We start from the raw sequence: 72,089 nt of genomic DNA on the forward strand, positions 1-72,089 counted from the left end.
ATCAATGATCCTAATTGGATAAAATATAATACTATCTGATATTAATGAAACAAAGTGAATTTGTTGTTAGCGCTTTTTTTTTTGTGCAAAAGCGACTATGGAGCTCCAACAATGACCATGCTGCAGAAGAGCAAATATTTTTTTGACAAGTGAGGCCTATCCATCAGAATTAAAGGGCGGGGCTTACAGTGCTCCAGTTACGACTATTGGTTGGATGTCACTATTACTGGTTACAGTGACAATAAAATGCAGAAAGTCAATATTTTCAAACTGTAATAAACAATTAAACTATTAAATTAAGATTTTTAGCCATTTTTAAATTATTATTTATTTTAAGTTCTATTTGAAGGATTATGTTTATTTATTTATTTGTTTATTTATAATCTTTTATGACTACTTAGCTTACAGTTATAAGAAAAAAAATTGGATGTCTCAAAACATTTTATTCCAGAACAGTTTTCATTAGACATGCATCAGTCAGAAATTTCGTAGTCCATAACTACTTCCGGTTTTATTTTGGGCTGGAATCAGAATTGGTTTGGCCGAATCTTTTTTTTTCTTCTTTCTTTTCCAGACGACTTTACCAAGGCGTATAAAAGAGAGGGAATGTGCTGTGATAACTGTAGAAGGTTTGAATCAAATAGAAAGACCCTGGACCTTTATCCAATGTTTAATAAGTAAATAAGCATGCTTTTAGATGATACATTTATAATAAAAATATTGTGCGAGTCATTTATTGTAAAGAAATCTATGCTTGATCCGCTTAATCGAGAGCTCTGGCTGATTGATTGTTGCATCTTTAGTTTCAATTTAAAAGAGCACTACTGTTGGATTAAAACGCACAAATCCTAAAACACCAGAAAAGCTGTGCACAACATATGCTGCGGCCTCTTTAAGACATCCGAGCAAAACAACTGTCCTGATGGAGGGAGGAGGAGGAGAATGAGGGATGAGAAGGAGGGCTGGCTGGCTGGAGGACCGAATGGCTGCTTTTTACGCTGTTACGCAGAGGGCAGGCTCACCTGCTGAAACGCTTGCAAGTGCACTTCGCCATTGAGCACAACAGAGCCCTCTTTCAGCGCTCACCTCCAATTAATATCCGAGCCTGCGAGGTCAGCGCTTTATTATTGTTGTTGTTTTTCCTTTTTCCCCTCCTCTTCCTCGGGTTTGTCCCGGTTTTTCTTGCTTTGTTTTTGATCCGAGGAGCTCGGTTATTTTGCCATGTTTCCTGCGTATGGATTGCCTCTGCGATAGTAGGCGAACAAAGCGCATCAAGTCTCTCCAGAGAGCTGCTTCCTTTCAGATTCACGGATTTTGGTCAGTGAGTAAACTTCTTTGGATAAACCACACGCATCGTCGACGGGTTTTCGTCGTTGATCAGCTCCTCGTTGCTAATTCACTTGGAAAGAGAGCTCTGTTAAAGATGGATAGGCTACGCCAGACGGATTGGCATTTAATTTAGGAAACACCCGATCCCAATGCTGGACAGAAATAATGGCATGATTTTGGATAGCACCGGACGCGTTATTGGTTTCCTGGGAGTTGATGCTTAAATTCAACAGAACAGTCTTGTAAGAGCGAGTGCTTAATTTCCCCAGACTCGAAAATACTACAAATCTAAAATAGTGAGACCATCACTGAAATAAACTATGGAGCACACTGGGATCGAGGAGGTGAACCAGACGCACCAGCAGCAACATGAGCCCATCAGCTTCGGAATCGACCAAATCCTCAACAGCTCGGACCAGTCCAGCGGCTGCATGCTGCCCAACCGGACCGGCGACCCGGATTACGCGCTGGCCCCCAACGTCTACAGCAACGGCTACAACAGCGTCTACAACCCGGCCTGCTCCTACAACGTCAACATGAACATGAACGTCAGCATGAACATGAACATGAACGTAAACGTGAACTCCGGGAACTCGGGCGGGGTGATCCGGGTGCCGGCCCACAGACCGATGCCGCCTCCGCCTCCACCGTCGGCGGCTGCCGCGCCGCATCCGCCCCCCGGAATCCCCGCTGTGCCTGGCATGGGGATGGGCAACCCGGCCAACTTCACCTTCCCATGGATGGAGAGCAGTAGGAGGTTTGCCAAGGACAGACTAACAGGTAAAAAAAAAAAAAAAAAAAAAAAAAAAAAAAAAAAAAATTACCTGTGTTCTTTTGCTTTCCAGATGGATTTACTTTACTAGAAAATCAAATTCACACAATTTAGTCACTAACTGATACAAATAGAAAATGAGGGATGGATTGTGCAGGCAAAGCGGAGATATGTTTTAATCTTTAGGTTGTAATCTGTAACGAATCATATAGGCGCTCATAGAGTCACTTTTATGATGCTGGAAGGGCAGCCTGATGAACGAGAGCTGAAATTGACACAGACGTGCTGATGAATCAGTATTGGACGATCACTCTCCATTTACAGCGGATGACGGATAACGACGCTCCCCGCTTTTTATGAGAATGAATGATTTTTTTCTTCCTCTTTGAGACAATGGAGAAAAGGATGTGTCACAGAAATTACAGCATTATTATTATTATTATTATTATTATTATTATTATTATTATTATTATTATTATTATTATTATTATTATTGAAATAAAATAAAATTGAAATGAGTTCAGGATTGAAGTTTATTCTGCTTAAAAATTAAACGCTTTATGCTTATTTCGCTACTGTTTAAAATTATTATTATTATTTTGACAGAATAATAACCCAAATGTTGCAATTAACTGTATGAGTTTCGTGATTTCTACTCATAATTTATTTGTTTAAAAGAAACATAAATAATAAAGTAATCGTAACATTTTACTAATTAAAACAAAACCTGCTTATTTTAAAAACGAAAATGGACTATTTTTGGTGATATTTCATCAGTTTCTCTTAGTCTCATTATCTATTACATATGATTTAATATATTTTTATACGTGACCCACATACACAGATGTTTAAAAATAAAATAGAAAAGGAACTGAATCCTTATTTCACTTTTGAGTGGAATTTCCAAAGACTTTTGCTTTTACGGTTTTTAATATTTCAATTGCATCATTAACAAGTAATTAAGTTTGGAAAATAATAAATTGAGTTATAAAAACAAACAGATATACATTTAAAGATTATGTGACTGCTGATTATTCTGTAAACGGGCTAATCCCAAAATAAACGTTTTAATACTTTGATTCAGAGTTTTACTTTTTCAATAAGCGCTTAGATTTAAGATTAAAAATGATAAACTTACTGGAAATGCTCTTGCGCGTCATCCTCCCCACGCATTAAATATTCATATTTCTGCTCCTACTGCTTAATTAATTATTCAATACTAGTGGACGATATGTCATCTGCAAAAAGATACAGTGTAAATAGACTTATCAATTTTACTCATAGTCACAGAGGGCCCTTCGTTTAACTTCTCTCGGCTTTGTGTAATTATTTTGCTGCTTATATTCGTCCCTCTGTATTGATCAGCCAAAGATCCGCAGCAGGAGCGCCTGCGTGGCTCCTTCCCTCATCAGGGCGCAGAAACACTCCAGATTTGTCCCGTTTGGTTTCCTATAAAAATCTATAAATCATCTCTCCTCCTAGCAAGTTTGAATATTTCTCCCCGTTTCTTTTTTTTCTCCTCCTCGCCTCTCCAGGATGAAACCAGAGGAGGAAAAATGCCCTCCAGTGCAGCTCAAATCAGCTCACCGTTTTGCCAAAAGGCTTTCGGGTTGTGTAACTCTGGCGTTCATTGGAGCTCGTTTAGCGCGGATGTAAACAAAACCCGGTAAACTGCGCCGCAGACTCTCGTTTTTCACGTAATATGGGGCAGAAATTCACCACCATTCATCACGGTGGCCAACGCAAAACCAGACAGGCGCAAAAAAAATAAAATAAAAATAAAACATGAAGATGTATACGGGACGTTATGAGCCTCAATCTGCAAGACGGACTGAGAGTCATAATCTAATACCCAATCACTCAGAACTGATTTATGTCATATTTTGGGTTTATTTTGCATAAATGTGATCAATTCATCCCGTAATCAATCCTAGTTGATGTGTGATAATATCTTGTTAAAATAGATTATACAGTTTAAGGTTTTAGGTTTGCTTTTTCATTTTCTAATTTTGGTGCGGGGAGAACTTTATCATAACAAAGAATGCGAATAAATAATATATATATATATATATATATATATATATATATATATATATATATATATATATATATATATATATATATATATATATATATATATATAAATTAGTTAATAGTTTTATTAAGCAAAATTAAAACGTGAAATTAAATATTAATAAAAGAAACAAGAATAATACGTTCGATATTAAGTAGTTTAGTATGAAGTTATAATCTCAAACGTTAAATCACGTTAAAACAACCAACTAAATATGTAATAAATAAATAATAAATGCAAACAATGTGTTAGATGAAATATAATTTACAGTCGAATCTGAGCAGGAGTTATTTAAATTAATAAATCCGACCAAAATCTAAGTAACCCAGGTAATGAATGACCAATTTCAGCATTTACACTTCCGCCAATAATAAGAGTAAAGATGATCATGATTATCATGCATCAATAATGTGGATTGTTGACGCATTTCAGTGTCATGATACAGATGAGCAGCTCCATAATTCACCTAGCAGCAATAAAGCATAATTAGAGTCTTTTCTCTCTGCAGTAAATGTGTCTGAGAGCAGCGGAAATCCTCCCCGCGCTGCTTGGTTTTATTTCAGGGTGACGGAAAACAGAGTCCTCTCCTTTTTGTCCCGTGTTGTGTAATAAATAGCAATGTATGTTCACGTTATATTTCAATATCCCCCCTTAGAATCCTTCGCGGATATATTTATTAGATTGCTGCGGAGGTAATATCCGCAGTGGGGAAGGGAGGCGCTGTCACTGAGAAGTGTTATTAAGTATAAGTGGTTTTATTATGGGAAACATATTCTCCACGGTGGCATTTTATTTTTTCGATAATGCGTATGCTAAATTGTGTTACCGAGGAAAAAGATTTTGTGTTTCCACCCGTTTCATTCTTCTTTTTCGCTTCTTCATCTAATAAAGAAGGAGTAAAAGTCCAATTATGTTGTAGAATTTCTGCTTTTATTTGCTTTTCCTCTGATGTTGGAAGAGTTTCATGTGACCCCATGAAGGATCGAACCACACAGGCTGTTAAACTGACTGCACATTTCTATGTCAACACTATTAAATTGATCATTATGAAATAAAATTACTAACACTGTTATTTTATTATAATAATTTTTATTATTAAATAAAGCAGCTCCTTGAATAATATAATAGAATGTTATTTACGGTATTTTTTTTTACAACTGCAAATATACGAATTTAAATACCTAATAATCACAAGAAAAAGTCACAAAATATGCTCATATTCTACAAACAGTTGAATTGTGCTTTGGCAATTTTGACTATATGCTATAAAACTTATCATTTCTGCCATTTCCTTGTATTCTGCACAGTTTCTACAACCTTAGGTCATGAAAGCTTTTACAGCTGGCTCATGCATTACAGCAGCACATGTGTGATACAAGTTCAGCTGCATTTCAGAGACTGTAAGGCAATGCCTTGCTGCAGTCGGCATCTCCAAAAGAGCCTGCAGCTCGTTTGGTTGCCTCTGAACGTGCTCGTATGTGCCTGGCCCATTAGTTAGGCCACAGATGGCCTGAAATAGCCTCCTAATGTAGGATTATTTGGCCAGACCTGCGGCTGGGAGCAACAACAGGCCTCCTCCGTGTTCTCCCTCCGTGACCTGTAAGGCTCCAAGCTGATTTAAGCAACAATTTCTCTAAAAATCAAGGATAATGGCTATAAAGGTGTTGCAGTCCACTTATAGTGAAGTTATAGAAATAAACCGTGTTTTTGTTTGTGTAAAGTCTTGATTAAATACCAGAGAGGGTTATCCATGTCCCAAAAGGTGCATCAGTTGGGTGCAATTGCCGTTTTATTGTTATTGAGCGATTATCAAAGTGAACACATAATGTTAAGTTGTATTATGATCCAATAAAAATATCACAGAAGATTAAAAACGGAGAGGTCAGGGTTAGGCCTGCTTTCTGTGTCAGGCTCTAAATGTGTGCTGCTAATTCACACAGCGCCGATGTAAACTTTATGTGACCCACTGTTACAGCAGAATCTAGTTGCTCATCTGTTCTTTACAAATCATTTGCTCGTGTGCGCCTCAATTTGCCAATCGTGTTCAGCACCATCAGGGGACTCGCGCAGCTCCTTGGAAATGACTGCAGCACGGATAATAGCTTCGTGTTCCATTTCCCATCCAAATTGTCATCGTGTGTGCGGGCAAATGAATTTTCAGCTTGCTGAAACTCTGATAGCAGCAGCAGCAGCAGCAGCCCCGGGGGGGACACCTATGCAGATGTTTTCATATTCATTTTGGCTCCTGGTGAGCTTCTCTGACAAAACAAAAACAAATAAACAGCCTGTAAGACAGCAGGCAAACAGCTTGCTAGGGAAGAACGACACAAACACGCACTGCTTGTTTTAGTTTTTCTTTTCTCTTTTTTTTTTAGCATTTGCTTTCCATTCAGCTTCAGAAGGAGAATGTGGGCTGCAGAGTGGATCTATGGCCGACGATCTCATTACATTTATTGATCACCTGTTTACCCACGGCTGACAAAATAGACAGGATTCATAGATATTTTATGATGCAGAGGATAAGTTGTCACTAATACCCTGCATGTGAGGTTTGGAAAACACAAACTGTGTGCATTTTAGCTTTAGCTCAGCCCTGGACAAGTCGGATTTAACCTGTAGTGGCTTTTATTATTATTTTAATTGAGAGTAGTCCAAATGCTTTTTGTGTGCTTTTACAAACCAATCGGAGGAAAGGTTTTATGAATTTTAAATAATATTTCAAATGACCCAGTTCAGATTTAATTAATCAGAATATTTTAGATTTTGAAGTGAATTTGGTTTATTTATATACTATCAAGTTATAACAGTAATAGTCAAGAACTCTTAAAAACAAAAAAAATAAAACATCCCTTTAATTAGTGCTATGCTGAATAGCTGCAGTCCACATCAATGTATTCTTAAGCTTTCACCTTATTAACCTCAGAGGGGAATCCATCCATCATTTACCAGACATGCAAAAAAGCAATTTGTCATTTTGGGTGTAACTGGGAAAGTGTTTTTTTTTCTGTCATCCTTGACAGAATGGCACCCTGAGTAGTTAGCCACATAACAGATATTGAAAGCATTGTGCAGAGAAAATCAGTGTTTACATGCAAACCATTTCACTTGACAGATGTAACATTTTAAAGCTTTAGTGACAGAATTAAATGCTTTTTGTGCAAATATCCATTTTATTTAAGCCAGATTGTACTTTGTTTAAACAGAATTTGCTCCCAGCTTCTGTGTTTTTACGTTCCAGCTCATTCAAACTTTCTCTGGATGGCCTGTTTGCGCTTGATTTATATTTATAACCCTGCAAGTCCGCTCTCATTTTCTCTGAATGAGCCATATCTCATTTTGTGGTAAAAATGACCAAGTTTAAGAGAGCAGCAGTAAATGTTATTAAAATAGAGTCTGTTCATCATTCAGGCCCTCTTCATATGATTAGCTGCTATGAGTCGGTGCCAGCTCGACTGCTACTGCTGTACTCCAGATGTGGGACCTGACTGTGTCTCCCTTTCTTTAGGGGAGGAGGCAGAGGAGAGCCGAGCTGGGGAGGCCACAGGGGGGCCGGAGGCTGCCGGGTCCCTCTGTCCTCTCCCAAAGGGAGACATCGGCAGGGTCCCTGTCTGGAGCACGGTGGAGACATTAGCAAAATGCTATTACCCAGAACTCGCTCACCTGCGAGACAGCAATGGTCTTCTGGCAGACTATCCTTTTCCAAAGGGGGCTTGCCCAGGTGAGTCTCCCCCAACAATTAAATAATCATATTTTATCAAATCAGATCTTTTTTAAAGCGCTGTTTAATGTCAGTGCTGCTTATTCATCTATGTTTTGCATTTTCTGTGTTGTGTCAATGAGAGTCTTCAAAAAACTGTAAAATATAATTTATATCTTAAATTTTGTTAAAGTGAAACAAGTAATTTTTTTCTGCTCAATTTTCCAGCTGCCCTCTCACCCTTCTCGGTGACCCGCCGCATCGGCCATCCCTACCAGAACCGGACGCCGCCCAAGAGAAAAAAGCCCCGCACGTCCTTCAGCCGGGTGCAGATCTGTGAGCTGGAGAAACGCTTCCATCGGCAGAAGTACCTGGCGTCGGCTGAGCGTGCCACTCTGGCGAAGGCCCTCAAGATGACAGATGCACAAGTCAAGACCTGGTTTCAGAACAGGCGGACAAAATGGCGGTAAGACTGCAGAAAAGGGAAGGGGTGCTCATTTCTGTTTTCCTCACTTCAAATTGGATCCCTTAAAGCAAAACAAAGAGATTTAAGTAATTTTACCTGACAAGGATGTCAGCTTTTACTTCTATCATAAACTCACAGCTCGGCATGTCACTTCCTTTTTAAACTGCTCACCTACGTCTTACCTTAAGCACAATGGCCTGAAGCTGAAGCATTGAAGAGCTTGTAAAACTCAACACCTATTCTGCTTAGCTTAGCTGCCTGTCGAGGCCGGTTCGCTTGACCAAGCACAATTACTGGTGAGGCTCCTGAAAGGCCTTTTAGAAACCTGCTGTCCAAAGCAATACTGAAACACTCACAGGAGGAGCCGTCTGCCAAATCCACACACACACACACACACACACACACACACACACACACACACACACACACACACACACACACACACACATGCTTCTTCACTTCATTCTAACTGTTGTTTATAGTCATTTGGAGGTAAACGAGTAGAAAATCAAATTATAATGCCCTGCCCATTGTTAAAGGAGCAGGACGCATATTTCAAAAGCAAATTACAGAGAGCTAAATTACCTTAAGTCATTACCTTAAGGGTTTTTATGTTTAAATGACCCTAATGCTTTTTAAATGACTTTTTTTTTTAAACAATCGTTGCAGTTAGAAAACAGATAAAAAGTTTTTGCAGGTTGGAGTAAATTTATTGGTACAGTACAAATTTAATCACCTCCTTTCTTAAATTACAACCACAAACTTGGTTGCATATTTTTGGGATTCTGTGTGGGAGAGAAACACAACATAATGTTTAATTTTGACGTGGAAAAAAAAAAGATGATTAAAGCATGAATTTGAGCTGTGAATTAAAATCTAAAAAGTGTGGCTTAGATTCATTCATATTGTAGAGAGGAAATTACAATTTACAAGTCTTTTATGGTTTTGCAGCTTTACATGTTTATAAACTAAATTTTTTTTTTTCATTTTAATTTTCTTTTCAAAAGAGTTGCTATGAACGTGAATTTGTAAATATTGGCACAAACTCTCAGTTAGAGTTTGGTCAAACCTTGTCTAAACCATTTCCTTGCAGCTCTGGCTTTATGTTTCCTGCTGTCTCCAATCATTTTCACTTTAACTCTGGAAAGCTTCCCCACAGCATGATGCTGTCAAACTCCATTTCCTAACGAAGCAATGTCTGCAGACAATTGGTTGCTTTGAATTTTATGTGGTGCTATAAAAGAGAGAGGGCATGAATGCAAAATGCAAAAAAAAAGGTTTTCCATCTCATAGTAATGCTTTATTTTAAAGGTGGAGTGTCTTAAATAATTCCAATACAAAATATTTTAAAGTTTGTTGCTTTTACATAGATTATTCTAAAAAGGTTAGAACGGCATAAATACTTTTGTTGGGTTTTGTAGTTTGTTGTATTTTGCTGTAAAAAAAAAAAAAAAAACTGCTTTTACATGAAAATCCTCCAAACAATTACATCATCCAGTCTGAGTCTGCACCACCGGCTGTAATAAAATGAGTCTGCTCACAATAAAACACCAGCAAAGCGTATCCTGACTGAGCGCCATGTCACAAACGCAACGGGGGAATTGGTTTAACTCATTTTTCTGATTCCTACTTTTGCTGAGATTTATGCCACGCTCCCCCCGTTAGTCTTGCTTCTGATCGGATGAGCGTGAGGGATGTCTTTGCGTGACGACCACGCTGGTAACAAGACGATGATCGAATCAACAGCCGGGGAATCGGATTATGATAATGCTGTTAACAATAATGTGTGGCTAATGGATGGAGGTTGGTGTGCGTGAAAGAGGGGGTGTTCAGAGGTGTGCTCCTGACTCCTACCTACCATTCAGATTTTGCTGTTGAGCAGCTTTTTTTGTTCACTACTATCCTTTCTGGAGATTTATTGCTACAATTTGCACAAACATCAAGAACAGAGTCCTAAATTACTAATGTTTCAAACACATGATTGATCTGAATGTTAAGTTTAGCTATTTAATCATATAGATTCTAAATAAAATCAATATTTCACCTACATCTAAGGAGAAACGGAGGTGCATTTAGGAACTCAAATATCCCCATGTCAGTGTTAGCTCCTCCACTAATGGTCGTACCGGATGTACAGGATGTGCTTTACTGGTGCTGCTCTGAAATAAACAGAAAAGCAGATGTAAGTTTTCACCTTGAGGCACACCCTCCCACCGCTCCTCCCCAGCTCTTGTGACTCGTGTCAATCAGCAGCCGTCTGGGCCTGGAGCTAATCCTGCAGTACAGGAGCTGAATAAATATTCAGGTGCAGCAACCAGTTTGCAGCTTTTCACCTGCAACGTGTTTCCCTTTCTGTTTGCAGCCTGTTGATAAAAGCTCTACCATTTCTGTGAATTTGTAAGGAAATTTAAGTTTGTTGTGAATTACTTTTTTTAATTAAATTCCAGCAGTACCTGATTTTAGCACTTTAGTTTATGACTTCTTAGAATGAGCAGTAACTGTAAATACTTGTTTTTCTTATTTATTTACAATAAATAAACAACTAAATAAAACTAAAGAAATGGTGAAAATAAATTTGTATTTGAATTTGTCATTTTATTCATTTTTTCATGGAAATATAATTAAAACGTTCTCTATTTAGAGCATTTTGGCTGTAAAACATTTTCTGATGAATTATTTTTCTTAGAATTTACATTTACATAATGCAGTTATTTTGATATTTTAATTCACTTTGTATATTAGTGTTGTCATTTTTTAACAGTTAGTTAAGATGCTACTTTTTATTTATTAAATAAAAACACAAAAATAACAAGGAATTCCTAAAAATAGATATTTCCAGTCAACATATTTTATTATTATATTTTTTTGTCCATAATATCTGTTCTATCTTATTTTTTTCTGCAATGTTTTTATTGTGAATTTTATATTTTGTCAGATTTTTTTAAATTTTTTTGCCAATTCCTATTCTGCACATGAACTGGTTCATTCATGTGCAGCATGTATTGTTTTCCCTTATCCTATTTTTAATTAATATGTGTCAGAACTGATTTATTTTTTAAGGTCACCAAATTGTTTACACATATTTAAATGTCTATGTTTGTTTTGTCCTATTTTTTTGTTTTAGAGTAACCAGCCCAAATTAATTACTGGATTTGACACCCTGCTTAAAATGCAATGATGTAACATGTTTTGTTTTTGTTTTTTCTGTACATGCCTAATAAAACAAAACATAATTTTGGTTTGAAAGCATTCTCGGCTCACCGTCCGTATCCTCCTTCCTACAGGAGACAAACTGCAGAGGAAAGGGAGGCAGAGAGGCAGCAGGCCAACCGGCTGATGCTGCAGCTTCAGCAGGAAGCTTTCCAGAAGACGTTGAGCCAGCCGCTGCAGCCAGATCCCCTCTGCCTGCATAACTCCTCCCTCTACGCCCTGCAGAACTTGCAGCCTTGGGCAGAAGACAATAAGGTGACCTCCGTCACCTCTGTGGCTTCTGTGGTGTGACCGTGTGGGTGTGAATGTGTGTCTGGAAGAGAAAAGGGAGGGAGGGGAAAGGGACAAAGTTTGGAATGAAATGCCTATATCCAAGTGCCGTCAGAATAAAAAGGACAAAAGTGAGGAAAATCCTCATTTTCTCCTAAAATCTTCTCACTAATCTGGGAGATCATAGACAAAGGAAAATGATGCTTGCTTTGCAGGGAAAGACTGAGTGGACATTGTGCTTCCTCACTCACTGATCATTACCAGCAACATGGTGGGGGAAGCGAACGTAGACAGAGACGGCTATATGTTACTGTCAGGATCTACAGAAACACACTGTGCGGACCTCAGAGCACAGGAGCCGCACTTAGATGCTGTTTGTCAAAATTAAGCAAGTCTACAAGTGTTATCTAAGAAATCTAAAGTCTGTTGAGTCATACCCTGCCTTACACCAAGTTTCCGCTTTTCCTTCAGCTGTCGGTCTAAAAGAGAAGAAGGCACTTTCCCCACTAAGTGCCAGGAAACAAATGGACACCTCTGTACATGCCCAACTACTGAGACTGCCCCTCATTTGCCTCCGGATCCATCCTGCAAGGCAGCAGGAGGCTCATTGCCAGTGACGGAAAATATACAGCCTCCATTTTTTCGCTTATGACTTTGTACAATGTAGTAAAATGCATGTTTCAATCCTTTTCTGTGTGCACTCGGAGGACCCACTGAAGTCAGCTGCGGTCGAGGTGGATCTCCTCCCCAGCTGCGGAGCTCAAGTGGTAGTGGATTGGTCCTGATGATGGAATCCTCATTATGTTAAAAAAGTGTTTTATATTAAAAGATATTGTGACTTTTTGAAACGATGACCAACTTCTCTGCTTTTCTTGCCTCTTTCTGTTGTTTGTTGGGTTTTTTCACCAACTGACTGTCTGTGTTTTTTTTTATCTCCATTATGAAAAAGACACAATAATGCTTTATGATTTTAGGAAGCAGTCAGCCTCATGGGATTTACTTGTGATTACGCATTAAAGTTTCAAACCACCCAAAGGTAAGATGCCAACAGACCTGCATCTGTAAGAGAGCACAGTAGCTATTTTTTTAATCCATAAAAACCGATGACTACAGCTCCCATGTGTGCATGTGGAGCAGGGCGGTGCCAAACGACAGTATGAAAAACCCTCCATGGATAAATTAAAGTTTGAAATCAATACCAGCACAAGCTAAAACGTGGGGACAGAGAAAAGTATGAGTTTTGCTTCCGTACTGCATAGGTTTAAAGTGAGGAAACCTGGATTTGTTTGTTTGTTTTCTGCAATTTACTGTTGCAATTTAAAGGAGCATTTGTTCAGCAGATCAGGAAGAAAACTTAATCACATTATATTTGTGTCATTCCTCCAGGTTGTCTCACACTTTCCAGTCTTCCTGTTTGCCTTGTCTCTTTTGGCTGTAAATGAAGATAAATACTTGCATTAATATGGCTACTTTTTGTATAAGAATATATTTATATTTTGTGCAAAGTAAATTAACCTTGGACAAATAATTAATAACTCAGTGTTGGGGAAAAGCATTGTTTTTAGAGGTTTTCTGGTTCATTTACACACAGTATCATGCAAAAACAAACAGTGATAATCAGATTTTCTTCATTAAGCAAAACAGCACTTCAAACCAAACCTCTAATTTGAAAAATATCTAGACCCTTTGTTAGATTATAGATTAGCTATGATCAACAAACATTTTGAATCTGGGTTCAGCTTCTTTAGCCAAACCCACTAATTTCTAATCGTAAAATCATAAAATCTCTTAAAAAGAAATAAAATATTTTAAAAATTATTGGGACTTCTGCAAACCCAAGTGAAGGAACTTTACCCAGACATGGAGAAAATATGAAACCCTAGTAAATCTCAGTGCCTTGTCTATCTAAATTTCTCCCAGAATGCATCAGCAACTCATCCAGAAGGTGAAAAAATCCCGAAAAAACATCCATAGCACTGAGTGCATCAATTGACTCACTTAAGGTCAGAGTTCAATATCTACAGACATCCAGAGGAGAGTTCCCCGGTCAAAACCACAGCTGATCATGGCACGAAAGATTCTGGGGAAAATATTCTGTGTACTGACAAGGTGAATGTAGAACGTTCTGGAAACTGTGCTTCTTGTTACATTATAAAACAAATGTATCATTTCAAAAACATCAGCCCAGAAGTCAAACATGGTGGTGGCAGAGTGGTGGTCTGGGGCGGCTTTGCTGCTTCCGCACCTGCACAGCTGTTGCAACTGAAACGGCATAAATTCTGCTTCCTGTTAGAAAATCCTGCAGAGAAATGCCCAGCTATCAGCCTTTCAGATCAAGAACACATTGTTATGCTGTTGGACAATGATCAAAAGCACACCAGCAAGTCTGACTTGTGATGGCTAAAAAAAGTAAAAAGTAGAAAAAAAAAAAAAAAGTAAAAGTAAAGGCTAGTGAAAGTGAAAGAGTTAAATCGGGACTCCTCTGGCCCGACCTTAAACAGGCTGTTCAGGTTAACAAACCTGCACTGTGCCTGAATTTATTCAGTTGAAGACCTGACGTCACAGACTCATTGTTTGTTACTGTAAATGGTTGATGGGATGTGAAGGGCAGCACAAGCAGTTATTAGAGTGAGGACCCCAAACTGTATGTGTCCTCATCTTCTGTGCCTTTCAAGTGAAGTGGGCGTGGCCAGGTGTCAGTAGCTGACTGGGAACAGTGGGCCACTGTTCCCAGTCAAAACTGGGTTTTAACTTTGCTCTAGTCCAGGTTTGGTTCATGTTTTTGTTTTGACTTGTTTGTTTTAAAGTTTTGTATTTTGTATTTAATTATTCATGTTTTTTGTTGTTAATTGGTTGTGGTGTGTCTTGTTTTAATCATGACCTCAGTGACTTTAGGTTTAGAGGAACATGACTTGAGCCAAGCTGAAAGTTTTTCTCTTCATTTAATGAAATCATTGAAAAGGGTTGTTTTCTTTATTTACTCTGGTTATGTTTGTCAAATGTTGTAATTTGTTTTATGCTCTGAAAGTGGGACAGAAGGAATAACTTTCAGAAAACTTCATTTGAATAGTTCCAGCATTACTTGCCTAACCTCAAGTGAACCTGATTCCATGCTGGTGTTATTTATCAACTAAATATAATGCTAGAACGGAAAAGCAGTTTTTGGAAACTAAGTACCTCTAAATATGAAGGAGCGGAGTTGATAAGCTGCTTTGATACAGATGTGTCCTTCTGTATATAACATGAGATTTCTAGATTTATGTTTCTTGAATAACGAGACCAAATAGAGATGTTTAGTGAAATAAACACAGCACATCAGTAGAATCATCTCATAATGTCTACCAAGCATGGTGGTGGAAGGGTGAAGCTTGGGCATTGTAGTCTCTGAATCGGCCTTCTCTCCAACAGCTCATGTTTGGCTAAAGCTGGTTCCCGCTAACAATAGAGCAATATTGTATAAAAAAACGCAACGTCCAAAAATTCCTCCCCCAGCGATATGTGAGAATGATAAAGTCATGAAGATACCATCGGGCGCTTGCTGCTAAACGTGGGTTTGCAACCATCTTGCATCACTTAGTACCTCCACAGTTTTTGCTTCAGCACTAGTGACAGTGTGGAATCTCCTGTGTGTTTCTAAACTCTTTTGATTTTGATCATTCTAGAACCTGGGTAAGATCAAGTCATCATCATTCCTCATAAACATGGAAAACATCAGTTACAAGAGGGTGCACTTTTTTACTGTAACTGTGTGTGTATATTCTGCAGGCATGACAATAATGTTTTAAACTGAGCGCCGTTTGTCTTGGGAAAACAATCATTCCTGTTTTGGAGCGTCGCTCCTCCATCCTTTGTCTTGTCTGATTGTTGTCTTTAAGAATCCTTCCCACCTACACACAGACAGTCGTAAACATCTCGCTATCAATGCATCCAGCTTATCGTGGAAGTGTTTATCATCTCAGTCATAACAAAAAACAGCCTGTTTAGAAGAACAGTAAACACATCATTTACGTTCCCTTCTTGTAAATGAGCCATCATCGCCACAAACGTCCCAAAAAACGCTCCCTGTTGTACTCCGTCTCTTCTTCATGGCACCAAATCGCTCGTTTTCGTTGGACTGTGAGCACAACACTGGCCTCTTGTTAGCCTTGGCTGTACCTGCTGATGACAAATACCACATTTCACAAGGAGTGTGTGTTTTGCTTAAGCCTCCTCATATTTGCTTTGAGCAGTTTGACGATGTGGTTCGAAACAGCTGTCTGCATGTGCACCCACCCCAGACAACCCGACACAGTGCTGGAGTAAGTCAGGTTTTCAGGACGTCTTGCCTGGTTAGGATCCTGTCAGTAGCAGGCAGATCTCCAGGTGACGCCTCCTCAACCCCCATTTCCTCCTCTCCATCCTGCTTTCATCTCTCACCCCCAGAGACCTTGAAGACGTGACTTGGCCCATTTCAGAAAAATTCCTGCGTTTGCTGTTTTCATACCCGTGCTTTGTGTTTTCCTACAGGTGCTTAAAGATTTTTTTTTATGTTTTTCTTGCTTTTTTTGTTGCTTTCTCACTGTCTTCCTTCTGCCACCAAACGCTGTGTCCTTATCCAATAAAATGTCACCACACGAGAAGAGCAAGCACACAAGGCTCACACTCTATCAGGCTTCCTATCAAGCACTTTGTTTTGAACAGAGACACCTAAAAGCTATTCACTGCACAGTTATGTGTCACGCTCTGTCTATACTCATCCGTTGTTTCTTTTCTTGAGCAATAGAGTAAACATTTAAGGCAGTTGTTGCAATTTCTGTTTTGATTTAAAACTAAATCGATTTGCAAAACTATTCGGTTTTGTTGCTGTCAGATGAAATTGTTTCGCATTAGCAGTAAAATCCATTCACCATTTATAAAAACTGATTTACACCTGCCTATAAGGAATAATTTAGTGACTTTAACTTTCTGACTACCAGATGTAATAATATCACTCCATGGTGCTTATAACCAGTTTTATGCTGTGACAGCTGCTTGATTTCAGTAAAAAGCTAACGCTATGAGAAAGTGCCAAAGTGTATTAGCTCACTTCTAACGTGCTGACATGCAAAGCTTTGTTGACAAAAGCCTTCATGGTCCTTGACAATGAAATCCTGCCACGGTCCGTTAGCTTGAGTCACTTGGAAAATAGTAAAAAAAAAACAACGTATATTTAAAAGGAATTATATTGAAGACAAACATGTGCACTGTGTATGTTATCGTACTTATATATGCATGAAAGAATCCCGTATTCTCATGATATTTGGTCAGTAACAGCATAAAGGATTCTTCAAAGGCAAATTTAATAAAAGAACAAACATGAGCAAAATGAAACACTTTTAAGCTCTGGTGAAAAGTGGGAAGCAAAACAAATAGATTTTTTTCAAATGCAATTTCTGGAGAATTGTCTTCTGTTTGATTTGGCTTCTGAACAGAAATACAGCTAAATGTATTGTTTATAATTTGGGAGTAGAAAATGTTTGCAGTTGTAACTGGTTCAAACAGATAGACTGACTTCTTATCTATACACTGTAGGGATTAAAAACAACATGATTTGGGTTATATTTTCTACCCATAGGTGTGACCCAGACTACTTGGTTTTGTTTTCTATTCTCAAAACTAAGAGATACAAACGACATATAACTGTGCATATACACACTCACAGCTAAGGGTGATTTAGAGTAACCATTCAACCCCTACAAGCATGTTTTTGGACCATAGCAGGAGAAATATGAACAGAAAACCTTTCATTGTGATGAGAGTTTTACTGCTGAAAGTTTTAAAGTTCCAGTTTTTATGAAAAAATTGTTTTTGATAAAAATCAAATTCCTTATCGTATGGTATCTTTTACAATTCAAGTTTTACAAATAGAAAGATACTGTGACCAGAGTGTATAGGTATGCACACAGTTAAACTAATGCAGTAACTACCATCAACATCAGAACATAGCATCACTTCATAATCTTCTCCTGTTTCTATCTTATCAACAATGATGAAGCAAAATGTGTTTCAGAAATACACTATAGAATAGTGTGAGATGTACAATGCACATTTTTTAACATAAGTTAAACAATTATTTTCATTATTTCCTTATTTTCAAGGAGTAAAACTAATAACACTGTAATTGGGAGAATATATTGTGAAATATTAAGAAAAGTGTTTGTAATTTATTGCTTTTGTGTGTTCAGCTTTAAATTCCGGCACAAATAAGTCATACAGTTTAATTCCAAAAAATTGTGTTAAGCAAATATAATTTTTTAGCATTCAGCAGTAAAACATCTTTAGAAATGATTAATATTAGCTGAAGTTTTTTCATACTGTGCTGTTCATACAAACAGGTGTAACAAGCTATACAGGCAAAAAGATCTACTGAAAACACAAAGAAGATGGCTGATGAATCAATAAAGAAATAAATCAAAAATGAAAGCAGAGCTGAAGAAATGGGAAAGAAGTATAGAAAATTTGTCATCTAAAATATTGGTATATGCAATATAATCCTATATATATATATATATATATATATATATATATATATATATATATATATATATGTATATATATATAAAAGCAAAAATAAACTTGTTAAAATGTGTTAAATAAACAAAATTTAAAAAATATAAAAAAACTAAAACTAAAATAAATTTACATAATTTTGTTGTTTAACTGCACAGACAAGATATTTCTAAATTTACATTTTAGAATCACCAACGGTTAGCAGCAGGAAACTCCAGTCTCTGACTAAACGGCAGCTGTTTTAGGTGAAGAATGATGAGCTCTTTCAATTCGCTGACAGCTCAACGCTAAAATAACCTGCTAGCACAAAACACTGGTACACATCTCCTGCTTTCACTTACACGTTTGGTTATATATGCACACATTTGCATGCACAAACAGAAATACAAATACAGACTTCAGTACCGGATTAAAACCTACCATCCACATTTCAGCATGAACAGAGCAAATCATCATACTAACAATACTGCAAAGTACAATATTGACTTTTACTGTTATGATTTGTTAAATATGTAAATATGAGGGACAATACTAATTTGGATCATTAGTTTGAAAATGCATAGCAAATATGATCAATACTTTTTGTCAACATCGTGCCCCTTCTGTTTAATCTCCAAACATGTCCTGACAGTACAAAAATGTTTTTTCAAGCCTCTGTGCAAACAGGATGTGGAGTCCTTTATTCATCAGCAGCTGCTGCTTTGATTGCTCAATAGAGTTCAGCTACTGGTGGATCAGTCATCTGAGAGGAAAAATAATGTTTAATGATCACAAAGTTTGAGCTGTTTTTTTTTTCTGTGGTACTACATATTCTCTTTAGGCTTTTGAACCAGGAATATAAAGTGAAGAGAGTAGATGTATGTTATGCACACATGTTTGTGCATTAATAAAGTGATAAAAAGGCAGGAAATGTGTCAAACTCACTGCAATGCCTCTAAGTACAACAACAAATCAGGTGAACATTTACAGACTTGATGCTTTGATGGTGAAAGTATTACAAAGACTTTAAAATGGTTTGGAAAACAGTACAAAAAATAAAAGTTATAATTAAATGTAGTATTTTAATAAACATTATGATGTTTGAAGCTTTTCACTATTGTGTTCTACGCACATGGAAAAACTTTTTATACACCCATTTTTTTGTTATTTCTTTTTCTTTCCTGCTTAACACAAACAAAACTCATCCAATGCCCAAGGCCACATCAACACGTTTGGATCGCATGTTGGCTCTTCCCACTGATCCAGATTTAAACCTAGTAGCGACACAGCGGTAAATCTCACCATACATCAGTGAAGAAATCAAGATTTTTACACAAAAAAAGCAATAAAAGTATGATGCAAACTATCTAAAAGACATATTGGTGTGAGTTAAAATTGGTTCATCAACACCTAACAAACAACTCAACAAACAACTCATTTTAAATAGCATGTTTTGGCATTAAATAATATTTTTTACACCATTAAGGTGATTCCCAAAAAAGCTATTAGCACAAGACTTGGCACACAGTAGAGGTGTTAACAGAAGAGTGTTTTAAGTGAAGTGCCAGGTGCATCGGCTGTTTTAAGCTTCTCACTCCTGCTTTTCTCCATCCCCTAACTTTATTTTTTATAGTTCCCTCATTGTACACCAGACAAAGACATGCAAAGTGTTACTTATTGCTCTTTGGGAATCCCCATGTAGGTGTTATGTTTGGCATATGTCTTGGATTCCTCTATTGTCTTGATGACAGGCTGGTGACAAAGTGCTTCAAGCCTGCGGTGCATAAACGGGTTCTTGTTGCAATCCTGCTTCATTAAATTTTATATGCTTGAGCTTTTGTTTTTTCTGACAGACGTATTTACGGTAAGTATTTTCTGAATTTTTATGTAAGAAACGTGGAGAAAAAAAAATGAAGTAGAAGGAAAATTATACCTGGTTCTCAAAATGTTTACACTCTTATCCTAAGCAATTTGCTATCTATCTATCTATCTATCTATCTATCTATCTATCTATCTATCTATCTATCTATCTATCTATCTATCTATCTATCTATCTATCTATCTATCTATCTATCTATCTATCTATCTATCTATCTATCTATCTATCTATCTATCTATCTATCTATCTATCTATCTATCTATCTATCTATCTATCTATCTATCTATTTAGTAGGACGGCAGCGCCATCTACTGTTTAGCTTGTAACACTAGGTTTGTCCCGCCTTTCCCACAGTCTGATTGGCTCCGTTTTTTCACTACGCAGCTGACGTTTTGCTTTCCTATTGGCTCGCTGAGGTGTACGTTACACTTATTCTCATCCTCTACGCCCACTACAAAGATGGAGGACGATATGTCAGATTTTAGCAGACCTCAAATGTATTTGTTTGGTGAGCTTGTTCCTTCTGATAAATATTAATTTGATAGGACGCACAGTCAAGATTAGTATAACATTATCACTTATATATGAGGCTTAAATACTCATTGAAGCGTAAAGTTACCGTAAGAAGTTGCTGTTCTGTTGCCCCTACAGCCGCCAATCAGCTCTTTGTTAGCTAGCTCTGCAGAGCTTGTAGAATAGAAACACCCCCATAGCGGATGCTGCTGTTTGCATTGTGCATTTGTAATAAATGCAACTGTAAAATTAATGACAATAATATGTATTTGCCTCCCCAGGTTGTACTCTGAGGTCGGATAAACGGGAGTTTAAAGTTGACCTAGATGACGAAGATACAGAACAACAGCTGTCCCTCAAAGCAGTAAGACATTTTGTTATTGTTTTATAATCCCTGACATGCGTTTTCATTTGGGATAACCTCATGAAGAATATATTTGCTTAAGCTGTAAAGTACAACGGCATTGTGAATAAATATAATGATATATTTATATTAACAAGTACTGAAACAGTCTATCACAGAACTTTCATTTTATGGATTAATTAAAGCACCTGTTTGACTTTGATTCATAAAAAGAAACGTTGAGTAATATCAAGATTATACATGTAGATTACAAATTGGACATCAACAGCATTTAAAAGGTGAAATTCAGGGGACAGTTGGTTTCCCTTAAATTGGAGCCTATGGAAAATTATGGCCAAAGAAATAATAAAACAATGCTTCGTAAATATAAGTATTTCTTTCTAACACTCAACAGATCTCTGGGTAATAATCTTTGTTTTCAGCTATAAATTATGTCCCATCTTTAATGGAATCTGAATGTGTCAAATCATTTGATTTTTTTTTGTAAATATAAATGTAAAGATATTAACAGAATATTTTACTTATACATATTTGTGTGTGCAGACTTTCAGGTAAATCAAACATGGTTAAGTTAAGCATTAATTCCAGCCTATGTTGCTAACATGAATTTATAGAGTTGATTCTAACTATACTTTTTGTTATGTTTGGTTCACGGAAAAATTTATAGCTTCTCAAAACTGTGACTTTTGATGGGATTGTGGGAAAAACAGCATTGATAGAACTACTGATGGCAACATGTCTATTAAAAGATCTTACAAATATCAAAAATTAAGATAGTTACATTGCTTGTAAAAAGTGATATTTTAGCATAATTTATGTCCATCCCTATGAAACATTTGAAGAGTTGTTGCTGAAAATCACAAGACATTAGTTGACTTCAAATTTATTTTGTATACTACAGTAAAATACTCTCTGATTAAAGATCTACTGTTTATATTTAACATTTAAAAATATCAAGAGAAAATATGCTGTTTTAAGACAAATGTACATTCATACACTCCCTGAAAAACATCCTCAAGGAGCTTTGCTGCTCTCCTCCTCATGGCTACCTTTTAGTAAAAAGCCTCTAAAAGGCCATAGGAACAGAGGTGCTTTCCTCCTCTCGCCATGCTGCCCCCTGGTGGCGATCTGCAGTGAGATTTCAGCTACTTCTGTTTCCCTGCCAGACCAGTGCAGCAACTGCACTGGTCTTCATGAGTAAGAATTGTATTCTTACTCATGAAATATAAACAAAATATTGAAAGAGGTTTAGAGTGGTGCCTCAAGTTTGCTAGAGAACTTAGAAATGATTCAGAGAAGATTTTGAGGTCAGATTCGACCAAAACGGAACATTTTTGCATCATCAACATTGTCAAACATGGAAACTTTATGCTTTGGGGCTGTTTAGGTGCTAAATTTACCTCACTGACGGTTCAATAGATGGAGCCATACATCTTAAAATCTTGTAATTGTCTTCCTTCAGACGAAAGACACTGAGGATCGGTTGTAAATGGGTTTTCCAGAAAGACTCAAGGTGGACATGTCAACATTATGGAGATCCCAAGCCAGCCTCAAGAACTCAGTCCTATCAAATATCTGTAAAGGGTTAAAGGTTCAAGTTGCTTTTAGTTATTTTATTTCTAGAAAGCATCTGTTGAGTAGAAGACCTAAAAAACTGGTTACCACCTACAAAGTTTTTTTATTTTATTTCCTTTATTTAACGAGGTTTCAAACCCCCTTGAGATCCAGATCTCATTTTCAAGAGGGGCCTGGAAAAATGTTTCTTTAATCATGTGGTTAACAACAAATCCATTAAACCTTAACGTAATTTGTTTCTTTAGGATTTTTAATCGACATTCTGCAATTTTGCGTTTAAAATAAACTACAATAAACAGTAAAAACTGTTTATTACTGGGTATATAAGCCAAAGTACAAAGTTAGGAGGAAATCAACTATTTAATGGCTCATAAAAACCTTAGACCACTTCAGAAGGGGTAACATCAACCTTAACAGAAAACTAGATATTTGGACCTTTATCTTCAAAGGAGATAATAAATCCACTGACCACTTTGCTGATGTTCCAGGTGTGTCTGGGAGCCGAGGCGGAGGACAAATTCCACATGGTGGAAGTCGAAGGGCTCACATATGATGCAAAAACCTCCAAAGTGCCGATAGCTGTCCTGAAACCGTCTGTCCTGCCGTCTGTGAGTACGCAACAATTTTGACTGAAGAAATAGTCAAAGAGCTTAAATATAATTGTTTTATTCTGTTTGGGTCAAAAAAAAAAACATTACCAAAATGAGATAAAAGAGGTAATATTAAGTCAGTGTTGGAACATGTAAATATGTGGCTTTTGTTTGTCCAGATGAATTTAGGAGGGTTTGAGATCACTCCTCCTGTTACCTTTCGTCTTGTTTCTGGTTCTGGTCCAGTTCACATTAGTGGACAGCATTTTGTCAGTAAGTATTATCACACAAACTCTGATAACATCCCAGAAAATCCTTCAAAGTAGGACTAGTAGTTGAAACACAGGACTTCATGTTCTATAGAATGATAAATCAGTTTCAAGTCCACATGATATATTAGCCATCACATCAGTTAGGAATCACTCTTTGTCAAAAAAAAATCCATATTCTAAACTAGGAATAGAGAAATATGTAGCCTTTTCTGAGTTTTAGGACTTAAGTTAGTCATGAAGACAAGAATGTGCAAGTAAAGTGTTGCACCAACCCGACTGTATTTGTTTCATAGGTGTAAAAGACTCAGAGGATGAAGAGGAGGAGAACAACACATCTCCGGTGAAACGGCCTGCAAACCTGTCCTTACTGAAGAAGCCTCCGCAGGTGATCATGTTTTTTTGTTTTTTTTCCTGTTAATCCACTGCAGATCTTCTCAGATCTTCAGGGAATGTCTCCCAACGCTCTTTAAAAGTATTCCTATAAAGCTTCTAAACGTAAAACTGTAAGTTGTCACAAGATGAGAAATGAGATCTAAACCTGGATCAGATCAATTCAAAGTAGATTTATCATTAGCAGTAAATATTAAAACAGAAGCTAAAGAATATTTCATTTGTTGCAGAAAAAAATGAAAATGGATTCTGATGACGAGGATGATGATGACGATGAAGAGGACAGTGATGAAGATGAAGAGGAGTAGGATTTTTCTTTAGTCTAATTATTTTACGTATTTGTTGTTTAATTTTTTTCTGCTTACCAGATTAAGTTTTCAGGTAATTTGAGACGCTTTGCATTTTTCTAGTGATGATGAGAGTGATGAAGAGGACGTGAAGCCTCAAAAGAATGTGGCGAAAGCACTTAAAAAAGTAAGTCTGGCCCATTTTCTGTTCATTAGCTTTAACTTAAAAATTCAACATGAAATATAGTATAGACTAAAGGAAAGATGTGATTGTAAAATGTAAGGTCATTTTATTTATATAGCACATTTTCAGCAACAAGGCAATTCAAAGTGCTTTTAATGTGAAAGTCTGTAGCCATGAAAAGAAACAAAAAGTTTAATTAATTTATTAGTAGGTTGTTTATGTGTTTAATTTGGGATCTTTATCCTCTTGGAATAACTTTTTTTTTCTCTGTTAATTTAAAATTAATCTAAATAATTTGCAGTTGCTTATTTTATTTTATTTTTTTGTTTGATCTATTTGCACAATGGACCAGAACTGGTAACATCTAAACAGTCCCACAGCATGATGCTACCAACACCTTGCTTTACAGTTGGCACAGTGTTCTTAGGATAGAACACTGTACCAACTTTGTTTTGAAACAGGATTGTTATCAGCTTGTTAGATTTAAAGAAATTAAGTATTTGTCAGACTTTTTAATGTCATTTATAATCATTGATGTCGGATAAAATAAAAATGGCCGTTGAATATGAATGTCACCAAAATATTTACAAAATTAAGTTTCTATTCCAAGTACAGGAAATAAGTCTGAATACAGATTTCAGAAAACAAATATTTTTTCTGAAGCCTTTAAAATGCTCTCAGCTCAACAGAGGCTTTATTTCTAATACCTTTGTAGACGCCATATTAGCTCCATTACCTGGAAAAACCTTTTGTAATTTAGTCAGTCAGATTTAATCATGTCAGACAAACAATATTCATTTTATGTTTTGCTCTCTACATACTTGCTCTGATCTTATTTTGAGTTGTAACTCATTTGTTAGTCTGCATGTGATGCTTTTTAAATCTTCACCTAAACAGAAGCACAGATTCTGCTGCTCCATAGAAACGATACTTTAGGGCACCAGCAATATTGTGGGTGCCAAGTTTATCTTGGATGCCGGTTCTAGTGTGCTTGCAGTCTGCGTTGTCCAAATGGAACAAGCACTGTAGATGACATTCAGCTACTTTTATTAGACTTTTTAAAATGCAATTATTATTATTATTATTAGTGAACCATATCTGCAAATCAAAATAAGATGCAACAACCAAATTCCATTTAAAGCTTGGGTCTTACATCATTTGCCTTAATAAACAAGTCAAACAGTTTAGGATTAAATTCAGTTTAGGATTAAATGAAAATAATTGTCTGAATTTAGTGTAACTGTTTTGTTTTGTAAGACATGAATTACTTGACTCTAATAATAAGAATGATTTTATTGTTGTTGTTGTTATTATTCTGTAAGTAATTGATGTTGTTTTTATAACGGAGATAAATGATAAATATTACGGTTTTGACCCTGCCGTTTAGGAATAAGGGGTGACCGAGGAATAGCATAGCATCTAATCAATGATATGCTTATTTATTGGATTAATGTGTAAACAATTTTTCTTAAGCTGTGTGTAGTTTAGTGTCTCAACGTTACTATTGTTATGAAGGTTCTATATCTAATATGCTAAAGTCATATATGAAGCTACATTCAGACCTGTATCCTAGATGGATAGATTTGACATTGTCCTTCTTTTATTGTTTCATTTATTTACCAACTAATTTAAAACAGAAGAGCCTCACAACCTTAAAGCAAGAATCCCTGGTGGAGCTTTTGGCAGTTGTTCGCTCTGCCATTCACAATATGGTGGCGTCTATATTTTTGTAGCAGCATTTTCTAATACCAGTGTTGTCCACTAGGTGTCAGAATAGCCAACCGCTTACTTTATTGAAGAATTAGTTTTTTTCTGGAGCTGCTGTCACTCCCCTCCCTTTTCTTCCACATCATTCAAACTTCTAGAAACTATATGCACCAGCATTTCAAGCAAGCTCCGCCCACTCCTGCACCCACTGACCGTCCAGCTCTTTGCATGAGACAAAACGTGGAACTTTTTCATCCTGTTCGCTCACGTACCCACCTGTTTTCAGAGAGTAAAATACAGGGTTTGTGTGGTGTAATGATCGGATTTCTCCTCTGTAATCTGCACGGATTCTCACCAACAACACTGTGCTGCACACACAAAGACACACACGTACACACACACACACACGGTCTTTCTTAAAAAGGTCCAAACTATAGAGCTGCACATTTAAAAGTGTGTTTATGCACAGACGCATGAATGCACATCAAGAATACACTTGTAGTTTGCATAAGCTGAAAAGCACAAACTGTTTGCTTTTACACACACACTGCTCAGTTATGGGAAACATCCTTGACCTTTTTTTCTGAGGCACTGCATATCTTTGTCCCTCTGTCATCCCACTGTTAATATGATTGCTCCTTTTTATCGTTTCTCATGCCATTTCAGCTTTGCACCTGGCTTTTGCCTTTGAACGCTTGTTTTGCGTGTTACCACAATCGCTTACAAGTGTGTGTGTGTGCGTGCGTGCGTGTGTGTATCTGCCTCAGTTTTTACGTCGGTGTCTGTTTGTAATTTTTTTTTTTCAAAGCACGCTATCCAAGTGCACACTGTGCCAGGCGAAAGATCAAAGCTGGGCAGATGCACATACCTGCGACATGAGCGCCGATCCTTCCCTCCGGGTCAGATGACAGCTGAGCATTTCTGTCACCTGTTGATTTATTCTGTTGTCTTCTCATCCAAGTCCTCGTGCATCCCTCCACTCGCCCCCTCTCTTCCCAGCATGACTCTAATCCTTAGCTCTATAGCTCCGCCATGCCTTTCTTTATTAATGAGTACAAAGTACAAAGCCCCAAAAAGCATGACTGGGAGCAATTATTCTTTTGACTGGAAATTCAGCCGTTTCAGAATAAATGTTTTCTTTTTGTTGTCAAACTTCAGTCCTGTACAAGACAACCAAAATTAGGTTTCAGAAATTGCACCAAGTAACATTGTTCAAAAGAAATCTGCTCAGATGACTTTAATCCAAATAATCTTTGATCAAATGTTTTGGTTCAAGGTACAAAAGCTCTTTGTGTGGTGACTGATGATTTTAGCTCAGTCGTAGAGTCAATGTTACTTAAGTAGACACTTAGCTGACTTCAGGATTATTTTATTGTCATTGATTTGACATTTTGGGTGTTTATTCCATCTTTGCAAATAACATGGGGTGCTGTTTTGGATTCAACAAAAAAATAAACACAAGAGGTAAATACACATTGATACTTCAGATAGTTATTACCATGTTTTCCATAATATGTCACAATTTTTTGACCTATGTGACTTACACTCCAGAGTGACTTATAATCTTATATGTACATGTTCATCAACCAGCCTGATGTTTATAATGAGGACAAAAAATCAATTTACTGAAAATTGCAAAGTTTCTAAAGATTACCCTTTTTTACAAGGGAGAAGATTTTATGGTTTTTAAACTCATTTGAAATGATTTGACAATGTGGAGTAAACACTTTGTTGGGAGTTTTTTGCTGTAGTTTTAACTACAACTCCCTTTGGTTTTGTCTCTAGCAACTTTACACCCATACACACAGATCCTTCCTTCTCTCCTATTATTCTTCTCAAAATAGCTTAAGCTTCATCAGACAGGATAAAGACCGTCTGTGAACCTTAGTTTTAAAGTGTTGCCTTAGATTAGTTGCTGGATTTAGATCTGGACTTTGACTGGGCCATTCTAGCACATATGTAAATATGCTTTGATCTACACCACTCCATAGCACTGGCTGACTGTTTGGGTCCTTGTTTTGGATGGTGAACCTCACTCTCAAGGCTTATACTCCTACAGGTGCAGTTGTGGTTCTTTGCCACTTTTAGTATTTTAGTAAACCAGAAAATTTATATTTGGTTTGATTTGACTAGAGAACTTTCTTCCACATGTTTGCTGTTTCTTCTTCATGGTTTCTTGAGTTTGGATTTCCTGTTGCTACTTTTCCTTAAGGAAAGGTTTGTGGAGTACTCAGTTAATTAATAATTGAGTAAATGTGGCTGTAGCACCCCCAGAAAATACGTGGGCCTCTTCCCTGCTTCCTTGACATTTTGTTTTAGTAGAGAGGGCGGCTCTTTGTGCTGCTTAGTGCGTGCAGATAATCTATCAGCTACCATGCAAGATTCAGCTACACATTTACAGTAAATATTTGTACATGGATGTAAAAACATAATACAAACAAGTTGTACCTTCTGCTACTCCGAGCGTGAGGTGTTGCCTTTAAATTATTTATGTAATTGCCTTGTAGCAGTTCAGTCACTGCAGAGAATTACACTCCTGGGCTGCTCTGAGGTGAATACATGTAATTGCCAGACAGCGGTCGGTGCTTAGGAAATGCAGGTACTTGCCTCAGCTATTACAAGGTAATTACACAGCAGTGTAAACCTGACTGGAAGGGCTGTATAGCAGAGAACAATGATGGGTTATTGGGTTACTAAGTAGCTGATCACAGAGAAAATGCCAAGCATGTTTAGCGTTTTCTGTTCTGTTTTAATCTGCTTCTGCAGGTTTTCTGTACTTACTAACTGAGCTGTCTGAAAGTTTAGTTTGTGGAATGTTTAAATCTGTTGAGTTGACGTTACTATGATCTTTCAAGCAAGGAATGACAAAACATGCTGGGGTTACAGTCTGATTAAAGGACACGACTCAGAAGATCTTTAAATGCGTCAAACCTTTGTATTTGACTCTTTGCAAATTGTGCTACCTGTTTATTATAAAAGATTCTTTAGAATGAATGCAGATAGATTCATATTTGTGTTTTTATATATAGCCATATATATACATATACTCAGTGGTTTAAGCTCCAAGATGTCCTCAAGATGTGTAACTTGAGCTTTTTGTTTTTCTAGAGCCCAGAGTTGATGCCTAAAAAGCCTAACAAGACGCCTGTGAAACAAAATGGACCTGCAGAAAAATCCTCCGGACCAGCAGCGAAACCCCAGCTTAAGGTACCGATGTTTAGTTTTGGATGTTAGGTTGTTACAGTAATTGTATTTCCCAATTTTTGTTACATGTAACATCAAAATAGCGTTTGATGTTAAAGACACAGATAAAATTAGCTCTGCTAGGAAGAAGAACAAAGAAGATGAGACTTTTTTGGGATTAACAGATTTCTGTAATGGAGACATTAACTAGACATTAACATTAATTAGGTCAAACAGACCTGCCACTCTGATGTGGAAATTTTGGAATATTATTCTAATTTGATCTAAATTTGGGTAATAAAACAATTACAACTGGATTTAACCTTTACTCAAAACAAAGAAAAAATATATTTACATAAGAGACATTTAAAACTGTCTATAACATTGCCTAGCATAATTAGCAAGGGTAGCATTACCATGAGCAATCTCTATTTCCTGCAGAGTTGGTATAACCAGACTGTAGCTGCGAGATTTTCCAAAGACTATCAACATTTCCTAATCCAGCAGATAATAAAAAAGGGATAGAGCTGTGATTTTGAGGTAATACTTTCAGCCTTCACTGCACCTGCTAGCTGGTTAGCTTAAGTTTTACTCCATAAAAAAAGGTTTATCTTCCATTTCTTCTTCTGCTGGCTTTAATCGAAACACTTAAAAATAAGTTGTCTTGTCTTAGTGCCAACTTCCACGCCAAAGTGTGTTGAGTTCAGGGAAACCCGTTAGCACCGATGTATGGTGCATTAGCTGATCAAAGATGTTTAGTTTTTAGTTTTTTGTCCATTTCTATCTCCAACAGATTTCTTAGTTCATCTTTACAAAACGATACGCAGCTATGATGTTATTCTAATGCGTTGTTCTACTAATTGTTGAAGAAATAAATGAGCCTCAACTAAAATGTCAGAAAATAAATGATCTCTTATGTAACATGTTGTTCCTTTTGCTAGGTTTGGAGTTGCCAGTGTTGTACCTTTGCAGGTTTCATTTCGTGCACTTGAAATACACTTTTGAACCAAAAAACCATTTGTGGTACAAAAAAAACAAGAAAAATGCCTTCTTGTTTTTTTTTTTTTACGTTTGCATCTTTTGGTGGAAAATTACTCACATTCACAATTTAAAAAATGCGGAGAGAGAGAAAAAAAATTGTCAAAACGTTCCATTCGAAAGCAGAGGACTGTGATAAATGCACGTTGCAATTAGTTCAACCTGATAGTTAATTTCTTGGATAGAATGCCTCCTCCTAAAACAAACAGCTTGAACTCTGTCTCTGTTTGAGCAAACACACATGACCTCTACACAAGTTTCCCGGGGCAGGATTTAAACCTGCGACCTCTTGGCTTGACCCCGCTGTGTTGGGTTGCAGCCACCTTTGATGCTCTTCACCCCTCCGCAGATCACGTGCACAGCAGCGAAAACAAATTAGGAAGCTTTTCCTGCTTGTTTAAACATTTCACAAATCATGTTACTGTGGAGGAAAAAAAGGTCTTGGACAGAAACTGTTTAGATAAGGCTTTATGTGTTGGCATGGCGATGCCAGCACATAACACATCATAACACATAGCTGTGTCTGTGATGAAATATGCAGCATCCTTAACTCACATGCACATTTATAGCACCTGAGAAGGCTGTGAAGTGTTTGTGGCAGAGGGTTTTGTGCCATGATAAATGCTTAGCCACACTGTTGCTAAGCTCCTGGGGGGAGTTTGATGGTGAGTCCAGCCAAGTCTGCACACCTTGATCTTCGCCTTGCTCATGGTGTTTAGCCGATTTGTGACCCAGCTTGCTCAAACTTTCCCAGCGCTTACTTTTTCTGGCCCTTTGTGCTTTTAGAGCTCCTATCCCCTCTCGACTATTTCACAAGTGTTCTCGCTCCACAACCTCTTCACACCCCTCACTTCCTGGACACACCTTCTCCCAATTGCTCTCATTACCAGCGTTTGATGTCTGGTGCAGCTTGCGCTTCCAGATGCCCCTGAGGAGCAAGGAAGCGGGCGTGGGTGTCTGTTTCTCTCCCCCCCATCCTAAACGCAGGTGACTGGTCATTAGATTGGCTTGTCAGATCTGCTGCCAGCACCGCAGTTCTCACCTCTCGCAGCTCAGCACGTAGCGGCACCTTTGCTGTGTAACCGGCTCGGCATGAGAACCGGCTAACTCGAGTTGTGCTGATTTGAGGCACGCTAATCTCCCAGCTGGTGTTTTGTGGGTTTGGAGAAGTTGATGCCTTGAAGCACACGTCACGCTCATAAAACTGTTAATCACTTCACTTAGCCGTATCCCAGAAGGGAGTGAGTCATTGTTTCAGCGAATGATTGACATGCACTTGTAGCAGGTGCATTATTTATTTCTTTCAGGATGTGTTTCTCCTAGGTTTGAATGGCGAACCCAGACATTACTTAAACGGTGCCTTGCAAGCATATGCACGCCCCTTGAAATCTTTAATGTTGATGCATTTTATGTGACACATCAGTTCTTGTGACGAAATCCAGGATTTATTTGAGAAGTCAGCTGGTTAGTAAATAGAGGACACATGAATTTCTTTGAATTCAGTCGTCCTTAGACAATACTAAGCCCTGAGTTTGCATCCATAAAAAAAATGCTGCTTCCTATCCTTTGCAAAATGGCTCAAGCTCAGTCAGGTTGGATGGAGAGCATCTGTAAAAGTTAGATTTGAAGCCTTGGCATAGATTCTCAGTTGGATTCAAGTCTTAACTTTGACTAGGCCATTCTAACAGATGAATGCTCTCAGTCCATTAAAATTAATTTAGATCCACAAATGTCATATGACCTTTTAACCAGAAACAACTGAAAACCTTTGATAGTCATCTGGGACATTTGTTGTCATCTTTAAAGAACCGCCATTTTATTAATAGTTTTAGATGGTGGAAAATGTAAAAGAAATAAAGTTTCCAACCTAATAAGAAAACCTAAAGACTATGAACATTATTGGCACTTTTAATGTTGTTCTGTCGACTATACACCAGGTAAAAATGTGATTCATAGAAAGTTTCCTCAAACATGAGTCTTCAAGGATTATACTTAAAAAACACTATTACCATACCTGGGCAAACTTGATGAGCAAATGTGTCACAATCATGTGCTTGCACTGGATTGAAGACGAGTGATTGCATCAACTGATGGCGTGCTTGTGATTAAGTTCCATGTTTTGTGCCATCTGTAATCAGCGTCTGGCCCAGATGAAAAAGCTTGCCGGCTGAGTGTTTATCAGCTGTTTCAGGTCCACAGCTGTCCTTTGGAAGTAGAGAGCTGCCCGTAAATAATAAATATGTGGTGCATTTGTTTGGCCTGGAGCCAGCAACATATGTGTGTGTGTGCTTTTTTTTAGTGACGTTTTTAGTGAAGTGCGGTGTGTTTGTGTCAAAGGTTTGCTCATTTTACACCTTTGATCTCTGTTGTAAAAAAAAAAGGCAGATTTTTTTAAGGGACAGATTGTTGCATTTTTTTTAACTAGAGGGAGACTGTTTTTTTTAATTATTGCACCTGTGTTTTATTTTAAGTCCCAGCCCTAAGATTTTGCCTCAAGAACTAGTTTTTTTTAAAACAATTAGAATAAAATGAAAGGACATGCCCTGTCAATTAGGCATCAGGTGTTTGTTATTAAGACATGAAAAGCACCATGTCCCCTCCAGATCTTTCTAGAAATACAAATATGTTGTTTACTTGATTCTTTGAAGTGGCATTCTATTAGGAGGTTAGAATGCCACTTTTATTAGGTTATGACTAATAAAAGATTGATAATGTCCCATTGAAACCAGAAGTTTGCATACACCAAATAAAACACATCCACCTTCTTTCTCACTGTCTGAAGTTGAATCAGATCATACTTCTTTTGTTTTAAGTCAGTTGGAATTAGCAAAAATATTTCTATTTGCTAAATCCACATTTAAATATTAATGTGTTTACATACAGAATGATTATTGTCTCTAAACAATGTGGGAAAGCCCAGAGGCCCCTTCACTGTCCACTTTTAAAGTTCGTCTTAAAACCCATTTATTTTACTTGGCTTTTAACTCCTGCGGGATCTAGTTTTAGAGTGTATGTTTTTGTTTTTAAACTGCAAGAGTTTTTATTTTTTTTATTATGCTGTGTTTTAATGTACAACACTTTGTATCAGCTGTGGTTGTTTTAAAGTGCTTTATAAATAAAGTTGGTATGGTATGGTATGGTAGATGATGATGTCATGACTTTGGCAACTTCTGATAGGTAAGTACCACATGTGAGTTATTGGAGGAACATCTGTGGATGCATTTTAAGGCAACGCCGCAAACACACTGCTTTTATGTTTGGCATAATTACAAACTCAAAAAGAAAAAAGCCAAAATATCATAAATAGGAATTAATTACTTCACAAGAAACATTAAAAAGTCAGATTGCAGTTTGCAAAAGGACACTGGGACGAATATTTTCATTTTTGGAGCTGTGTTGGCCATAATGACCATCGTTACATTTGGAGGACTAACGAGGATGCTTGTAGCTTTCTAACTGTAAAGTGTAGGTCAGCATTATGATGTGGGATAGTTTTACTGCAGGTGCACTTTAAAAAAAATACATGGCATTATCATGAAGAAAGAACATTATGTGGAAATATTGAAGCAACATTTAAAGACATCAGCCAGGAAGGATGTCTTCAAAATGCAAAATAACCTTTGACATACGCAAAGTGGTTATAAATTGCATAAGGACAACAAAGTAAATGTTCTGGCGTGGCGTTGACAAAGTCCTGATGTCAAGTCTATGGATAATTGGTGAGTAGGAAGGTCCGAAAGGTCGTAGGTGAGTGAGGCGACCGACAAACCCGACTGTCAGGAGGAATGAGTCAGAACTCCAGAGAACTACTGAGAAGGTTGTGGAAGGAAACCCAAAATGTTCGACTCTAGTCATACAGTTCAAAAGACAATGCTACCAAATACTGAGAAAATTTAAACCTCTGATCTTGAAGACATTATCAAATAAACATGTTCTTTCTCTCATTATTGTGTGATTTAGCAAATATAAATAATTTTGGTAGTTGTAACTGTCCGGAAACATAAAGGTTTGGTCAGATTTAACTTCAGATGGTGTGAATAAAAAGGTGTGCGTGTCTTTTAATCCAGTGTATTTATTCTGCTCTGGTTTGAACTATAGTTATTTGTTGGATAGGAACTGGAACTCTGCATGAAAACACTGAAAGAGCTGTTATAAACTGGATACATTTTCATGAACAAAGAATCTGTGTCCCTGAAGTCTGAGCTGTTCTTCACTCACAAGCTGCCAAAATCACATTGTAGTAGGAATCAAGGGATTCATCTTCTAATTTCACAACATGGATGTTTTTTGTTTTGTCGGCAGAGCTGAATAAAGGGCCATTCAGAACTCTGCCTCTGTTGCCTTTTTAACTCTTAGAATCAACGAAACCCTGCAATTTCGCTGGATTCCTCGCTGGTTTTGCATGCATGGGCAAGCTCCGTGGCTTGTTTAGTGTACAGTCCCACCATATGGTGTGTGTGTCACAGTGAGACACTTCCTAATTGTGGACCTCTGGGCCTTTGGCTGTCCAGAACCTCACACACCCACAGGCCTTAAAGTGCTGCGCTTATGTCTGCTCTCATCCTCCCAAACACAGGGGAGTCATCAAGTTTGGAAGAAGCACTTTTAATGTCGCTGAAAAGATAAAGAATAGCTGCTGGGCTTTTATTCAGTTGAACAGGAATAAGTGAATTGACATGAGCTGTAAATCCATATTTTAGAAGTTACACTTTTCCTTCAACAAAGTGAGCCTCCTGCTTGCAACCTAATACAAACTTAATTGTTACCTGATGTAAAATTATAAAAAAAGAGCATGCAGTTAGGCCAGAATGTGTTGTCCTTTTTAATGCTTTTATTGTCTTCCAGCTGCAAACCCACGCCAAGCCTATAAAAACAGACCCAGACTAATCAGGTCACAAGGAGGCTCTTGGACAAACTATCTTATTGGTCAGCAAAAGTGATTGTTGGAAACATGTCAGGCGCAACGAAAAGCAATGTTGACATTGTTCTGATTAACTAAATGATCAACGATTTACTTAGACCTCGACATTATTCCATACATATCCACACAGCTAATTAACATGAGTTTAAATTACTTTACTGGAACACTTATTCAGTGTTTTAAGAATTTTTTATATTTTCATTAATCACATTTTTATTCAATGCCAAAGCATTTTAGCTACTTCATATGTTTTTTGTAAAATGTTCTAACAACTTAGAACAGCACTGGACCATAAATTTAACTTAATGTTTTTTTCTCTCCGGGTTCTCAGGTTTCCTCCCCAAGTCCAAAAACATGACTGTTAGGTCAATTGGTTTCTCTAAATTCTCCTTAGTGTGTGTGTTCATGGTTGTTTGTTCTGTTTGTCTCTGCGTTGTCCTCTGCGACAGACTGGCGACCTGTCCAGGGTGACCCCGCCTCTCGCTCAAAACGTTCGCCAAAGATAGGCACCAGCAACCCTCCCGACCCAATAGGGACAAGGGTGTACAGAAAATGGATGGATGGATGGATGGATAGATGTTTTGTAGTGTCTGGAAAATGAGCTATTTCAAAAACCTTCTGATTGTTAAGTCACAGCACTGAGCCGTTACCTAGCAACACAAGCAGACCTCCAACACATTTGGTAGTTGTATTGCTGCTAACAGAGACAAGCGTTTTGTTGTTGACTTACCATCCAGAAACCACTGGATGCATTATTGTTGGTTGCGCAGGAGGCTCTGCTTCTGCTTTTCAAAGTAGGGTTGTAAAATTGTGCTTCTGTTTGCAGCTATTTTCCCGGGCGAGTGTAAACATTGAGTTGGGGGAGCGAGGCCAGCAGCATTTAAAGTAACAAGAGGCCTTAAAACAGCTCAAACTGAAAGTAGCTCGAAATCTTGTGATGTCAGAATTATTTGTTACTAAAAAAATGTAGTGAACATGTTTTGTACGGCTCATAGACCTATCTTAACCTGTTCAAGGAAGCGTAATAGGTCACATTTAATTTTAGCTGAAAAATGTTGCATTCAAGACCATTACAAGTAACAACCAGCAAATACAGCTTTACAAACAATCATTTGCATTATTAATAATGAGCAAACTGATTGTATGAAATGCTGTGCAGCCCTTACTTAGACGTCTAGATGATGGTAAAAACTCTGTATGAGTCTGTCTTATTTAGCTTGAGCACAGACCAGGGGACTACTGCTGCCATCCAAACAGAGAAATTATTACATATACATAAGCTGTATTTTCCTTAAATATGTGTAATTAACATAATACGCATGTTAAATATCAGATTTTTCTTTTTAACCTTATGACATAATGTGGCTTATTATGAGAGAAAAATGCCCAGGCACACTTTAGCTAGTGGCTGTCTCAATTTTGAAACATTTGGCATCAACTTTCTCTTTATTCACTTTATACGTTAATATCACTTCTTCATGTTCTCCTGTGTTAGTAAAGCCGAAGCTAAGGAGTATTACACACACAACTTTACCTCAGTTCCAGTAAGGTTGCAGCTAAGTGCATCAAAGAGAGGCTGTTGATGTGTTTACATAACAACACTTGGATTTGAACAGCTGATCCAGGAAAATCTTAGCCAGTTTGTTATCTAACTGAAATGTTTCTTTCTTGTTTGTTTGTTTTTTCCAGACTCCTGGAAAAGACAAATCGCAGGCAGGGCCGTCTAAGACATTTACTCTGCCTGACATCAAGAACAAGTTATCATCAGCAGCCAAGGAGGTAAGGCCGTCTTTCCTTTTTTTTTTTCTTTGGAAATGATCACTCTTTTTGACTTTTTAAGTGATGACTTAACTAAATTCTTCTTCAGGGAAAACCACTCCCGAAGACGGAGCAGAAGTTTGAGAATTTTGTGAGGACTTCCTACAAAGTCAGTGACAAGAAAGTAAGTAAAGGATATAAGTAGATTTGAGCTCCTTTACTGAGAGAGTTTGAGACTTTTCTTATTTTAATTAGAATTAGATACATTTTTCTGTCTGATTTAAAAAAAAAAAAGTCTATGTTGTGTATCTATGAAATGAGCACTTTAGACAAATCCTGTTTTACTCTCAAAAGCTACCAGCTCTCAGTGGTTTACTGCAGTTAGACTTCTGGACTGGTGGTGTGTGGAAGGTACCATCCAAAGCCTTTGAACAAATCCAGAACTTTAATCTTTATTAAAGTGACCTTTCAGATGAACAAAACAATTCCCAGTACATTAACTTGAATTAATCTCCCCGCACACTCAGCGACAGACTGTAAAGCTACACTGTAATATCATTTCAGTTGCATGGCGAAGCCGTCTTCACCCCACAAACCTTTTCATATTTTGATGCATTATAACAACAAATGTCGACTTATTGTTTTTTGGGTTTTGTGTGACAGACCAACATGAGATGCACAGTGCAAAGTAGTACAATTATTCAGACAATTAGTCATTCTGCAGATTTTTCATTTAACCATTTATGCTTATTTTATACATTAGAAACACATGAAAAATGCAAATAAACAATAATTCAAATCATTTCTTGAATAAGAAAATTTACATTTTATTGCCTAGAATGCGAAACAGTTGCATTCTTCTAGTGAGGGCTTGATCATTTATAGCTAAGAAAAATACTTCTGACATCAACATGCTTAACATAAATACAGACTAAGGTTGGTCTGTGGATCACTTTTTAGTTTAACCAATTAATAACAGGATTTTTTTGATTATTTGCATCTTCCTTTTGGATTTCTGATATTGCATAAAAGAAGCTCAAGTGGTTAAAAGTAAAATTTGCAGAATGTGCCATTTTTTAAGTGCAATTACTCAATTAATCGTCAGAATAATCAATGCAAAACTTGGTTCCTGAAATAATTATTAGCTGCAGCAAGAGTTTGGATATGTTCAGAGGAGAGAGTAAGGTTATATTGGTACCAGGACGCTGGGGTCAGAGCCACAGGACAGGAAGGTGAGAGCAACATTTAGGAGACTCAAGGAAGAAAGAGAAGATGAAGTTAGTTGGTGTGAGGGCAGGAGATGCAGAGGACCGGACTAATAGGAGATGGACGATTCACTGTGGCACTCCTGAAGGAGTCCAGAGCTAAATCCAACTGAGAATCTGTGGCAAGACTTGTTCTCCATCCAATCTGACTGAGTTTGAGTTATTTTGCTAAATAAAAGGAGCAAAAATGTCACTACATGGAAAACCTGGTAGATGGAAACTCCAAAACTCTTCATATGAGAGGTTGATCTGCCAAGATCAGACTGAAGCTTTTCACAAGGGACTGGAAATATTAACGTCACCAACCTTGTTTAGGCTCATGCATTTGTGTGACTATTCAGAAAAAAAATCTCTATTCAGTAGTATTTCTCCTTTCACAATAAAAACGTTTGACCACCTGGAGCTTATTGTCCAGGAATGAGATGTGTGATGTTTGTGAGGACCTGGTGAAAGCTCCCGTTTTTATTTTTACAAGGTGCTGACAGATACATGGTGCTCAGTAGTAACATATCCCTTCAAACCACGATTACTCATTCTACATGCAACAGTCCAAACAAGTTGGTATGTTAAATCCTGAAATTATTCCTGAAGCAGCAACGAGACTCCGCCTTACACCCAGGATGCAGCAGGTTGTTAGACATTTACCAAAGTTAAGAATTTGATGTTTGATTTAAAAAATAAGATTTTGTTTAAGACTGCATTTGTGTAAGGAATGCAGTGTTAAACCACATCAGCTGGTTGCATGGTTTGGTTTTTATAGAGGTTGTCCTGTTTTCTTTCTTCATTTTCAATAAAAAGCACAATAAAAGTTCATTTGGACACGAATGTTGAGTCCCTGAAACTTTGCTCTGCCCCTCAGATCTTAAGCCCGGCTCTTTGGTTGTGTTGGGTGGGTCGGGGAACCTCTGTCTTAGATACCAGTCACTCCAAACAGACTGCGTAAACGCTCGTTTGTTCTGAGTTGCTGTGTTAGAATGGGAAAAGTGTAGTTCTGGGAGCAGGTGGACGCTCTTTGAGCGGCGGAGAGCTGGGTGGACGAGGCAGAAAGTGGGGGTGGAGTTGGGTCTGGGAGAGCTTGTTGTTCCCAGTGTGTGGAAACATCTGTGGAAGTGCTTTGGTTTCATCAGCCAAGGCTGAGATCTGTCAGACCTGGAGCACCTAGTCATATACTCTGGTATGTAGTGCTGCCCCCACCCAACCCCTCGTCGTTCCCCTGCAGCCCCATCCAAGCACGGCGTTCCCACAGGCAGGACGCACAAAAATCATGTTGCAGTCAAAGTGGGTCATGTGCCTCGTGCTGTTTAGCACTTTATTTGAATGCTTTCTAATTCTTTTCTTTGCTTCCCACATCACCTTCCTCAGGTGGCCAAGGATCTCTGGAGTTTTCTGCAAACACTGAAGACTGAGAAGAAGTAATGTGCTTTTATCAGGAAGAATTTCTAGGCTTTCCTAAAGGCACAGTCTGCAATGTTTCCTGCTTAACACAGATAAAGACTGCAGTCAGAAGGATTGCAGATATTTAGTTAAGGTTGCTGCAAAGATAAGAAATTATTTTTGTTTTTTGGGGGTTTTTTGGTTGCAAAGCACTTATCAAGTTTATTCACGCATTAATTTGTTGGTTGACATTTTGCTGAAATCTTTTGATAGGTAAGCTGATCCAGAGCACCTGTAGGGATGCAAACTGCAGTTGCCTGAGTGTCTCATTATGGGAAACGTACGATTCTAACATTTAACAGGCAACAAATCCCACCTGTCCCTTGGATGTAAAGCATAATCTAATTTCAAAGATGATGTTTATAGAACATAAAGGCAACAACTACAACAACTATGTTAATTTCATTCATTTCAGGACCCTCTAAGTCACAGTAAATGAACGCAGCATTTACTGCTACAGCAACCAGCAGGTCCAGAACAGCTTCGTTTGGATCTCTGACACCAGGTGTCCTTCCTTAGTAAATGATACAAAAGGAAAAATTGCACATTGTGCCTTTTAAACACTTCATTTGCAGCCAGAGCGACATCTCTTAGTCTTATTTTTGTGAATGAGTAGTTTTCAACCATGCTAAAGACATTTTCTATCATTGCTCACTGACAGCTTGTCTTTTGTTTTTTTTATTATTTTTATTGTAAATGTGCTTATTTGATTTTATCAAGGAATCTTCTTTTTTAGGTCCTACAAACATCCTGTAGTAGTTTTATCTTTTAAATGTATCCGTTTAGCTAAAGCAAAGTCCACTGCTTTTTAAATGATCTCTCTACTAACCCAAAGGATTATCATTTGATCCGTACTGAAAACAATCCAAAAATGTATTGTGGAAAATATAAAACCTGTAGATCTGCAGTAATGTGTGCAGCTCATATCTAATAAACAGTTGAAAAGCTTGTTTCAAGTCGTTTTCAGCAGAAGTCAATTTGACATTTCTTTGTTTATCCTTCATCATTTTTTGTACTTTAATATTTAATCCTGAATGCATGTCAAATCATTTGGTTTTTAATCAAGGTTGATTATCATTTATTGCAAAAAAAATATCCTACCCAAGGCAGTAACCAGAAATTCAGCCAGTGTTTAATGAACATCATTATCTGGTTTTGAGCTAAAAACAAGCTAATTTTTTAGATAATTTTATGACGATGTATTGAGGCAGTATAAGTCCAGAATATTCTCCTGTCAGAAATGCCAGTGTGATCTTGTATGATTCAAATGTCTGTGAAGAGTTTTGGTTTCAGTTGAATATTTTGTAGTTAGTGATGTTTTTATCTGATGTCACTTTCATGACTTTGATAACTTACCTAAAGCCAGGTTCAGATGTTTCCCTGCTCTTAGTTGGAAAACTTGTGTCATTGGTTTTAATTAAGCTCATCAAATCTTTTCTGTAAATAAATCTCTTGCTTTTATTTGCATATTTGGCAGCTGAACAGTTTTGTTCTCCTATTTTTCCCAAAGCTTTCCAAAAACATCCATAAATCTTGACACTGCTCTTTATTTCAAGTCATGTTGCAGTTTAATTTGAAAGTGTTTAGTGTAAGCCCTTCTATTGTTTGTATGGCTGTCCTTTTCACCTCTAATCTGTCACTTTTTGTTTGTCATGATTATTTTTGAGTGATGCTGGAATATGTTTAAATAAACAAAGAGGTTTTTCTCAATACTTGTGTGTTACTGTTATGAATTTGACCAAAAAATACAAATGGCTGCTTATGCTTTGTTTAAACAGAGCTATGTTTTATCTGTTTTGATTTTTCATAGCATTTTATGAAATGATTGAAGAAAAGCATTTTGATATATGTATCTGAATTTGGTAATTTCATCTTTTTCGCCCAGTGATGATACATATTTATTATTTTAACTCTCTTTGAAAATAAATGTTGCAGTCAGTATTTTGAGCCACATTTCTAATGGCTCCTCACTTTAGTTCAAAACCCAGGAACATCCAATAAATTAGACTATGCGTTCCGATCAGACTGATTTCTCAAAGTAACTTTTGAAAATTGACAACCCTTAAGTACATATTAAACATTTATTAAACTCGGGGGGGGGGGGAATTGCAGCTGGAATTTGATTTACAACCTTTTCTAGAAAATTTAAATATAATAATTTCACCCAAAACATCAGGAAACTGGACAGCTTTCCTTTGCAGAGCTGGGATAATTTATCTTATATTTTATTAAAATATTGCATATTTAATGTATTGCTGAGTACAAGCATGTAATCAATATGTAGTTTTACTCATTCTTTTAGGGTCACTTACACCATCTGTCCAGGGACATCCAGTGAGAAATGGCCGTCTGGCTATCTTGACAAGAAATGTTAAAATGCACTGCAAGAAAAGAAGGAAAAAAATAGACATTTTAATTGAAACTAAAAATGTCCCCTGAGTTCTTTCAACTCCAGTAAAAGGTTTTCTAAATGTCATTGAGGAGATGATGAAAATCTCAAACTAGAGCCAAATTTTTAAGTTTTTTTATAATTTTTTAATGGTTTTGTTAATGTTATGTCATTTAAACCTGAAATTTAGTTATTTCAAACATTCAAGAAGTGAAATTATCTCTCTTTTTCTGCAAGGCCTTCAATTTGTTATCACTTTCCATCTTTGTCACCAGTAGAAGGCACTAAAGTCCAGGTGTTAACCAAAACCTGCTATGAGTTAAATTTATATATTACCTGAACTCTGAGTCAACAATTACTTCACTCTCAGCTGAAAGCTTTTTTTTGCCCCGTGGCCACAACGGAGCGAGCGGATGCATCCATGGCATGACGCACGACTTTATATTCCAGGCAGGACGACTGTGAGGCACGTGGAAATCCCCCTGCTGTGGCTGACATGAATTCCAGTCCAGGGTTTGACTGAAGCAGCCTGGAGGTATTGGCACACACCAGAACTTGAACGCACATACACATTATCAAATAGTGGGAATGCTGGTTGTACCAATGTTCCTGCAAGTAATAGATATTTACCAGAAAGTACCGACCTGTGTTCAGACCCACATTATTTGCTTAAAATGTATTTCTTGACTAAATTTTCTTACAGTTCTTCTAGACCGGGTCTGTTTTGCTTAAACAGACACGCGAACTCAAAGCAGGTGTGTTGTACACATGAGAATGCAGGTATCAGTGCCCAACTCACAGCACCCAAGCATAAGACCGGCCCATTAGGGAAATACTGGCCTTTACTTTAATCCAGTTGTAACATGATATGGGACGGGACAGGCAGGCCAGTCTGTTCTTACATCGAGACGAGTCCACCTGCAGAACATGACAGAGTCCAGTGTGTTCGGAGGAGAACCAGTGTCATTTGTTTGGGATCTGAAGACCACGTCTGGCCTGTGTGTGTGATCATACAGAGCCAACAGTTTGTGCAGGGTTTTGTTTCTTTTATCTGTAGTTCTGGATTTGCTTAACTCAGAAGGGTTTTACATCAAGCAAAACATAATTTGCATGTTGCTTAAACTTTGAAAAGTATGGAAATGTGAGGATTTATAAAGTGGTAAAAACCAGCCCCATGTTCTACGCTTTGCTTTGTACAGAAGGTCAGAACTGTTGGCTATTGAGAAACGATTGCTTCCTGGAGGCATGGACTCTGTTGAAGTCTTAAGTTTTACCCAGTTGCTAGTGTTTGGCCATAACGTGGTGTGATGCAATGTAATGTGCCAGTTCCACTGCCTGCACCATAAACAAACATCCTCCCCTGTGAAGAGAGAAGCGCCGAGCTGAACAAGATGGCTGTTGATGTTCATTCAGTATTTGGAAGTGTGGTCAACACAGACTGAATGACTTTGTTCACGTCCTCTGCTGGCATTGCTAAAATTACAGGCAGATTAAAATTCTAAAACAGCGCAAAAATCAAAGTGATCGTCCACAACTTCTTCTGTTTGCTGATCGGCTCAGTTGAAATTCTACCAGAGAGAATCCAAGTCAGCCAGAGAGTCAGCCGTCCTTCAGACGGAGAACTGAAGGACGATTAGAATCGAAGGCAATAGCTTGGCTAATATTCTGTCAGTGCCTTTCACTTTTTCTGTTCAAACAGCCTGTAGCAACTAGCATCAATTAAACTACACATTTCCATTTGATTCAGTCACTCGTCTTGCTGCCAAGCGAATTCTCCTCCCATCTTGGTGGAGGTGTCGGCGAACGGTTCTTAAACCTGACTCTGTTTTCCATGAATCCCAGGTACTGATTATGCAACCTCATCCTACTCTGTTCTTTAAACCGCCCTCAGGAAACATTAACACCACTGTCAGACTGACAACATCACTCTACTCATGAAGCTTGCTCTATCACACCTCAGAAAACACAGATGATAGATGCTTTTTATCTTACTGCACTCTCTTTTAAAGTTATCTCAGTCTTTTAGAGTACCAGGAGGTTTTTTTTTTTTTTTTTTTTTGAGTGAAAGGAAATATTTTGCCCCAGCAGGGTTTACCTGTAGGACTTATAATTGAGGACAAGATTTTCCCACTCCATCTCTAGTGGAAAGAAATGTAAGGTCATGTCTCTGCAGGCATGTACATTTCCGCCCTCTTTTCTTCTCATGACCCAAAGCAATAGTTGAATTTAGAGACAGCTGTATACCTAGTGTAGGATTAAAAAGAAAACTTACTCCACAGTTACAGATGTTTACATGCTCCAATTGTATCCCATAAATCTTCTCTTGGTGTATGTTTCTGTAATGCAACGAGTGATTAATGTTGTATTTAGGGTCAGATTAAAATGCATTTCTTGAATAATTAGATATAAAACACTTTCCAAGATTTCTGAGGAAACCTTCCCGTCATTTTTGCTCTTTGGCGGCCCCTTGTGGCAAACAAGTATAAGTCATGCTTGTAAGTAATTTCAAAATTATAATTTTACATATTTTTTTGTGATGTAATTTAGTGAAATAACAATGAGGCATCCAGTGGAGTAAAAATGTAATGTCCACATGTCCTGGACAAATCTTTTCTCATCAGTTTGCAGTTCAAACATCAGACTGTCAAATGCTTTATTTTACAGTATGTCGCAAAAGTGATGATGCCTCTTGAATTTCTCTATCACATATTGTGTTTGGATTTTATGTGGTAGACCACCACAAATTATTTAAAAAGATTTATTACAGTTTTGGGAATGTTGGGAAAGTCTAAAAAAAGATCAAAATGAAATAAGAGTGATCTTTTTCTGCAGGTCCAGCTGCACATCCTTGTCATCTTTACACATGTAGTGACAAAAAAAATGTCAATTTTTCTTTGCAACATCAGATTTCATGGAGAGGTTCTGTGAACATCAAAGTTGAACTCTTGCCTCAGATTCCTAATTTGATTAATCTAGAGTCTAGACTTTCTAGACTTGAGTTTTTGTTGCCTCTAACATGTTTTTGATTCAGGATTGTTCTGTATTTAATTCCACATGTCCCATAAACTCTGATCAGCTTCCCCTTCCCTGCTGAAGGAAAACATCCTCACTGCATGAAACACCCACCACCGTGTTTCACTGTAGATGTTGGGTTTTCTGCCATGCATACAGAAGCATGTTGTACTTTTCTATAAAAATAACATTTTAGTCTCACCTGACCAAAATTCATCTTTCACATGTTAGATCTGTCCCCTATGTAGTTTTTTTTTTGCCAGTCTTTCATAAAGCCCAGATTTGTGGAGTGCTATTAGTTGTCCCTTTAACATAATTTTTTTCCTGAGCTTATACTGAGATTAAATTACACACCAGTAATTTACTAATTAGGTGACTCCTGAAGGCTATTAGCCAACTGGATTTTATTTCGGGGTATCAGATTAAAGGGGTCTGAATAAAACTGCATTATTTTGTCTTCACCTATCACATTGAAATCTATCAAATTTTATGGTTTAATGTGACAAAGATCAAGTGGTATTAATACTTTTAGACACATGTACATCCAAGCAGGTAAACACCCACCCAAACCTCCTGCTGTGATGCTTTTGACCTTTGCTGTGAATAAATAAGTCTGTCTGTGCTTGATGTGACAGTTTGGCACATCACCTGGATACAGCCAAATAAATGAGAAGAGAGGGAAAAAAATACCCAGCATCCACAGGGAGCTTTCAAACTGGAACAATGACTTTACCCCGAGGGGAAAAAGTGATCAGGCTGGTATGTTTATATTAGAGAGAAAGGAAGCCATCATTGTCATCGCCAGCGATTTTCTCTTTCATACCTCACTTTTGACAGTTGAGTGTATCTTAATGACAATCCCTTCTATGTGTTAGTCAATTGTCAAGACTGATGTTCTTGTATAAACATTTTTTTCTTGCACAAAAAAGAAGAAAGAAACCAGTCAGAGCTTTTTTTTTTTTCCCGTCAGGATTTGTGAACCTTTTGACATTATCACTAAAAACTAAACCAAGCTATTTTTAACTTATTCTGCTTTGCCCAAAATATCTGTGTTATCATTCAGGAGCAATGCACTTGCACTCACTTATTAAAAATAACATGTTCACATTTTGAAACTGTGCTCTGTAATTGGTGGCATTCATGATTATTGATGGGACAGCGGAGGGAGGGGGGGGGGGGTTCAAGTAGTGCTCGTCATTCACAGATTGGGAATACTGCAGCAAAACAGACATCTGGGGAAGTATTTGTGTAAATTAGAGGAAGAGGTGGAGGAGTTCATCATCTATGTTCCCGTAAGCTAAGCCAGGCCCTGTAAAACAGCCCAGTTGATACAGCAATAGGACATGCGGTTATTAATACAGAAGAGGGAGGTGCGCTCACCTCGACAAGCGCCGACATGCGAGTGCATTACCTCTTCGGCTGCTGTGGCAAGGATCTGAGCTGCATTCCTCTGCCCACAAACTAAGCTTTTTTTTCTTTCTAATGCAGCGGAAAGGTGTCTGGGACTTACTTGACTCAGGTGTGGAGGAATTTGAGAGCTCTGGATTTGTAAAATGGAAGCCACCAACGACCTGCGTTACGAGCTAATTAAAAAAATTTAGATTTAGATTTCAAGTGTTAATTTGAATGTTTCTTAAAATCTGGACATTAAAGCTTACAAATCCTGCGAATGTGTTTAAGCTTTGCGAATTAGGATGCTTGTTGCTGTTTCCTAAATCCTAATTTTGACAGCACAACAGTCGGGTTTTGCTAAAAGGAAAGAAAAGTTATTAGATTCCAAAAAACTTCCATTGATTTCTATATGACTGAATGTACTGTTTTCTTTTAAAAGTCTGGACATGTCACCCGATTGCAAAACTCATCACATCAGTGTAAGGTGTTTTGACAGGTGATATTCGAGCATAAGTGGATTCCATGTCTGCTGAGTCCGGACTCTGTGGGGCTGAGTTGAGTTGAAATGTCCCGTATGGATCCTGATGAATCACCTTGTCAGGAGAATCTTATAAAATCCAGCTAATGGGGATGTTTGTCACAGTTAAACCTTTTTGCATTGTGATAGTTATAAAGATCTTTAATTGCACACATTTTCGAATTAAAAAACATATCTTTGCCAAAACTAGTTAGAAATATAGAGCTGTTACGTGTTTATTCTTACAAAACTTAGTTTTCATTTCCTCATACATTGTCTGAAAAGTCTTTCTTTCTACTGGCCCCAGCCAGCATCAATCATGGCTGGGGCCAGTTATTTGTTAGGTTCCCTCCCAGTTGAGAGCTATCAGTATAAAGTCCTCATTTAATCTGCTCTGCAGGAAGGCTGGCATGAACATCGTGGAGGTGAGACGGGAAGATTTGCTTAAAGGGAACTGAAACTGTTCTTGATTTGTGGTCCATGAATTCTTTGGTGTTTGAGAACCTCAAGGCCCTTTTTTGGACTTGACTATCTTACAATGACTCCCAGGATGATCAAAATGTTTATTTTTTTTCTTTTTAAGCATGATTGCATATGAAAATAAACCTAGACAGTGAGGACTTGAACATAAACTTGTGCAGGCTTGCTGGTTAACCTGGATGTTGGGTGTTTTGCAACTTTGGTTAAAAGCTTGGCTAGCTGGTTGCTTGGAACTTTTCTGATGATTAAGCCAGGGCAAATAAAACTGAAAATAATTAAATGAAGTTCTAGTTTCAAACTAAAGTCTCCTTCAGAGGACACTTTCCAATGGGGATCTAGACACATTTTGCATTCCTCTGTGTGTTATATAAAAAAATCAGTACATAACAGGGGGTTGAAATGTATCCACTGCTCTAATGCTTCAAAACTACTGAGCCAGGAAGTCACAGAGTCGACTTAGTGAGCAGGTTGATTTGTGAAGGCTCAGGCAGCTCGTCTTTGAAGCCACATACCAGAATCATGTTACGATGTTTTATTATCGCGTGAATTACCTTCCCACTTTAGATCTCATGGTTTTCTAGCTGAATGGAGAATAAATGAGTTGCAGGAACTACTCTGAATTATTTAAGCAGTCTATGTGGCTTTCTGCTGCACTTCCTGAAATAAATAGGCAACGCTAACTAAAACTGTAGTTGTGCTAACCTTTAAACATTACTTCCACTAATGCCAAAGAGCTGCACCAACATGTCATTTAAGTGCTAAATTCAACTATGTTGAGACCTGCCATGCATCAGCGATAAAATATGTGTCATTGATGAAACAGAATTAATTTATTCTGCACACCTGCATTTCAGGAACAGACCTGTCACTCATGATTTCTGTTTTAAAGTTGTGTCTTGCTAACTCTGTTGCTGATTTTGCCTAATTGACACCATATGACTTTGGTCAGGAAGCATGCAGCAGATCAGCAGATTGTAAATGGTTCACTGTGGAAGTACAGGTTGAAGTTTTACAGCAACTCATTCTAGGTACAGATTAAATGGAATTTGCTACACCACATCATCAGTGGAGAAGGTGAGGAGAGGACAAGGAATGAAAAATAGGAAATAATATTAAAATTCAATATGTACAATCGAAACATGAGGACAAATATGCTTTAACGGTTTTTTATCACTTCAAATTTGTCTCCCTAAAGATTTTAGGCCTTTAAGCTATTTTAAGAATACTTGAATTCTTAAATATTAAGAATCATTTTTAAAATATTAAGAATATTAACTTCTTAAGTATTCTTAAGTACTTAAGAATGCATTCTTTAATAATATTTAAAGTAGCTTAAGTATTCTTTAGCTACTTTTACTCACTAACTACCTTTGGCTACTCATAAATCTCTTTCCGTTGCTATGCTGATGACATACAGTTGTATATTTCTGTCACAATATGACCACATTCATTTCCAGTCAATAAGTCAGAGTGTCCAATTGTAGCAAGATTGATCAGAATTTTCTCCAATTTAATGCAGAAAATACAAAGGTCTTTACTTTTATCAAGATTAGAGATCCCCACAAATCTAAACTAAATGATGAAAAACAAACGGAGCCTGCAATAACTGTAGCTATGACTTCTGACCTAACGTTGGACATAAAGTTGGATATTAAATCAATTCACAACCGTATTAAATTCAAGAATTGCAAAAGGAGTCAATATGGGAACAGCGGCTCATTCAAAATGTTGAATAAATCCAAACCAACATTAGGAAAATTAAACACCACAACATACCATGGATCACTCTCTGGCTCCCTGTTTACAAAAGGTTAGATTTTAAAATTAATAAACTGAATGTTCTTGGGAAATCTCCAAGTTACTTGTCAGGTATGAGCCATGTAAACCTCTCAGGTTCTCAGAAGTCTGTTTGTTCAGTCCCAGGACTAAAACTAAACAAGGTGAAGCAGCATTTAGTTTCTACGATCTTCACTTTGAAAGCCTGAAATGTGCAGAAAGTGGAGGTTTCTTTAAACCAGGACTGAAAATATTAGTATTGCTGCACCTTTCCTGTTGAGCAAAAGCATTTTTTATCAGTTCATTTAGCAATCTGTTTTCATTTTATGTAATGCTTCAATTTAACTAACAGAATCAATTTATTTTATTTTTCTCCTTTCTAAGGAGAAAAATAATTTTGAATGACCTTCTGTATAGATCTTATAAAAATATTCTGGGTTTTACCCTTGTGACATTAGTTACATGTGTACTAATGTAAAACAAACATACTGAATACTTGGATGTCTCAGTTTGTTGCTATTATCTACCACTGTCTGGGAAATGTGTTAAAATTAAATTTCTAATTGAAGTTTTCTGAAAAAAAAAAGGTTTGAACATGTCACTGCATTAATTTCCATGCATTTTCCTCACTATCAGTCCAAGATCAGTCCAACAGCAGCCTTGGGGAGCATTTTTTATCAGATATTTGACAGATACGCCTCACTTAGAATATTGTGGTTCAACAAGGTAATTTGTCAGTCCCTTTTACATCAAAAGGCTGATATCTGTAATGACTTCAGCCCCGAGCTCTCTGAGGCTGCTATGCACCTTGCATGCCGTTTCACCTGACACCTCTCCCAGCTTCGCCAACATATTCTCACTATCGCTCAAAAATAGCAAAGGCTTCTATTTTCTCAATGCTGAAGCAAAAATGCTCCATAAGCTTGAGAAGTAAAGTCAAATAAAAATGCAGTGATGTGACTTATTTTGGTTGCCTTATGGATGATTAAAGGTAAAAAATTATTGGAAAAATAATTTATGATCTGTATATGATTATGTACTGAAAAACACCTCTATCACACTTTGAATTTAATTCCACAAACTAAAACATATATTAAATAAATAGCTGGGAAGTAAGTCAGAGCTGGGAAAAATAAATAAAATCCTTTTTTTTAATATAATTTTTTTGATCATTTGTAGCTCCACCTTTTGCTGCAGGTCTTTGGATGTATTTCTCTGCATGCTTTGCACATCTTTATGTAACCTTTTCTTTGTAAACTAGCTAAAGTTTAATCAACCTGGATAGATAACATCTTTGAATTGTATCTTTTTATATCCAGGCACAAATTCACAGTTGGGATTAATCTGGATTTTGACTTGAAAATGCTAAACATGAATATCCTTTGATCTACACTATCAGCTTTATGTTTTGGGTTGTTGTCCTCTTGGAAGGTGAACCTCCACCATTTCTCATATCATTTGCAAGTTTTTTATTTTTAATATTTTTTTTTTTCCAAGATTCTCCAGAATATATCTTGGTCCGTCTTCTGATCAATGCCAATCATCTTTTCTTTTCATTCTAAAGCATCCCCAGAGCACAATGCTACAACTGCCATGCTTCCACTGTGCATTTAATTTCCCCCACAATTTAAATCAATTAAAATGCATGGTGTTGCAGTGCTAGCTTACAGCTGGCCTGGGTTCAAATCCTGAATTGGTGTAGAGTTTCCATGTTCTCCCAGTACATCGACGGGCTCTCTCCATGTACTACGGGTTCCTCCTTTAGGCCAAAACTACAGTATATCTGCCAAATGAAGTCAGCTTTCTAAATTGTTATTAGCTTAGAGCGAGTATTTGAAGTAAAACTGCTCTCATTGCTATATTGTACAAATATAGGAAATTAATTTCAGATTTTTTTTTTCAAACTAAATTGAACATTCAGAATTAAATGCTCTAATTACAACAAGAGTAATTTAATATCATCTACAAACCTATTATATTTCTGAGAGTCATTATTTTCCTGGTTGAAATGTTTAGCACAGCCTTGGGTTATTTTGAGAGTGAGACTAGGCTACTTCAGTCAGATTCCATTTTATCTCTCATTTGGCTTAGAGATGATGTAATACATCACATATTTATTTGACAGAAACCACGTGGGCAAGAGAAAAAACATCAGCCATATCAAACATGCCTGGGTGTGGAAGTGTCCAGCCTTTATTTTTATGTCAGTGGGTGGAGGTACCAGCCTGCCTCGCCTTTGTACATCTTACATCTGGAACGGGCACATTTTTTCCCCCTTTCCCAAATAACATCTGCAGCTAAAACGCCAGACAGGTAGTTAGAGTTGATTGGTCATGGATGGATTTTCTCCCTCTCCTTTCTTTCTATGTAGCTCTCTCTTTCCCTCCCTTTTTTTCTATTCTACAAAGCCCAGAGGCTAGTATTTCACTGATTACAGAGTGCCTCCATTTGAATGGTCGTTTGTGTATTGTCAGAACAAAGGAGCGAGCGGCCTCTGAAGAGGTGCTAGACAGGGGAATGGATTGGGCTCAGCGATTAGGATGAGTGGAACTGCAGGTTCGGGCTAGCGTAGCGGCTCCTCCACTGCTCAAGGTTCTTTCTTGACCGGGAACAGACGTAAGGGTGCAACTGCACTTCAGTCAGTGCAGGACAGTGAACTGTTTCAGCTGAAATGTGCAAGGCTCTGTCACTCATTTTTAAAGTTGACACCTTAGGTTTAAATTCAGATTAACTTAACATATGCATCATATTTTAATTAGACATCACAGCCACACTCATAAATAGTTTAAATCGACAAAAACTTGAGACGGGTCTAAAATAAATAACTGTTTTTTTTTAGTTAAAACACGAAATATACCTTAATATCTATTAATCCATGCAGTGGAAGATGTCTTAGCTCTTTTTTTTTTTTTTTTAAAGAACTTTATTAAAGTTAAATTAGTATACATCAAAATAACATAGTGAAGTATACAACACAACAGTAAACAGAACAGCAGTAAACAGAACAGCCAGGGGTGGTTAGATAAGAACATGCAAAGACGTACAAATTGAAATTGTCCTTAAAGCCTTTTCATTTGTAGATTCTGCTATTGATTTGATATATAGTTCCATATCTTTAATGAGAAGAGAGAAACAAAGTGTTTTATTAGCAAATTTGCATTTATGAATGTAAAATTTAGCAAAGAGTATTAGCAGGTTTATTATAAAGAAATGTTTAGCATCCTTCTTATGGAACCTATAGAAACAAAATAAAACATTTTCCCAGCATAAGGAAAAATTCTGTAAAATATGGTCATTAATATACCTGCTAAATTCTGACCAGAACCTTTGTGTAAAAGAGCAGAGCCAGAAGAGATGCGTCACAGTTTCTGGATGGCCCTCACAGAAACTGCAATTAGTGTTTATGTCTCTCTTAAATTTTATCATATAGTGCTTAGCAGGGTAAATTCTATGGAGAATTTTAAATGACACTTCCTTCACCTTGTTTATAATTAAGTATTTATGGGGGATCATCCAAACTGTTTTCCAGTGAATATCTGGGATATAACGGCTCCAGTAAATTGTTATAGCTGGGCGAGAAACAATCATTTCTTGGAACAATCTGCGTATTTTCTCATTACTTTTCTTAAATTCCAGTGAAAAGCAGATTTTACCCAGAGATGATTCGGCTGGATCAGGGATACCAGGTGGAGCAGACAGACTATAATTAGTGTTTTTAAATAACATTAAGGTGCCCAAAGGTATAGCATTGATCACCATTGAAAATTCCTGGAAACTAACTGGAAAATTATATATTGAGCAAAATTCATCATAATAGATTAATCGTCCTTCCTTATTAATCAGCTGAGCCACCAGTAGAATCCCATTTTGAACCCACGTTTCAAGATAGAGTGACCTATTTTTAAATAAAATATCTCTGTTGTTCCAGATGAGGTATTTGTGAGGCGAGAAGTTATGTTTATAGATGAGCATCCACGCTAAGAGCACCTGCTTATGGAAAGATGAGAGTTTTACAGGAAGTTTCTCAACATTGTAATTACTACTTAAGATGAAGTTGAAGCCACCAAAGTGTGAGAAAATGTGATCTGGTATGAAGTTCCAGACAGAGGTTGGATTCTTCAGAAAGTGTTTAGCCCATTTAATTTTGAATGTGTTATTTAGGGTAGAGAAATCCAGAAAGTTAAGTCCACCTGATTCATAATTATTCATAATAACAGTTTTTTTGATATAGTGTGTACGATTTTTCCATATAAAATTAAGAAGCATACGATCAATATCTTTACAGATTTTGTTGTCTAAATGTAAGGGGAGAGCAGCATATGTCAGTCGGGATAATCCTTCTGCTTTAGTAATCAACACTCTTCCTTTTAGAGATAAGTCCCTCTGAAGCCACTGGTTTAGTTTATTTTTGGTTTTCTGTATAATTGGTATCAAATTAGAGGAGCATCTTAATTTCTGGTCTTTAGAGATTAAAATTCCTAAATATGTAACTTCTTGTTTAACAGGAATATTGCAAATATCGTTAGTATGACAATCCTTTATTGCAAGCAATTCACATTTTTTTAAATGTAAAAATAAACCGGAGGCCTTGGAAAAAGTATTGATCACCTCTAAGGCCAGAGGGATCTGGTTTGCATTCCTCAAAAATAGTGTAGTGTCATCAGCCAGCTGGCTGATTATGAGCTCTTTATTAGCTATGCCGATTCCTTGTATGGCACTGTTGGAGACATGAGTGGTAAGGATTTGAGAGCAAAGTAAAAATAAATATGGTGAAACAGGACATCCTTGTCGAATACCACGTTTTAGGATAAATCTAGGGGTGGAGCCGTTTGGCAATTTAATAGCACTATTGCAATTGGAGTATAATGTTTTGACAGCGTTACAAAAAAACGGGCCAAAACCAAATTTTTTTAAAGATTGAAAAATGAATTGATGTTCGATTGTGTCAAAGGCCTTATAGAAATCCAGGAAAAGAATAAAACTCTCATCAGGCACCAAATATGAATAATCAAGTAAGTCTAGAACTAGTCTAATGTTGTTAGAGATGTGTCTGTTTCTCATAAAGCCTGACTGTGTCTCATCAATAACTGTGTCCAAAACCTCTTTAATTCTGCTAGCAAGTATTGAAGCCATAATCTTATAATCATTGTTGAGTAGACTTATAGGTCTCCAATTATCAATAAAGAGTGGGTCTTTGTTTGGTTTTGGAATGAGTGTTATAAGGCCTTGAGTCAGGGTGGGAGGGAGAGAGTTGTTTTCTACGCTTTCTAAAAATACCTGTAAGAGGAATGGAGCTATATGAATAGAGAATAATTGATAAAACTCAGCAGATAAACCATCTGTGCCGGGGGATTTATTGGCCTTCAGTGCATTGATGCATTTAGAAACTTCCTCCACTGTAAATGGGCTGTCACAGTAGTTTTTATCTTCTACATCAATAGTTTTTAAATTTTTGACATTGTTAAGAAAAGATACTGAAATATCTTTATTATATTTTGAGCTGTATAGATTAGAGTAAAATTTGGAACAAAAAGTTGCAATTTCCTTAGGATTGTTGGAGATAGTGTCATTAATATTTAGTTGGTAGATAGAGTTTATTTTGGATCTGTATTTTTCAAGCCTAAAAAAGTAAGCAGAATTTAGTTCTCCTTCTTCCAGCCATCGTTTCCTGGATCTGATGAAGGCGCCTTCAGCCTTGTGTTTATACAAGGCATCCAGTTTGTTCTGTTGTTCTATTAAATTTAATTTATCTTCCTCTGAAACTTCTTCTGGGGTTTTAGGTAATAGGAGGTGATCTTGCTTATGACTTCTTCCTCTTCAGCTTTCTTGAATTTAGAAATCTGACTTCCATAATGTCTTAAAAATTTGCCAATTTCAAATTTGAAAAGTTCCCAATTATTGCAGAAAGACCTTTCCTTGTTAGCCTTATTCCAATAATATAAAATTAATTTATTAATATGAACTTTAACTAGTTCATGCTTAAGCAAGGAGTTATTTAGTTTCCAGTAAGCACATTTGTAAGGTGTATTATCAGGAGTATAAATTTGGATGCTAATGCGAATAGCTCTATGATCAGTAAGAGGGGAGGCAAGTATGTTAACCACAATATTGTCTTTATTAATACATTTAGAAATAAGCCAAAAATCTATCCGGGATTGTCTGGAACCTATTTTATTGCTCCATGTAAAGATTTTGTCGTCTGGGAATTTTTCTCTCCATATATCTACAATATTAAATTTCTCCATAAAATTTTTTAAATTTGCACTGTATGAGGTCTGCTGCTTCGGAGGCCATCTATCAATTGAATTGTCTAAGGCAATGTTAAAGTCCCCACCAATTAGGATGACTGAGTTTGGGTATTTGGAAAGCCAAAAGGTAAGTCTGTCTTCTAAAGATTCGAATAGTTTGTTGTTTTCCGTTATATTATTATAACCATATATATTAACTACAATAAAGGTATTGTTAAGGCATTCAATTACTGAGCAGATGTAGTGACCTAGAGTATCGCAATCGGTATGTAAAATAGATCCAGAGAAATTATTTTTAAGTGTGGCGACACCAGCGGAGCGCTCAGATCCGTGACTTAACCACATTTCATTTCCCCATTGGGATTTCCAGAAATTACCATCAGAAGATGTAGAATGACTCTCTTGAAAGAAACAAAAATCTGTTTTAAGTTGTTTGGCAAATAAGAATAATGCTTTGCGTTTAGTTGTTTGTCTCAACCCCTGGCATTGAGAGATACTAACGAAACGGACAAAGTTACTTGAAAAGAGTAACAAAGAATAAAGAACAAGATCTAAACTTCTAAAGATAAAGTTGTGATCACAAAGAAAGGGGACCGATAGCTGCACACTTTAAGTAATAAAGCGGTAAGTAGCCTGATTAAATATTTACAAGAGAAACAAAGGAAAAGTAGCACTATGCTATCCATTTTGGTTTAACTATAGTATTTTAGAATCTTACAAGAACAAGGAAAGTCTTCAAAACTAAATTATATATTGACTAAAGGAGAAAATATAATGTCAAAAAGGAATGAAAAATGAAAGAATGTAGACCAAGCTCAATGTGTAAATGAATAGGTAAAATTATCATTTCTAAGGTTTAGTTGAGTAGGAAGGAGGGAAGACTTCTAATCCGCTGATGAAGCCACGGCCTCCAACGAAGTAAGCTGGCTTGCCTTCCTTGCGGGCTCTGTCGATCAAGGGCCACAGTTTATTACGTTGTTCTCTGTCATCCTTGGACAGGTCCTCAGTGAATCTCAGTTGGTTGTCCCTCAGGTACGAAGATGTCTTGGCTGCTTTCCATGTCGCATCCCTGAGGACTCTGGAGGTGAACTGTATGATGATCCCTCTAGGTTTGGTGCTTCCTGTACGTTTGGCTCCAAGTCGGTGCACGGTGTCGACAGCATCAGGCAGCTTGTGTTTATGTTCTGGTAGAACTGACTGGCAGATTTCTATCACTTTTCTTCGTATGTCTTCTTTCTCTGTTTCTTCTGCTCCTTGTAGTTTGAGATTCCATCTCCTAGAATATCTTTCCAACTCAGCAAGCCTCTGCTGGCAGTTGTCCACCCGACCTTCCTCTCTTGATACTTTTTTTTCCAGGTTATTCACTTTCTCCTTCATATCATTTACTTCAGCGCATATAAAGTCAATAGTCTTTTTGAGACCCTCAATCTTTAGCGTGTTCTCCGTCACCATGCTCTCTAAGTTGTCAGAACGGGCGTTTATCAGCGCAGACAGACTGGATATTATCTCATTTGTAGCAGAAGATTCCGGGCTGCTGCGTTCATACATCACCTTTTTCGGGGCTGGCGATTTCAGAGGAGTAACAGGTAGGGCAGGAAAGTCATCAATTTCCTCCTCATTCAATGTCAAAGTTAAGGGAGCAGCTGCGTAGTTGTGGCAATTGTCAAATAACGCGTTGCCGGTTGTAGCGTTAGCTACACTAGCCTCGTTAGCCGTCTCAGATGCAGGCCTGGACTTGGACGTTTCTAGTCCTCTTTTCGCTCCTTTCGGGTTCGGCATTCTGTTATAACTATTGTGTCCGTTATCTTGTAATGAATTAATAGTGCTAGTGTTCATATAGTCAGGGTTTTACCGCGTTTTATGAATTTTCTGTGCAGATCTCGGTAGAGAGCGTCTACTCACTCCGCCATCTTGGCTCACCTCATGTCTTAGCTCTATCGCAGAACCTATCATAAACAGTTATCCTTATTTCCTGTCTAGGGGAACAGCCAATCAGCGCCAAGGAAAATAATTACAGCTCTGGGATTGGCTGCTTACTTTCTTTAAGGTCTGCTGGTTACATACATTCCTCTAGTATCTGACTTGACTGTTGTCCTTAAGTGATAATTGGGATGATTAGGGTCATTGTCTATTTGGAAGAGCCATTGTGAAATATTCTTTGATCGTAATATCATCTGTTTTGTGAAGTACATCAGTTCCTCTTAAAGCAAAACACACAGCATAATGCCACCTCTCCTTTACGTTGTAGTTGGGATGTTTTTCCCAGGATTCCAAGCTTCTTATTTTTTCCTCCAAATGTACCAATAGTCATTGTGGCTAAACACTTCAATTTTACTTTTGCCGTATGTCTCTCAAAATTAAGATCTTTGTCCCCTAGTGCATTTGCAAAGAACAATTTACTACAGTAAATCTGTAATAAGCGTATTTTATAGCAATAAACATTCTTCTCTGAGACAGTGTACCTGTTTCCGTCCTGAATGGTGTGATGATTAGACATCCTCATAGATGAAAGTGACACCTTCAGGCATGTAGAAATTTAACTTGATCATAAATCAGGAATTTATGCTGATTTCTGATCAAGTTAATTTTTGCTGATTTCCTTTGGTTTTTCCATCACGTCACATATGGAAGGAAGTGTCTTTGTTTTTCCAAATGAAATGTATGGGATGGACTGACTTCACTTTTTTCTACTCAAGAAGATGTTATATTATATAGCATATGCTCTCTCTTGAATTAAATTGACTTGCACGGTTCAATGTTCACAAATCCCCTATTTTGTCAAAAATAACTCCACATTATTTGCGAAAAATGTATCCATTAGTGGATTTTTTCCTACAACATGTCCAAAGTGTTCGAGAGAAAATGCAGCTTTGGAAGTTGAATTATCTTCTTGATTCATTATTGGTTGGTGTTTGCAAATCATCCAATCCAGGAGCCGCCTTTGTTTTCCTCGGCCCTTATTGGCTGTGAATGTTAGCTCCTGTGTAATGCTAAGATGCTCTTAAGGACGCGTATTACAGTGTATTTGGCGTTTCAACTGTTGAGATGGGGGGTTCTTAAGTATTTATTACTTCTCTCCTTACGCAATTCTGGTTAAATCAGACCTGAAATATGAAAGACTGCCATCTGGTGGTCAGAAATTGTACTCCAGGTAGCAGACAACTTGCAGCCTTTATCCAGGTCTTAACAATCCTGCGGTACGGATAGTAAGCTCCGGAGCTTCGCCCTAAGAATAAAACCTCTCACCTCTGGGTCTTTCTGGATCCATAAATGTGCCTGTATGAGTCTATGTGATGTTGGTTTTTGTGTTGGCTGTGTGTATCTAACTATTTTACCGAAAAAGAATGAGCGCTAGCGTGCTAAAAGCTACCACCGATCTATAAATCATTGGGATGGACGCTGTATCTGGGTTTGCCTTGCATTTTGCGTTCCTCTGGTTACTATAAATCTGTGAACTCGTCTGAGCAAACATAAAGCGCTCTGGAACATGTTGATTGTCGGAAAACTAAGTGTCACCCTTACGGTTTTATTGGGAAAAAAATTTATTGCTCTATCTTATGCGGTTCGAATTTTACAGGCATTTGAAAATAGGTACAAATGGGAGCACCGGCGCTAAACAGGATGGCTTGCAACACAGCACACAACAATCAGTAATATTGCATCTGTTACGGAGAAAACAGATAAAAACAGTTATTTGTTTGGATTTTTAGCTTTGCTCACATTAAAGACCTTCATTTTATTTAAAGTAAGCAATTAGACTGTAAGCTACCTCCGAACAATAAGATTTTTTTAACTATTATAATTAGCTATATTAGCCACATTGTTTCATGCATAATTTTTTTTCCACGCCTTGCCTGTCATGGAAGTAGCCAAATATCATTTGATAATTTAAATGGTTGGTTTTGGCCGAGAAGTGTCCTGTTCTTCACCTTGTCTTTATAAACCCATACCCTTTGAGTTTGCACCTGAGGAGCAGCTCTTCAGACAGCTCAGCAATCAGATAAAAGTTAGCCTGACAGGTTCCTGTTTTGAACACCCACTCAGTTTTTCTCACCCCTAACATGGAGGTAATGACCTAGAAATCAAAGTCCTCATCAAATTCAACGGTTGGGTTCAGGTCACGCTCCTGGTGGGCTTCTTTTGATTCTGAAGCATCGCCTTTTCAAAGCTGTTTTCTGGCTAATTTTTAATTTACTTTGAACGTTCGCCTCATTGATGGCGCCCATGAACATCCACCAAGAATCGAGCGTCTGAGTGTTTTCAATAACTGTCAAATGATAATAATGTTTTGTGTGAATGAGTCAAGTATCCTGGCCAGTTTGTGACTCTCACAGTAATTTCATGCCACATTACAAACAACAAGCCCCTTAATTTGGTAATCACGGTCATCCAAGAAAACAATTACAGGGTCGTTCAAGTAAGCGGGGGGGAGAGCTGACAAAAAACACTTACATCATTCCACTTCCCAAAATTTCACCACTAATCCACCCATTTCTGAAGGCTTATTATACTATTAAAGCACTCGTCTTGTTCGACACGTCTGCACACAGCAACAGCACTTTTTTTTTTTCTTCGATTACCTCTTCTTGACCAAGGGAGTTGACATTTATCTGTCAGATGTGGGCCAGAATTTTGGAACACATGAGGTCTTTGGGCTGATTGTTATTCAGTTGTAACACTGTGACACATTTTGGCACCTTCTTCTGCGCTTAGCAACGGCCAGGGATTTTGTCCAAGAATGAATAGTTTTAGTGAGGTCTTCAAAACGCAAGCAGTCACATTAAGTTATTGCACATGTTTGCAACTAGCAACAAGGGAGCCGAAACTTTTGTTTATGTTTTCGGACAACTGTAGACTCCCTGTTGGACCGAGATGGAGCAGATCAGCATTAATGTCAAACAGGCAACTGGAGCTAATGGAAACATTAGTATGCTTGACGTGTACTCTGGTGTTCGGATGATTTGTTGAGGAGCAGGGCTTTAATTTTCATCCTCTGGTCTCCTCCCTTCAAGGCAAACCTAACTGAGCGCTAATGACTCCGTGCAAACAACGTGTGACAGGGGGGACAAATTAAAAACACTTCCTGCTTCTTTCCGCCTCCTCCCTCTTTCTTCAGGTGATCTTTGAAGGGTCTCTGAGGTAGCTCCCTCCCTCCCATCTCTGGCTCCTTTCTCCGTCACCCTCCATAAAGCCGAGGTGTTGCGACCCCATCACGACCTGGATCCATGTTAGCCGTTTGACTTCGGGTAGCTGGCAGAAGGACATGATCAGCGGTGTGAAAAAGGGGTGTCTGAGTGTGCGTTTGAAGCAGCGGGGTGGGGCCGGCCTACACAAGTGGGGTGAGGCTGATTTTGAGGGAGATGAGAGGAAGAGGGTCGTTCCATTTAAGTCTCACATGCTTGTCGAGCTGTGACTTCTTGTTAAAAAAGAGAGGCTTCTGGGTGGTGACCCCTCCGCATCAGTCGCTTCACCTTGGGAATTGAATGGGACACACACCGCAGCCACCGAGCCCTCCCTCCCCGACCCTGACACCCCCTCCTCTCCTTTGAGTCAATATGTCCGTGTCAGAGATGAAAGTGCAAAGTGGGAGGGACGCGGAGGGGGTCCTGACACTAATGTAGTACATTGGGCTTCACTTACTGATCTGCCAAGTTCTTTTGTCAAGCCCTAAATGCCTGCTAGGGTCCTTTGAACTGCTGAGCGCTCGCCCGCCCTCAGATGCCTCCTCCTTTAGCTTCAATGAGATATCCCCGGTGACATTCCCACAGTCCCGCCGCTGCAGACAGACACGCATAAGTGCACGGAAGCGGTTCAAATTCAAAGGCTTGAAAGGCTCTGGGAGTAACATCATTCGCCACGTTGCAGTTCTGGCTCAAATGTGCTTTTTGTAAGAGAAATTAAAAAGAATCAGTGAAGGCGAATCGCTTTCAGGTGATTTAAAAGCACTTTCATTGGCTGGGTAGTAAAGCGAGCCAGGTAAACGAAGACTTTTAACTTTCTTGCTAGTTTTCCTCACTCCCTCACCCTTCTCGGCTAATCTGTGTGGGTAACCTTATCCCAATTCTTCCCCACATACCCAACCCCACCCTCCTCCAATCCTCAAGAACTGGACTGAAACAGCCCCTCATTCACAAAGCCCTTTCTTGTTATGCTTCTCCATCCAGGATTTGATTGATTCTCCCTGATTTATCAGGTTTCTTCATCTTCTTCTTTTCACTCTGCTTCAATTAAACTCGGCAAGCAGGTTTGTTTCCAAACTGGCAGTGTGAAAATAAATATAACCAGACTTTTTTAAGGGTCATTTCTCCCAAATAGGACCTATTTCCCGAGGCCTCAACAAAAGTTGAGTTTTATTAGTACAGTAAAGTTATAATTTGAATGTTCTGATCAAAGAACTATAACTTATTGTTTATGTGTGGCAACAAAGAATTCAAAACAACATGACTGATTCTATCAATTTGAATTATCGTTCTGTAAAATAATTCAAAGTGTAGATTTCATAGATTCATAGATTTATTTCATAGAATAAATTAAATCTAAGAATCTAAATTTAATAGATTTATTACACCCCAGGTAATAGTTTTAAAACATTACTTCTGTTAATTGTGATTGTTCTGTAGTTAAAATCTAAAATTCAGTTTCTCATAAAATGTGAATATTTAGAATGAAACATAAAATAAATTCTAATGCTGTTTAAATCCATGTTAGTGACTTGTCCACCACACAGCCATTGGAAACCTCCATAAGAAACATAAGCCACTAAAGTTCACTGCCAAAGACAGCAAAATTTATTCAAGCATATTAAGGAAAAAATAGAGTGGAGGAAAGATAAATTGTGGCATATGCAATGAGGATAATTGCACATTTGAAAGGATCATGAAGCAAAGCCCATAAATCTCCTCCAAATGTATCGGTGCACCGATGCATTTGGAGGAGATTTATGGACTGCAGTCAAAGCTTTGAGAGCCTTTACACGTAGAAGTGTCCAAAGTCCCCTTTTCAGATAGAAGAACATTTTTCATTTCATTCAGAAATCAATGCCCTAATGCCTGGAAGACGAGTGAAGAGGTAAAGTCCAAGATGCTTGAGGTAGAGAATTGTTGTTACTTTCAGAGGAACTGAATATTGTGTTTCTCTTTGCATCACAATTAACAGAAAACTAAAAAGCTCAGTCTGTATTCAATAAATCTATGCCGTGTACACATTTCACATCTTTTATTAAATGATTTAATTAAATATACTTTTTGATAATATAATTTATCAAGATACACCTGTATTTTGAATTTATCTGTAACTTCAGTTTCTTTTTGCCTAGTCAGTTTTTTTTCAGACATTCTAACAGAAAAAGACTAAAAAACAAGTAAAGTTTTGATCAGGAATCCAATGAATCAAATAAGGATCAGCAAGAAGGTCAGAAAAGTATTTACTTTGCTTCTTTTTCTCTAAATCGTAGTTCATGTCTTTGGAATAAACCCCTAGCTCTGGCTCCTGATTGGTCAGCTGCCAAAGTAACTATTACAGCAGAGGAGTGAATGCCAGAACCATCAGACACTTGGCTTGTATCCAGTAGCTATTCCCCAATCTCTCAAGACTGATAAAATGATAAACAGCAAGTCTAAAAAAGAATGGAAAAATCATACTTCTCTTCTCCTCTGAGCTTCACGTTGGCATAACCAGAAAACATATGCAAAAAAAAACACAAAATACATGGATCTATTTTGGCAGTAGCATAGTTCTACACTGAAAAAATAAGTTGATGTTTCATCTGAGTTCATCTGAGTATCTGAGAATTTAGCAGTAAAAAAAATAAAAAATACAAAGAAGCACAGTTATTGGTACCAATAAACAGCCCTCTAAAATAAATGTAACTCAAGCATCTTTTATTTCTTGGAACTTCTTTATAGTAATCCAGAACTTTCTATAAAGTTGGTACAAGTATGACATGATGCAGAGACAATTTTTTCTGCCACTGGCCAGAAGGCTAAAAAATAAGAGTGGCATCATAGTGGCATAAGGTTTCCATGGCAACTGTAAATGCCAACTGGTTGTTGGGGAGTGATGCCCAAAAAAATCCCTTTAAGTCCTACAATAACAAACATTGTTCAGGTTTTTACTGTAACTGGATGGTTTGGTCAGATGAGAGTATCTGGAATATCTGGGACAAAACAAAGGATAAATATGTGCAAAAGCCACTGATACCTGCAGTCAAGTGATTTAAATACAGTGGAGGATCTGTGGTGGTGTGGACTGTTTCTTTTTCAAAAACTACTGAAAACCTTGTTAAACTACCAGAAAATGTAAATATATTGTCACTGGACCTTTTAGGGGGGTCTAATACAGGAGGACAGATTAATATTGAAACGATTAAACAGACACAAAAATCAACCTTCTTCCATCCCGTCTGACTCCACAGAATGGAGAAAACCTTTGGGCTGAACTGCACAGCAGAGAGTATATAAGGACTCTGGAAAATCACATAAACAGGAATATTTAACTTTTCCAATTATGCAGACTAAAATTAGGAAACTATGCAATTGTGATACCTTTGCTGAATGTTGCTAAAGTATAATGTAATGAGCCCAGCCTCTCCCAATGCTTCTCTTTTGGCCTCTTTTTAAGGCCTGTTAGACTAATTTTAACTAGCCAAATGAATGATTAATAAGAAGACTTGACACACATGCCACTTAATATAGCATCCTACAAAATATTATATCCAAGGCATACTTTAGAATTACAATTCTAAGAATTCTTATAATTGCAAATTACTGTTTTGTCTCACAAAGGGCATAGATTAAACAGCAGGGGTACCAATAAGTTTAATTATTATCATTTTTAGTGTGAGATTGTGCTAAAAGAAAATATATTTTTTATTTTAAGGCATTTTTACCAGGAGGAAAAACATTTTTCCTCCACATCTGGGTCACTCTTCTCCTTCCTCTGACTCACATGTAAGCACCTAAATACCTTCCGCTGCTCTCTGTGTTATTCTTCAGTTGTGGTTGGAGAAATTTGTCCCAAACATGCATTGAAGAGATGACTAGTGATTCAGACCCTCTGCTGATTGCTTCTAATCATCCTGCCTGTAAATCACTCCTCAGGTGTATTTTTTATATGCAGAGAAACCTTTGTGAGCAGCAACTAATGTAAGCTGGATTTGATCAAGCACTAACAACCTCATATTTGTGCAACCATCATTCAAATAACCTTTTGAATAATTACTATTTACTGCACTTTGTGTGGTTTCCCTCCTAGGGGCAGAGAGTCTAATTAGCTGTGTTCAGTTGTGTTACAGGGATTATTACAGTGCATTGCAGACAAGATCACACTTACCTGCAGAGAAAAGAAAAATCTGATTCATTTTATCATCTCGGCTTGACTTTATCAGTAATATTCATTCATTTTTTAAAGTTTTTGTGATGTATTTTTTTAGCATGTCATGTAAATCAATAGCTGGGGATTTTCTCTTAATTTCCCACCCAGCAGAAGAAGACCCTTTGAAATCCCCACGCACGGGAAGTATATGTAATCATTTAGAATCATTATAAATGTCAATGCTTAAGGAATCCCGAGGATCCAGTTTTAATGGGACAATAAAACCGAACCACACAGTTGTTTCTCTCTCTCTTTCTCTCTCCCTCTCTTTTTTGTTTAAATTGCAGCCTCACTTCAGCGCTGCCAGCTCTGTAGGACTCGTAAACACATTCGCACCTCTCTTTTATTTAAATGTCGGTTAAGTTATGGCACATAATTGAAGAGCGAAAAAAAAAATGCATTTGAATGGTGTCTGGCGGAGCAGGTCCAATCCACAAACCCACACTGATTTAAAAGCGCACAGAGACTCAGGACAAGTTTCTGTTCCTGGAAGAACAAAGACACCTCAACAATCAAGTTAATTAAAACTACTGCTGGTGTCAGAAATAAAGGGAGTTATATTCATACCCATTAATTACTTTTTTTAAAAAGTACACAATTTGCATAATTAAGTAACTTAAAACTCATTTTCTTTAAATTAGATTATCACGCAGTGTTGTCTTTATTAAGGTCTAATTTCTTCTTTTTTAAAGTTTGTAAGGAAAAAAGATCCTACTTTTTAAAAAAAAATAAAACCATCTCCTTGTGTTTTGCCCACCAGGAGAAAAAAAACTCTCTAAAGCTGATGGTCTCTCTGCGATTACCCTATCAGGTGCAAACCGCTGACAAGTTTCCACCCACCAACAACAAAAAAGCCTCTCTGTGCCCAAATCTCCAGCCGCAGACGCACAAACACCGCTGACAGGCAGGCAGGCAGCGCTGCGCTTCCATCAGCCTCTCCAGGGATCTACGACTTTTACTGTCACTGCGATATTTTTCTTTTTATTTTAATTTCACCTGGATAAGTTTATCTGCTTGACTTGTCTTTTGAGGACCGCTTTATTTGATTTTTTTTCTAATATTCCTACATTGTTAGAATAAAATGTGCCTTGCAAGGTGTAGAAATCCCCCACAGGTACGGACCAAGATGAAGAGCCTGTGATCTCTGGAGGAGCAGAAGCTCAAAGGATATTTTTTTAAGTAAGGGGAATTTTTTGAGACGTCGCAGCTTGGCTCCAGTTTAAGGTGAACTTTTGATACTCCGAGGACCTGATCTGAGAAGTTAATCTTTGGGATAGTTCCCCCAACAAGGAAGCGCCCAATGTTGTACTCCGTGCCTTTCCTGCTGCATATATCCTTACATTGGGATTCAGTCTCCTGCTTACCGCCGGAGTTGTGTGCGTAAAAAGACGCGCAGCGGAGCGAAAGTCAGAGAGAGACAGAGCAGGAGGCGATCGCGCCAACCTTTCCCGGGGCTCTGAGTGTGTGGAAGCAGGTGTATTTGAGCCGTCTTTCTGAAAGCCAAGATGTCCGTGCTGCCTTCGAGGTTCCTCTACCTGTAAGCGCTCCACATCTCTCTTTGCTTTTTTATTTTTTTTTTACACATAAACTCATGCATTCTTACCAATAGAAGTCGCCAAAAACTTCATATTTGTGCATTGCTGTCATCCAGGTAGGCTGCGTTTATTTTCCATGTAATTGCCCGTGTGATTCACTCCCCCTTCTCTCCTCCTAGGTGTTTACACTTTCTGGTTTTCTACTTCCAGCTGCAGGTACGTTTACTCTCCTCTTATATTCTTTTTTTGCATGTTCATGTGCAGCTTTTTTTTTATATGAGTCATGATAGAAGAATGGCCATGTGCTGCTTTCAGGGCGTTTACTATAATATAAAACGCTACAAACTAGAATCGACACAGATGTGGGAAAAAAAAGAAAAAAAACAACAAACATTTTTATTAAGTTAGTATATATCAATAACTTGACTGAATGTAATCTGCATTAAAAATCACAAAAGCGAGCCTTTTATAACAGGTTTAATTATAAAAGTCGTAAATATTTAACGTTCTTGTTTGCAGTTGGGGATTCAAGTAGCATTTTTCACTAATTCACAGCAACAGCTGGGTTGTAAACATGTAGGTGCCTGGGGTTGAAACTTGCAGTTTGAACAGATGACTCGTTTGGCGTTTGTTGCCTTGTTTTTACTAGTTTCGTCTTACTTTGAACCATAACGATTTGCAGACATCCACTCAGCTAATTGACTGCGTTGGCTTTGACTCAGCCGCAGCCCCTTCCCCCCCCCACCCCACCTTTCCCGTATTAAACTGGTTATCAGTTCATTGTGTGTCGTTTTTGATTGTTTTAAATAAAATCCATGCTTTTCTCGTTTTAAAGATACTAAATGTATTAAATAAAAGAAATAGCGTGGAACTAATATAAACACAAATTTAACAAAGTATCAAATAAAAAACGCAGCAAATATTTGATGAATACAATTCTTGCCCGTTTTACGTCTAGATTGTTTTTCTTCTAGATTGTTTTATTGCATATTCAAATGTGGGTATTCTTATAAAGAAACAATAATTTCTCGTGAAACTCATGCACAATTTGACTCATTTTTAGGTTCTGACAGGATATCAGCATACTTTTTTATTGCTTTAAACATATTGAATCATGGATAAAAGTAATATGCACGCTAGTTATTTTTTTGATATTAGAAAAAGGCAAAAGATCATTCTCATTGTTCTTCTCTAAGTATCTTCCTGTAGCTCATAAATATTTCTGGTCAAACTGATGTTAATGATTTTATGAAGGAAAACATAGGAAATGAACCACAGTTGGAAGTGAGGGCATCACCAGCATGAGAGTGTGCTCCGGTACCTGCCTGCCTGCTTGTGTGTGTGCATGTGCGTGTGTGTGTGTTCTGTAGATAGCATAGCATATCTTAGATGGATGCAACAACTGAGCTTCCTCCGTGAAGGCCACGGCCAGACTTTTTGATGTAGAGGCAATCTTTGCAGGAAGGAGACGGTGTGATAAAAACGATTGTCGCGAGCATTCACCTCAGCCATGTGCTTAGGCTTGCCTCTCCATTGAGATGAAATCCAACTGTCTACCGAGCACACCTTTGTATTTGTTTAGAGAGGGGAAGATTTGGGATAAATCCCTCAGCAGCTCAGCGAAGCCATGTTTTGTTGTGTGGTAGCTCTTTTTTCACTCCTCAGCTTTGAGGTTCATGTTTGACAACAGATCACGCTGATGAACAGCTTTGAACATATTTGTGGAGAGTTTGGCATGAAGTGCTTGCAGTTGGAAACATGTCTCAGTCGAAATTGGAATGCAACATCTTCGGCTGTTGCAGCCGTGACACCTTCTCCCCTCATTTGTCTAGCCGTTGTGGCGGTTGCAGCTTTACCGACATGCTGAGAGAAAGCAGCAAAGCATGACTTTCTGTTTGGAAACATATATATTTATATCCAGATTTATTGTTTCGGTCCAAGTCCAAACATGTGCTTTACTCTGCAAAATGTGAATCTTTAGTGCGGGGTAGGGTTTGGGTTTTTCTTGTTGAGGCTGTTGTTGTCACATTCTGTCCAATTGTTTGTATCCAGGTGATTTCAAAGAAACTAAAACACAGAAGATAATGGTCGCTGTAAGAAGCAATTTTTATATTTGTCAAAATCAATATTACACTCTCAAATACGTTGTTTTATAAGTTTTAAGAATGGTTGTTCTTGAGGCTTTATTTGTGGCAGAATGTGTATGTCAAAGCTTAAACGAGGCATTTTGGAGATAAGAAAACATCTGAATGAGGACGAAGGACATCAGGAGTCTAAACAAGTTTGCATTTGGATTTGAAGAAGTTGTTTGTGTTTCCTGTCTGATGTAAAGGATTTGTTCTCCGGAGGTTAATGTTTCCCCTTGTGTTTTTGCTGCATGTCATCAATTGACTGAAGTTAAATCAACAAGCACTCTGAGTATGTAATCTGTATATAATTAGCTACCTGAGATCAGCCACATAAAAAGCCATTACTGTGCAATTACCACACCATATACAGCTGGGGAGATGGGATCACGGCGTGAACCGAGATTCCAGGGCTTCTGAAAGTATACGTTTCCTCTCGCTCTTCCACATGTTGGGTCACAGTTGCTTTTCTGACATGCTGCCAAATATTTTTCCACATCTTTATGTCAGGTCTTAGGTAACTCAGAACCATCAAGATGGTGAGAGGCAGAAGGGAGATTTTTGCAATTTGATTAAAAAAATCTCCAACAAGAGAGTCTTTGTGGTTAAGGTGCTTCTTTCTTCCTCGCTCATGTCCTCCGCCTGCTGCCTTTTCTAATTTATGGACCCTATTTGGCCTACAGGCAGATATTTGTTTGATGATAGTGCAACAGGTCTGGATGCTTCAGGTGTATAATTGCTAGTGGCTTGGTTGCTTGTGGAAATGAAGTACAGGTTTCTCAATACTGCCTGAGGCACACTATATACTGTGCCCCAGTGCTCACAAACAAGGCTTCTCTGCAGGCTTTGCACTTCTTCTGTTGGAGTTTTACTCAAACATACTCTCCATTAGTGTGTGTGCTAATGTAGTTAGCTTCTTGTAAATGCAGTGCATATAAAATGTGCCACCTTAAAGGGGAGAAACAATAAATCTTTGAAGCTACAAATTTCTATGTTGTTATCTTGGTTTTTACACCCTAAAGCACTTTTCTTTTGACGTAGAGCCCATAAAACCAACAGCACATATTACTATCAACACCTGTGTTTTGACAGTCTCATTGTACATTTCCTCTTGTGCAGGAATCGCAGCAGAGCACTGCCGATTTCAGGTTTTACATTGAAAACCACACGAGGAACCCGGACGACCTGAGCCGAAAGCAGGTCCGGATCTACCAGCTCTACAGCAGGACCACGGGCAAACACGTCCAGATCCTGGGGAAGAAAATCAACGCCAACGGAGATGATGGGGGCAAGTATGGTATGGGAGAATTTCTGTGCATCTCACTTGACACTTTAGCTAGTCTGAGATTGCAAATCCAGCAAAAATAAAAAGTTTTGGTGCTTCTAGAAACTCCTTCTTAACTCCGACCCCTTAGGCTGTTTGCTCTTCATTGTTCTGAGGTGGTTTTCTGTTTGCCTAGTGCAGGAGGAGTTGCTTTTGGAAGACAGACATTAGTGAATGAGGATGGATGAAAACCTGCTGAAACTACCAACCTTACTGAGGATCTCTATGATGCCAAATATCGAAGATGCACCAAATCAGTCAGACAGATCTTGGCTCTGATCAGTCAGTGACTGGCAGATCTATGCTGAAAAAAATCTTAATTTCTCTTAACGTTTATTAAATTAATCTAAACTTACATTCATAATTTCCAGTCTATATGTTCATCAATAAACAGCCTCTACTTGATTCACCTCCTGGAGTTTAACAGAAAAAAATCAGATAATGGTTAAAGAAATTTGCTTTAATGCAAATGATCTTCTAAAGCCATCATACCATGTTGGATTCAAAAGCACTCATTCTGTAAAAGAACATGTAGCATACGCTTTGTCTTTTATCTGTTACTGACCCTGAAAAAAAATGGCAGGTTGAACTTAAAATAAAGCCAAGAAAAGTTGGTTAGTTGCATTTCTAGAAAATATTTGTTTTTTTTTCTTGATATCTCACAAAGAAGGTGTTGATCTTTGTTCATTTTTTTCCATCAATGTTTTGGTGAATGTGATATTTCTTTCATGCGGAAAAGTTACTCTTTGCCTCTTTAAGGTGAAGGTTGAGTATTGGTTATTTAAGCAGTAGAGCTGATAGATCTTTTATACTTGAAAATGTTAAGCATTTAAACATAACCACAAAAAAAAAATGCCGCTGGAGGATTTTGGTCTGAAATGAATTATCCACCTTAAATCTCACCACTTAGCTCTGCACATGCTTTTTCATTACTGCAGATCAAATATGGCGGATGGCTAAATTGATGGTCAGTAAAGCACTCTTTGATGTAGCCTGTGCCGCGCTTCCCTGCAGATATTTTTTTTCTCATAACAGCTGACTCACAGCTCCAAAATTGCCGGTCTTGAATGCCTCTGAGTCAGTGTGTTCAGTTGCAGATGCGCGCAGGCGAAGTTTCCTCACTGCTTGTTAGAGCTTGAGTGGAAGCAGATCCAATTTTTCCCATGAGCCTTTGCCAATTCTCTCCCCCTCTTCCCCGTCCCTCACCACCTCCTCCCCATCCAGCTGCAGTACCTGGCACCTGTGAACTCCATTGCACTCACTAGTAATGTTCACTTTGAAAGATTGTAGTCTGGCGGCAAAAGGCCCAGAAAAGAAAAACAAAACAAAAAAAAAAACAAAAAAAAAACAGACATACCAAACTTGGTTGCAGATCTTTGACTTCAGATCTCATATCTGTACATCTGAAGTACAAGAATTATAATCCATCACAAGTACTAGTATATCATATGTGTTACTTTTAAAAAAACAAAACACACATCTTCCAGATCTGAACCTGATGTCTGTTGTCCTCTAACAGTGGGCAGTGCAATATAAAAACACACATCTAATTGATAAATGCTGCAATTTGGAATAAAAACACAATTTCTGTTTGGCTTTTTAGACAGACGTCTATCTGTTGAGGTCAACATATGGCTGTAACTACCATTTTTCATGTTCTCGCAATGGACCAAAAGCGTAAAAAATAGTCCGAAGAGAGATTAATATTTTCTTTCATTCACAGTCATCCACAGCCATCCAGTGAGAAACAAATGCTCAGCATTTGTTTCTTACGTTTTGATCAGACTTCACTCAAATTTGTCTAATTTTAGCTTGACATCCTTAGGAAAATGGAACAAAACCCCCACTCAAAATGCTATTCAAAAATAAAAATAAAAGCAGTTTCTTGTGTTTTGCAATCTCTTACCAACGGAGGATGTTAAAAGATCTATTTTGGCTGCATTTTCTTCATGATGTACAAATATCAGTATTCAGGTAACAAAATCAAAGTCAGGAAAAATCCAAAGAGAATACAAAATATTGGGATTAAACAAACAGTTTGACGGTTCGATCCCCACTCCACCCGCCTCATTCATTGTGTCCTTAGGCAAGACACTTGCACACCTTGCCTGCTGGTGGGGGACAGAGAGTGTAGTGGCGCTGGTGCATGGCAGCCTCGCCTCTGTCAGACCTGCCCCAGGGCAGCTGGGGCTACTATTCAGTAGCTCAGAATGGGTGAATGACTGTAGTGTGA

At 37.7% G+C, this 72,089-nt stretch overlaps 3 protein-coding genes across 5 annotated transcripts in view; all 3 read left to right on the plus strand.

Moving 5' to 3' along the window:
• Window positions 1-540: 540 nt before the first annotated feature.
• Window positions 541-12,672, plus strand: LOC103471873 (T cell leukemia homeobox 2). Of its 3 annotated transcripts, XM_008421132.3 has the most exons (5): window positions 546-2,109; window positions 7,681-7,893; window positions 8,101-8,338; window positions 11,623-11,803; window positions 12,290-12,672. In XM_008421132.3, exons 1-5 carry the CDS (start codon window positions 1,650-1,652, stop codon window positions 12,299-12,301), a joined length of 1,104 nt encoding a protein of 367 aa, XP_008419354.1. In that variant the 5' UTR covers window positions 546-1,649; the 3' UTR covers window positions 12,302-12,672. The 3 variants fall into 3 exon arrangements, with proteins under 3 accessions (XP_008419353.1, XP_008419355.1, XP_008419354.1); XM_008421131.3 differs by having other exon boundaries at window positions 541-2,109; window positions 11,623-12,672; XM_008421133.3 differs by lacking the exon at window positions 7,681-7,893 and having other exon boundaries at window positions 543-2,109; window positions 11,623-12,672.
• Window positions 12,673-20,606: 7,934 nt separating this feature from the next.
• npm1b (nucleophosmin 1b) lies at window positions 20,607-41,395 on the plus strand. Its single transcript, XM_008421129.3, has 11 exons — window positions 20,607-20,712; window positions 20,999-21,081; window positions 23,145-23,264; window positions 23,426-23,519; window positions 23,812-23,903; window positions 24,139-24,212; window positions 24,319-24,382; window positions 29,195-29,293; window positions 36,918-37,007; window positions 37,096-37,170; window positions 39,614-41,395. The coding sequence occupies exons 1-11, from the start codon at window positions 20,664-20,666 to the stop codon at window positions 39,665-39,667; spliced, it is 894 nt and encodes a 297-aa protein (XP_008419351.1). The 5' UTR covers window positions 20,607-20,663; the 3' UTR covers window positions 39,668-41,395.
• A 22,189-nt stretch (window positions 41,396-63,584) lies between these two features.
• Window positions 63,585-72,089, plus strand: part of fgf24 (fibroblast growth factor 24) — a 15,554-nt gene continuing 7,049 nt past the window's right edge. The window contains exons 1-3 of the mRNA XM_008421128.3: window positions 63,585-66,408; window positions 66,586-66,622; window positions 69,652-69,829. Coding sequence (XP_008419350.1) covers window positions 66,377-66,408; window positions 66,586-66,622; window positions 69,652-69,829 — 247 coding nt within the window. The 5' untranslated portion in view covers window positions 63,585-66,376. The remainder of the gene's footprint in view (window positions 66,409-66,585; window positions 66,623-69,651; window positions 69,830-72,089) is intronic.

This window comes from Poecilia reticulata, chromosome 10 (assembly GCF_904066995.2).
Source record: "Poecilia reticulata chromosome 10, P_reticulata-male-v2, whole genome shotgun sequence".
In the NCBI taxonomy this organism is placed as follows: Eukaryota; Metazoa; Chordata; class Actinopteri; order Cyprinodontiformes; family Poeciliidae; genus Poecilia; species Poecilia reticulata.

Coding starts and splice junctions, on each gene's coding strand:
- LOC103471873 (XM_008421131.3), top strand. CDS start 1,650: ATGGAGCACACTGGGATCGAGGAGGTGAACCAGACGCACCAGCAGCAA. Junction 2,110..7,680: donor TGCCAAGGACAGACTAACAG/GTAAAAAAAAAA, acceptor CCCTTTCTTTAG/GGGAGGAGGCAGAGGAGAGC. Junction 7,894..8,100: donor TCCAAAGGGGGCTTGCCCAG/GTGAGTCTCCCC, acceptor TCAATTTTCCAG/CTGCCCTCTCACCCTTCTCG.
- npm1b (XM_008421129.3), top strand. CDS start 20,664: ATGGAGGACGATATGTCAGATTTTAGCAGACCTCAAATGTATTTGTTT. Junction 23,520..23,811: donor TAGTGGACAGCATTTTGTCA/GTAAGTATTATC, acceptor TTTGTTTCATAG/GTGTAAAAGACTCAGAGGAT. Junction 29,294..36,917: donor CAGCGAAACCCCAGCTTAAG/GTACCGATGTTT, acceptor TGTTTTTTCCAG/ACTCCTGGAAAAGACAAATC.